The sequence below is a fragment of the Pleuronectes platessa genome, chromosome 15 (genome assembly GCF_947347685.1).
Source record: "Pleuronectes platessa chromosome 15, fPlePla1.1, whole genome shotgun sequence".
Lineage (NCBI taxonomy): Eukaryota > Metazoa > Chordata > Actinopteri > Pleuronectiformes > Pleuronectidae > Pleuronectes > Pleuronectes platessa.
Window position 1 is genome coordinate 24,049,459 of NC_070640.1, and position 68,390 is coordinate 24,117,848.

The 68,390-nt window shown below is 40.8% G+C and overlaps 1 protein-coding gene across 12 annotated transcripts; it reads right to left on the minus strand.

Moving 5' to 3' along the window:
* Positions 1–21,355: 21,355 nt before the first annotated feature.
* picalma (phosphatidylinositol binding clathrin assembly protein a) lies at positions 21,356–60,713 on the minus strand. 12 transcript variants are annotated; one of them, XM_053441038.1, is made up of 24 exons: positions 60,597–60,713; positions 60,197–60,440; positions 44,579–44,721; positions 44,283–44,358; positions 44,074–44,176; positions 43,653–43,746; positions 43,397–43,508; positions 42,536–42,642; positions 42,387–42,428; positions 39,520–39,605; positions 39,195–39,318; positions 38,241–38,374; positions 36,716–36,801; positions 32,993–33,145; positions 32,492–32,575; positions 31,998–32,072; positions 31,079–31,189; positions 28,293–28,412; positions 27,999–28,029; positions 27,819–27,918; positions 25,137–25,196; positions 24,433–24,534; positions 23,517–23,620; positions 21,356–22,796 (listed from the first exon to the last, which is right to left on the minus strand). In XM_053441038.1, the coding sequence occupies exons 2-23, from the start codon at positions 60,324–60,326 to the stop codon at positions 23,528–23,530; spliced, it is 2,166 nt and encodes a 721-aa protein (XP_053297013.1). In that variant the 5' UTR covers positions 60,327–60,440; positions 60,597–60,713; the 3' UTR covers positions 21,356–22,796; positions 23,517–23,527. The 12 variants fall into 12 exon arrangements, with proteins under 12 accessions (XP_053297013.1, XP_053297006.1, XP_053297005.1 ...); XM_053441031.1 differs by lacking the exons at positions 31,998–32,072; positions 32,492–32,575 and having other exon boundaries at positions 38,241–38,368; XM_053441030.1 differs by lacking the exons at positions 31,998–32,072; positions 32,492–32,575.
* Between the last annotated feature and the right edge of the window lie 7,677 nt (positions 60,714–68,390).

The window sequence follows — 68,390 nt, forward strand, 5'->3', positions numbered from 1 at the left end:
GTTGGACATACAGTTGCAGTTGCAGTCATGTAATAAAAGGTCTGCATTGACTGTGGAGGTGTAGGGGGACCACAGCTGATCACACCTCCCTGACCACCCGGGTCCCCATGGTGTTCTCTCCCCTCCCCCACCCTGTCCCGACTACACCTGAACACACCTTCCTGACCCCGCTGGTCCCCCTAGTTATCGAAGGTCAGTGAGAGCATGGAGGAGGACAATTCCTCGGCGGGAGAGAAGAACATGGCATCGATGGAAAAACGGTTGAAAACTCCGTAAGTACATGATGTCATTTAACTAAAGTCACGTTGGAACTTGACCAACACTGTTTTATACAATGTAGAGCACCACATGGCTCGCTAATGCTAATCCTAACCTCGCCTAGCTGGTTGCTGCTGGGTATTGAGACATATTCTTTGCAAAAACTAAGAATATGAGCTGGTGTTTCATGGTGTTTTAGGTCGCAGGCTGTATTTTACCAGCTACATTAGCACGTTTTGCAGTTTAAAGCAGGCAGGTGCTATTCAGAGTGAGGTCCAGGGATCAGGAGAGCTGCAGGCCTCTTCTAGATGCTTCTTCAAATGTGCAATAACTTGTGAAATGAATTAAACTAAAAGCTCAGAGCCAACACAGCCACACAAGCAACTTAGAACTCCAACTGAGGCTGGTGAGATGTTAATAAAGAAAATCCTTCATTGCTTCTCCTATTCTCATTAGTAGGTGTGGTATGAGCTTCATGAATTTACATTTTTTTGTGTCTAGTCTACATCATCTTTATAACAACTTTACAGGAGTGGGTTTTTTTTCAGTCATGGACTTGATTTGCTTAATGTCCACAAGGAGTAAGAAGTTGTATTGACTTACCAACTCCTATAGATGTTTCCATTAGAATTTAGAAAATGGTGTGTTTCTTGGGTCAGATGTGTATAGTGCAGATTTGTTTGTGTTTAACCTGCAGACAGAAGATTCATCTCACCCGTTACCGTGCGCGCATGTGTCGCCTGAGGGAGCAGCGGGTTACGTGCTTGGCCATGCACAAGGATTACAATGAGACTCAAACCGAGGTAACATCATTGCAGCCCCCGCCATGATGTGACAGCTGGGTATTCAGTTGTGATACAATATTTAGACTGCAATGTTTAAATCCAGTCTTGGTGAAACCTGGGGGATCATGTGAAAATAGCTGGGATGTTGATTGTTACTTTAGTGGGAATAAAGTTTAGATACATTTAACCTTTTATAATGTGTACTGAATAAACACTAGTATAAAAGGATGCTGATTTCTTATTAGGTAATTGTTGAGATTGCCAAATAAACCTGGAAAAGCATGCTGCCATCCACATATTTTATAGATAAATATGATTTAATATTTTTGATACATTCCTCTTATGGTAGTAATTAGTTTGTTCTGTCTATGTTGTTTAGCCCCCAGGAAGTCCAAACCAAGAGAGGGAGAGCTCATCACCATCAGGATCTTCAACCCAGCAACAGGCAGATACGTCCCTGGTGATGGTCAAACCCTTCTTTTTGATTGTTACATAACACAGCCCTCCTAATTACTCCTCCTCAAGTAGACACACATGGAAAAGGAACAACAAATCTACCAATGTAGAAAGAACCCTGAGCACATTGTTATCGTTTCTCAAAATTATTGATTTGTAAAAATAAAAACAGGCCTATAGGACATTACATACATTACTGCTATCTTAAATATCAAGTATAATTTTAAACCAAGGATGAGCATTTTAGTGCTTTCAAAATTTCATCCAAATGATTCCTGCTAAAGCAATTTATATTACAGTATAACAAGTTGTACAAGTAAGAACGCAGTTTTACAGATGCAGTGTCTGGTCTGACGTTTAACATTTAAGCAAAAAAGAGGATATACTGTAACAAAAATGCAACATCAGCTAATCAGGTGCAATCCAACTCTTGTGAATATGAGTCAGTCAGAAAGTATCCAGACAAAACAAAACTCTTCAGAATCAGACAGTACCCTGTACTTCAGCCTTATAGCCTAATAATGTTCAGTTCAGTGAGGAAAGTGGCAACAAAGTGCTGTGTTTATTTTGTAATTAGCTTTTGTTTTGTTACACAGTCAGTTGTTTAGCACACCATTTAAAAAGATCAAATAGGTTTGTATAAAAAATATTTAACCGCCTTGGAAAAAAACCATTTCATGATCTCAGTTTCATCCGCAAAAATGAAAGCAGATTTTAGTAAAGTTTCGATTTTTTTAAAAGACGGTTTCATCTTGTGACATAAACACAGTTTTTCATGACGTCAGTGCCGTCTCATCATTGTCTCATTGCACTACAACTAAACATTAATTCAATAGTTGTGTGAAAACTATGGACCAAACCTAAAACTACATACAGTAAACAATTGTCTTCCTTTGTGCAGCCCCTTATATTTTACTTTGCTTCTGTTACCAATAGGAAAAACTACTACGTTTGTATTGTAAGCATGTGTCTGCCCTTGATATCTGCTTGTCTCCAGCTCCATCTTTTTAATGATGTGCCGCTTTGTGTCTAAATGAGTTGAAGAAAAACTAGCAAACATCGTACTAACGGTACATTCAATGCAGAGTTTTTGATGCAGAGCACAGGTTTCTCTTAAAGGGATAGCTCACCGAAAAATGGAAATTCACTCATTATCTACTCACCATTATGCCCATGAGGTAAACAGCATTGCAGCAGAATCCACTACAATTGAAGTCTATCATGACCTCTTCTTCAGACGTGATAAAACAACAGAAATAACATAGCATGACTCCATGCTGCTACTGTGGTGTCATCCAAGTGGTCGCAAGCCCAGACATTCATTAGATATCAGAGGACATTCAGGCTTAAAACAAGGTGTAAAGTACCTTGTTTTGAATGGAATATGAATGTCCGAGCTTGCAGACACTTGGATGACACCACAGGAGCAGTATGGAGGCATGTTATGTGTTTTCTGTTGTCTTATTACGTCGAAAGAAGAGGTCACCATTGACCTTAATTGTATTGGATTCTGCTGCAGCAGGGTTTACCCCTGAGACTCCAGAAGGGTTTTGTGGACTCAAACACTTCATCCACCCCTCCATCACAGTGGTGAGTAGATGAAATGTCTATTTTCAATTTTCAGTGAACCATCCCTTAAAGTGATTTGGCAAGATAGAAAATTGGACCACTTGTAACAGATATAGATAGATAGATGGATACTTTATTAATCCCGTGGGAAATTTAGGTCATCCAGTAGCTTATACACTTAACCGACATACATACATAAAACACATATACACATAGGTAGAACATTGCATAGGTAGAACATGATACAGCAGATACAGGTGCATGAATGGGTCTGAACCTATGGTACAGAATGCAATGATGTGATTGTGTCAGTGTCTAGTATGAAAGTTTTCTTGTGCTGCTGGAATGGATAGTACAAAAATATATATTTATAAATAAAAAAAAAACAATATATATATAAAAATATATATGAATATGAAGTGGTAAAAGGTAAAAGTCTGTGCATGGGGCTAGTATAGCCAGTAAAGGGATGGTATATGATGAGATGAGAAAAGTAGAGAAGGGGAGGGCAGACTGAGGTCAAGTCATGCAGGGAATACCCCCCCCCCCCCCCCCCGTGGAGCGCCGGTGCTGCACAACAAAGTCTCAGAGATGCAGTTTCTCGGCCTGACGAACCGTGGTCTCTCAGTCAGGTAGTCAGTGATCCAGGATACCAGGTGGACGTTCACACCCATCTGCAAGAGATTGTCACTCAGTCGGAGGGGCTGGATGGTGTTAAAGGCACTGGAGAAATACAAAAACATGATTCTCACAGGACCTTACCCCTTGTCCAAATGTGTGTGGGGGGGGGGTGCAGCTGTGGAGAATGGTAGAGGGCTGGAAGCTGGAGGGAGTGGGGCCACACTGGATGTGGTCAGTGCAGGGGAAGGGTGGATCTCTGGGATGTGAGGGTGAGGGGGTTGTGGCATGCAGTGAGCAGGTAACAGCAGCAGATGGGGCTGACGAGGGGGATGTAGGAATAGGTGTTAAACAGTCATTACTCCCTGGAGCAGGGTTGTCAAACCTATTGTAAAAGTGGTTAAACTGGTTTGCTCTCACCACATCCCCCTCAACAGTGCTGCAGCTCTTCTTGCAGCCTGTGATGGTTTTCATGCCATCCCACACCTCTCTCATGTTGTTCTCCTGCAGCTTCTGCTCCACCTTCCTTCTGTATGACTCCTTTGCCTCTTTCAGCATGGTCTTCAGCTCTCCTTGTACGCGCATCCGCTGTGCTCTGCCGCTCTGATATGCTTGTTTTTCACTCTTAGGAGTATACAGATTCTGTCTACAGTCCAGGTACATACATCCTATACCTCACCAGCTCAGATGATGAGGACTCAGATGAACCCCTGACAAGAACTGAGAGCCTAATGGTAAGTTTGCATAATGAAATCAGCAGGACACTTGACTGTCATTAACCTCTGACTAACATTTCTTGCCAATAATTTGACTATTCTATTCTTTTATATTTTATTTTCAGTTGGCCCACGAACACATTGAATGCATCGCCAATATGTTGGATGCATCAGGGGCCTCTAGAGCTGCAGTTGTCTTGCATGTGAGACTGCAGAAGACTCAGAGCAACCTGAGGGTCCTCGAGGCCAAGTTGATTTGGTGGAAGAGAACACTTGGGCAGGAATGAGACGACCTAGTACTTCTCCAGATGAAGGCAAGAGGAGCGCAGAAACTGGAAGCTCTGATAACACCCACCTGAGAATGTTTCATTTAGGAAAGTACAAAGAAAAAGAGGTGGTGCCAGAGTTTAAAGTTAGAAGCATCACTGTATGTTCTTGCCCCAGCAGTGCCTCAAAAATCAGTTTTCCATTGAAATCATTAACAACAGCAATCCAATATTTGGTCCAAACACCATAATAAGCTAATTTACAACAGTTTTTAAATGAAGTTACCTTTGGTTTACTCTGTTGTTAACAGAAGAGCAACTGTCTTTTCATAACCTAAACAGTTACTAATCCATCTGACTCAGTAACTAGTCAATCACATTGCTCGACATAAATATAATTTATTGGCCCTGGACCATCAGATATATCAAACCCCAATGAATGTTCTCATCATTCTTTATTTTAACAGATTCTTCCGGATCAGAGAGAAGATGGCAGCCTGACAGGGACAGAGATTATGGCACTACAAAAGGTATGACACATTAAATGCAATGGAATATTTACCTATTTAATTTAGCAAATTTTTTTGTTAATCCTTCAAATGTTTGCTTTTATTTTATAAATATGTAGTTAGTTTGTATGACCCTGTCATTCTCAGTAACAACACCAGTCTTCATACTGGAACAAATAAATATACAGGTAACTATGACAAAGCAGTTCATAAATAGAAATATTTCAATTCATTTAACTGCGCAATTAATTGAATTTACTTAGTTAGTAAAGTGTTCTAGTTCTAAACCCGGCTGTTTTGAATGTTGTGTTCTCTTGTCCTGTATTGATGCTTTGGTGCTACTTCAGAATTATTTTTTGGTCCTTAGTTAGAAAAGAAAGAAAACTCTTCTGCCAGAGTTTATGAATGGACTGCACAGCTTTTAGGTTTAACATGTTTTTGCTGATCTTTTGAATTTCATATGTTCAGCTTTGTAAATCTTGTAGACATATTAATACTACCGGGTAAATTGTCTAGTTTGTAACAGGTGATTAAACACCAAGGTCAGATTAGGTTGAGACTTAGTAGTTTATGTGAAAATTGACTCTAACCTGTGGTTTAGTATTTCCTGACTTTAGTCTTGACACATGCCCACTGATTAAAAACCTCCACTATACTGGGTTACAAGTGAAACCAGGTTACAAGGGAAACCTAGTTGTTCCTGGAGATCCAAACCGAAGTTAGTTTTTCCCGCTTCACGGACAACCTCACAACGGTAGCCCCCCCCCCCCATCTACCACAGTGACATGAAACATGGGATGTGAAGTGCAACATTGGTTATTCGGCACTTTCAAGATGCAATTAAAAACAATCCCCAAAAAGTCTGCATATTTGATAAGAAACGATGATTCAGCAACACTCTGTTGACCTCAAACCATTTGATTCACTGGGCTCACAAAGGACAAAATATTCGTGTAATATTCGGTCTCCGATCCTAATTTTCTTTTTTTCCCTGTCTTTTCAGGCAGAGGATCCTCCTTGAAGAGACGCAAGCAGTGGTAAAAACCCTCAGTCCTTTCATAGAGTCTGGTTAAGTACCCAGCAAAGCAGAGTGCGTTGCCTGTATCAAGGCTCCACAAGGGGCCCTCAGAGGACGCAACTGGCAGAAGTGAAGTTCTTTGTTAAAAACCCACTATGCCATGTATCGTCAAGTGCATTTCTGTTTGCACATATGTTGATTCACACTTGGTTGAAATTTGGCTCATCTTTTGGTCCAGTTTCCAGTTTCCAGTGCAAGTATTGATATGCATGCCTTGATTTAAGGGGTGTAACCCCCTGTTCTGTTCCCATATTCCTGCAGTTCCTGCAATTAAAACCTGTATTTGCATACTGGTCCGAGTTGAGATCATTAAAATGAATGTTAATGCAATGTTCCAACTTAACGTTAGATGGTTGTCAGTAGCACTTATCTACAGTTATGTTGATAGTATGCTTATAATCTTGAGGGGTCTTGGAGGAACACAAGTGTGTGTGTGTGCGTTAGAGTGTCTACACAATAACACTATTTTTGGAGAAGATAAATTGCAATTCAAATGCAAACACACAGCCACCAGTCATTGCTCTTACATCAACTGCACCTTTAAACCACAAGGTGGCAGAAGAGACCTGGCGGTTACTGGTGAATGTTTGCTGATCTATCAAACTGGTTTCTGATACTGATGAAGAGCTACATGAAGATTTCAGCAATTAAACATAGTCCATCCATGTGATGTATACACATTAGACTAGCTTTACCTACTGGAGTTTGTTGTGTTGTTTTTTGATGCGACATGGAGTGAGCAGATATTTCAAACATATATTGGTTTGAGTTCACTGATGTCATAACACATTTAAATTTATATCTTTTCTCCCATGATCATTCATGGTCCTAAGGGCCCATGGTTGTGATTACGGTGCTACTTGGAAAGAGGAGAAAGAATGGGAGAAAAAAGTGACGATAACTAACTCCACATCCAACCAGTTCATAATGGAAAGTTCTCAACGTTGATTTTTTACAACAAGCATGTTACTGTCACATACATTCTGACTGCTGAAGATCTGCTGACATATATATCATTATTTGTGGATATCAAAACTCTTTGAAATCACATGATGTTGTATCAAAGAGAGGTTTTCCGTTTCCCAGAGAGTCTGAATCCAGAGTAAACAGTTCATGACTGTTTCTTAGACTGGAGAGTGAATAGTCAAATAAGGTTATCTATCTGAGCCCACTGGGAAAAGGAAGGCCTGCGTTCAACAGTCAGGCTTTTATTAACTTGCCAATTCTTTCTATCATGAAAGTCAGTGTCTCACACAAACACACACTTGCATCTTTCTAAATGCTTGGCAGGAAAGTGATACTGCTTTCCAGTTGCACTTGCCACAGCACACATGACTTACAAAGCTTCCACACTCATATCCAACTCAGCAGTGATCTCACGCACAAATTGGACTATTTGACTTTTGTTTCACTGCAGCTCGGGAAAAAAAAGTGGACATTTCACCAGTGTCCTGTGTTTTTACAATTCTCCGTCTGAATGAGGTTTCCGCCTCTCAGCCACCAGCACAATACCTGTCTCTCCAAAAACGTTTGTCCATTTCACCCTGAACGGGTATACAGACAAAAGGGCCCACCCTGAACAACATGTTAGTCTGCTGATTGATTTAATTCTGTTTTGTTGCAGGGACAAATAATTCCTGTTATGATAATTTCCCCCTTTTTTTGAGTTGATTTCACATGAGTGATTGCGTAAGATAGAGAGTTGAGTTGGTGCCACCAGTGGATGCATGATGTGTGCTAGAGAAAGGGCTACACATTGATGCAGTGTATGAATGTGCTATAAAGCACTTTGGGGCTGAGGGGGTAGATTTGATCCCATTCCGCAAGCCAAAGGGTCCTTGGGCAAGATACTGAACCCTAAAATTGCCCCTTACCATAGAAAATGTGCTGCACATAAAAACATAGATGCACAGGGTAAATGTGTGTGTAAATGGCAAATGGTCTGTATTTACATAGCACTTCTCTAGTCTTGATGACCACTTTGTGAACTCTGTGTCTGAGTGATAATTTTATGAATACATCAAAGCACAGCTGTTGTTTTTAACTTATGTGTCCAACAAAACTGAGTCTTTCTAATCTACTGCTGCACAGTATGATTTATCTCTGTGTCCGATTATCAGTGGTCCTTCCTGCAGAAGAGGATGAGTAGTACAGTTTGATGGTTGTGTGGTGCTGTCTCAGTCTGCCACTGATCAATCACAGCGTGTGAGGCTGCAGAACATCAGGCCAGACACCATAGAGAGCAGCACAGGAGCACCTCAGGGGACTGTCTCCCCTCTTGTGCGCTCTTGCAGCAGTGTAGGAGGCTGGCTGAGTATAGACGTGTAGTGGACAGGTTTGTGGAGTGGTTATGGACTAAACCACCTGCCACTTAACATCACAAAGACTGAGGAGGTGGACTTCAGGAAGGGAAGGACTGTTCTGAACACAGTCCCCATCAAGGTATCGGTGGATGTTGTCAAGGAATACAAGTATCTGGGCCTCCATGTAGACAATCAACTGGACTGGTCAAGAAACACAGACACCACACAATGTTTACGGAACCATGCTGCAGATGTGTTATCACTCGGTGGTGGCCAGCGTGATCTTTTACGCTGAAGGGTGCTCTGGCAGCAGGGTGAAGACAGCTGACACTAACACACTCAACAAGCTCATGAGGAAAACGTGCTCTGTCTGGGGGAATGGAACTTGAGTCTGGTGGAGGTGACAAGAGGAGGATACTGAGGAATTATGGACAATTCCTCTCACTCCATGCATGGCTGGTGTCACACTGCACCTTCAGTGGCAGCCTGAGACCACTGCAGAACCACAGAACCACCCAACTGTACTACTCATCCTCTACTGCAGGGAGGACCACAATGTGCAATATTACTATGTTTAGCATCATACTAGGTTCAATATCAATATATTAGTACTTCCATATGAACTACTCACGTTATAATTATTATTGCTACTCTCTATTGCCACTTTAGTTTAAAATTAGTTTACTGTATGGCAAAACTTATTTTATGTTATTTTTTATGGCTATTTCTTTTCAATATATTAGAACAGGTTCTGCATTATCTCTGTATACACTTAAGCTTTTATTCTCACTTATATTGTTTACATGTAAAACTCTCAATAATAGTTTTGTTCTATTTACCATGTTGTATATTTTACTCTTACTCGGAGTAGGCTGGGACAAACATTTCCTTTGAGATGAATTAAATTTATCTTATCTCATCTTAGTAGCAGTGAGATGTTTAACACTGCACAGCCTTTAAAAGCTGAATAGCCTAGTTGTGTTGCAGACACTGGTCACAGATCCCAGTGTGAGTCTGTCTCCTATGTGTGTTCATTTATCAGTTAACCCTGGCTGTATGACTTCCTGAAATACTCAAACAGAAACAAACAGCACAAGGTGTCTGTATCTGGGTTATTAGACCCATTCTTCTTAACAATGAAAGCATCCCGCTCATTTGGCATTAAACACTTTTAATGTGAAGGAGTAACAGCAGGAAATATTGTTGATATTATTGATATTTGAAAGGACAACAGATATAAAATATCTTCCAGTTCTACAATATGATTGAATCCATGCCATCATGGGTATGCTTCAGTGTTCATAAATAGTAAAGATGGTAATTATTATGAATTAAGAATTAAAAACTAAATAAGCACTTTTTTGCAATCATATTTCCAATAAAGTTGGACATACAGTTGCAGTTGCAGTCATGTAATAAAAGGTCTGCATTGACTGTGGAGGTGTAGGGGGACCACAGCTGATCACACCTCCCTGACCACCCGGGTCCCCATGGTGTTCTCTCCCCTCCCCCACCCTGTCCCGACTACACCTGAACACACCTTCCTGACCCCGCTGGTCCCCCTAGTTATCGAAGGTCAGTGAGAGCATGGAGGAGGACAAGACCTCGGCGGGAGAGAAGAACATGGCATCGATGGAAAAACGGTTGAAAACTCCGTAAGTACATGATGTCATTTAACTAAAGTCACGTTGGAACTTGACCAACACTGTTTTATACAATGTAGAGCACCACATGGCTCGCTAATGCTAATCCTAACCTCGCCTAGCTGGTTGCTGCTGGGTATTGAGACATATTCTTTGCAAAAACTAAGAATATGAGCTGGTGTTTCATGGTGTTTTAGGTCGCAGGCTGTATTTTACCAGCTACATTAGCACGTTTTGCAGTTTAAAGCAGGCAGGTGCTATTCAGAGTGAGGTCCAGGGATCAGGAGAGCTGCAGGCCTCTTCTAGATGCTTCTTCAAATGTGCAATAACTTGTGAAATGAATTCAACAAAAAGCTCAGAGCCAACACAGCCACACAAGCAACTTAGAACTCCAACTGAGGCTGGTGAGATGTTAATAAAGAAAATCCTTCATTGCTTCTCCTATTCTCATTAGTAGGTGTGGTATGAGCTTCATGAATTTACATTTTTTTGTGTCTAGTCTACATCATCTTTATAACAACTTTACAGGAGTGGGTTTTTTTTCAGTCATGGACTTGATTTGCTTAATGTCCACAAGGAGTAAGAAGTTGTATTGACTTACCAACTCCTATAGATGTTTCCATTAGAATTTAGAAAATGGTGTGTTTCTTGGGTCAGATGTGTATAGTGCAGATTTGTTTGTGTTTAACCTGCAGACAGAAGATTCATCTCACCCGTTACCGTGCACGCATGTGTCGCCTGAGGGAGCAGCGGGTTACGTGCTTGGCCATGCACAAGGATTACAATGAGACTCAAACCGAGGTAACATCATTGCAGTCCCCGCCATGATGTGACAGCTGGGTATTCAGTTGTGATACAATATTTAGACTGCAATGTTTAAATCCAGTCTTGGTGAAACCTGGGGGATCATGTGAAAATAGCTGGGATGTTGATTGTTACTTTAGTGGGAATAAAGTTTAGATACATTTAACCTTTTATAATGTGTACTGAATAAACACTAGTATAAAAGGATGCTGATTTCTTATTAGGTAATTGTTGAGATTGCCAAATAAACCTGGAAAAGCATGCTGCCATCCACATATTTTATAGATAAATATGATTTAATATTTTTGATACATTCCTCTTATGGTAGTAATTAGTTTGTTCTGTCTATGTTGTTTAGCCCCCAGGAAGTCCAAACCAAGAGAGGGAGAGCTCATCACCATCAGGATCTTCAACCCAGCAACAGGCAGATACGTCCCTGGTGATGGTCAAACCCTTCTTTTTGATTGTTACATAACACAGCCCTCCTAATTACTCCTCCTCAAGTAGACACACATGGAAAAGGAACAACAAATCTACCAATGTAGAAAGAACCCTGAGCACATTGTTATCGTTTCTCAAAATTATTGATTTGTAAAAATAAAAACAGGCCTATAGGACATTACATACATTACTGCTATCTTAAATATCAAGTATAATTTTAAACCAAGGATGAGCATTTTAGTGCTTTCAAAATTTCATCCAAATGATTCCTGCTAAAACAATTTATATTACAGTATAACAAGTTGTACAAGTAAGAACGCAGTTTTACAGATGCAGTGTCTGGTCTGACGTTTAACATTTAAGCAAAAAAGAGGATATACTGTAACAAAAATTCAACATCAGCTAATCAGGTGCAATCCAACTCTTGTGAATATGAGTCAGTCAGAAAGTATCCAGACAAAACAAAACTCTTCAGAATCAGACAGTACCCTGTACTTCAGCCTTATAGCCTAATAATGTTCAGTTCAGTGAGGAAAGTGGCAACAAAGTGCTGTGTTTATTTTGTAATTAGCTTTTGTTTTGTTACACAGTCAGTTGTTTAGCACACCATTTAAAAAGATCAAATAGGTTTGTATACAAAATATTTAACCGCCTTGGAAAAAAACCGTTTCATGATCTCAGTTTCATCCGCAAAAATGAAAGCAGATTTTAGTAAAGTTTTGACTTTTTTTAAAAGACGGTTTCATCTTGTGACATAAACACAGTTTTTCATGACGTCAGTAGCGTCTCATCATTGTCTCATTGCACTACAACTAAACATTAATTCAATAGTTGTGTGAAAACTATGGACCAAACCTAAAACTACATACAGTAAACAATTGTCTTCCTTTGTGGAGCCCCTTATATTTTACTTTGCTTCTGTTACCAATAGGAAAAACTACTACGTTTGTATTGTAAGCATGTGTCTGCCCTTGATATCTGCTTGTCTCCAGCTCCATCTTTTTAATGATGTGCTGCTTTGTGTCTAAATGAGTTGAAGAAAAACTAGCAAACATCGTACTAACGGTACATTCAATGCAGAGTTTTTGATGCAGAGCACAGGTTTCTCTTAAAGGGATAGCTCACCGAAAAATGGAAATTCACTCATTATCTACTCACCACTATGCCCATGAGGTAAACAGCATTGCAGCAGAATCCACTACAATTGAAGTCTATCATGACCTCTTCTTCAGACGTGATAAAACAACAGAAATAACATAGCATGACTCCATGCTGCTACTGTGGTGTCATCCAAGTGGTCGCAAGCCCAGACATTCATTAGATATCAGAGGACATTCAGGCTTAAAACAAGGTGTAAATTACCTTGTTTTGAGTGGAATATGAATGTCCGAGCTTGCAGACACTTGGATGACACCACAGGAGCAGTATGGAGGCATGTTATGTGTTTTCTGTTGTCTTATTACGTCGAAAGAAGAGGTCACCATTGACCTTAATTGTATTGGATTCTGCTGCAGCAGGGTTTACCCCTGAGACTCCAGAAGGGTTTGTGGACTCAAACACTTCATCCACCCCTCCATCACAGTGGTGAGTAGATGAAATGTCTATTTTCAATTTTCAGTGAACCATCCCTTAAAGTGATTTGGCAAGATAGAAAATTGGACCACTTGTAACAGATATAGATAGATAGATGGATACTTTATTAATCCCGTGGGAAATTTAGGTCATCCAGTAGCTTATACACTTAACCGACATACATACATAAAACACATATACACATAGGTAGAACATTGCATAGGTAGAACATTGCAGATACAGGTGCATGAATGGGTCTGAACCTATGGTACAGAATGCAATGATGTGATTGTGTCAGTGTCTAGTATGAAAGTTTTCTTGTGCTGCTGGAATGGATAGTACAAAAATATATATTTATAAATAAAAAAAAAAACAATATATATATAAAAATATATATGAATATGAAGTGGTAAAAGGTAAAAGTCTGTGCATGGGGCTAGTATAGCCAGTAAAGGGATGGTATATGATGAGATGAGAAAAGTAGAGAAGGGGAGGGCAGACTGAGGTCAAGTCATGCAGGGAATACCCCCCCCCCCCGTGGAGCGCCGGTGCTGCACAACAAAGTCTCAGAGATGCAGTTTCTCGGCCTGACGAACCGTGGTCTCTCAGTCAGGTAGTCAGTGATCCAGGATACCAGGTGGACGTTCACACCCATCTGCAAGAGATTGTCACTCAGTCGGAGGGGCTGGATGGTGTTAAAGGCACTGGAGAAATACAAAAACATGATTCTCACAGCACCTTACCCCTCGTCCAAATGTGTGTGTGTGTGTGGGGGGGGGGGTGAAGCTGTGGAGAATGGTAGAGGCTGGAAGCTGGAGGGACTGGGGCCACACTGGATGTGGTCAGTGCAGGGGAAGGGTGGATCTCTGGGATGTGAGGGTGAGGGGGTTGTGGCATGCAGTGAGCAGGTAACAGCAGCAGATGGGGCTGACGAGGGGGATGTAGGAATAGGTGTTAAACAGTCATTACTCCCTAGAGCAGGGTTGTCAAACCTATTGTAAAAGTGGTTAAACTGGTTTGCTCTCACCACATCCCCCTCAACAGTGCTGCAGCTCTTCTTGCAGCCTGTGATGGTTTTCATGCCATCCCACACCTCTCATGTTGTTCTCCTGCAGCTTCTGCTCCACCTTCCTTCTGTATGACTCCTTTGCCTCTTTCAGCATGGTCTTCAGCTCTCCTTGTACGCGCATCCGCTCTGCCGCTCTGATATGCTTGTTTTTCACTCTTAGGAGTATACAGATTCTGTCTACAGTCCAGGTACATACATCCTATACCTCACCAGCTCAGATGATGAGGACTCAGATGAACCCCTGACAAGAACTGAGAGCCTAATGGTAAGTTTGCATAATGAAATCAGCAGGACACTTGACTGTCATTAACCTCTGACTAACATTTCTTGCCAATAATTTGACTATTCTATTCTTTTATATTTTATTTTCAGTTGGCCCACGAACACATTGAATGCATCGCCAATATGTTGGATGCATCAGGGGCCTCTAAGAGCTGCAGTTGTCTTGCATGTGAGACTGCAGAAGACTCAGAGCAACCTGAGGGTCCTCGAGGCCAAGTTGATTTGGTGGAAGAGAACACTTGGGCAGGAATGAGACGACCTAGTACTTCTCCAGATGAAGGCAAGAGGAGCGCAGAAACTGGAAGCTCTGATAACACCCACCTGAGAATGTTTCATTTAGGAAAGTACAAAGAAAAAGAGGTGGTGCCAGAGTTTAAAGTTAGAAGCATCACTGTATGTTCTTGCCCCAGCAGTGCCTCAAAAATCAGTTTTCCATTGAAATCATTAACAACAGCAATCCAATATTTGGTCCAAACACCATAATAAGCTAATTTACAACAGTTTTTAAATGAAGTTACCTTTGGTTTACTCTGTTGTTAACAGAAGAGCAACTGTCTTTTCATAACCTAAACAGTTACTAATCCATCTGACTCAGTAACTAGTCAATCACATTGCTCGACATAAATATAATTTATTGGCCCTGGACCATCAGATATATCAAACCCCAATGAATGTTCTCATCATTCTTTATTTTAACAGATTCTTCCGGATCAGAGAGAAGATGGCAGCCTGACAGGGACAGAGATTATGGCACTACAAAAGGTATGACACATTAGATGCAATGGAATATTTACCTATTTAATTTAGCTAAATTTTTTGTTAATCCTTCAAATGTTTGCTTTTATTTTATAAATATGTAGTTAGTTTGTATGACCCTGTCATTCTCAGTAACAACACCAGTCTTCATACTGGAACAAATAAATATACAGGTAACTTTGACAAAGCAGTTTATAAATAGAAATATTTCAATTCATTTAACTGCGCAATTAATTGAATTTACTTAGTTAGTAAAGTGTTCTAGTTCTAAACCCGGCTGTTTTGAATGTTGTGTTCTCTTGTCCTGTATTGATGCTCTGGTGCTACTTCAGAATTATTTTTTGGTCCTTAGTTAGAAAAGAAAGAAAAATCTTCTGCCAGAGTTTATGAATGGACTGCACAGCTTTTAGGTTTAACATGTTTTTGCTGATCTTTTGAATTTCATATGTTCAGCTTTGTAAATCTTGTAGAAATATTTATACTACCGGGTAAATTGTCTAGTTTGTAACAGGTGATTAAACACCAAGGTCAGATTAGGTTGAGACTTAGTAGTTTATTTGAAAATTGACTCTAACCTGTGGTTTAGTCTTTCCTGACTTTAGTCTTGACACATGCCCACTGATTAAAAACCTCCACTATACTGGGTTACAAGTGAAACCAGGTTACAAGGGAAACCTAGTTGTTCCTGGAGATCCAAACCGAAGTTAGTTTTTCCCGCTTCACGGACAACCTCACAACGGTAGCCCCCCCCCCCCCCATCTACCACAGTGACATGAAACATGGGATGTGAAGTGCAACATTGGTTATTCGGCACTTTCAAGATGCAATTAAAAACAATCCCCAAAAAGTCTGCATATTTGATAAGAAACGATGATTCAGCAACACTCTGTTGACCTCAAACCATTTGATTCACTGGGCTCACAAAGGACAAAATATTCGTGTAATATTCGGTCTCCGATCCTAATTTTCTTTTTTCCCCTGTCTTTTCAGGCAGAGGATCCTCCTTGAAGAGACGCAAGCAGTGGTAAAAACCCTCAGTCCTTTCATAGAGTCTGGTTAAGTACCCAGCAAAGCAGAGTGCGTTGCCTGTATCAAGGCTCCACAAGGGGCCCTCAGAGGACGCAACTGGCAGAAGTGAAGTTCTTTGTTAAAAACCAACTATGCCATATATCGTCAAGTGCATTTCTGTTTGCACATATGTTGATTCACACTTGGTTGAAATTTGGCTCATCTTTTGGTCCAGTTTCCAGTTTCCAGTGCAAGTATTGATATGCATGCCTTGATTTAAGGGGTGTAACCCCCTGTTCTGTTCCCACATTCCTGCAGTTCCTGCAATTAAAACCTGTATTTGCATACTGGTCCGAGTTGAGATCATTAAAATGAATGTTAATGCAATGTTCCAACTTAACGTTAGATGGTTGTCAGTAGCACTTATCTACAGTTATGTTGATAGTATGCTTATAATCTTGAGGGGTCTTGGAGGAACACAAGTGTGTGCGTGTGCGTTAGAGTGTCTACACAATAACACTATTTTTGGAGAAGATAAATTGCAATTCAAATGCAAACACACAGCCACCAGTCATTGCTCTTACATCAACTGCACCTTTAAACCACAAGGTGGCAGAAGAGACCTGGCGGTTACTGGTGAATGTTTGCTGATCTATCAAACTGGTTTCTGATACTGATGAAGAGCTACATGAAGATTTCAGCAATTAAACATAGTCCATCCATGTGATGTATACACATTAGACTAGCTTTACCTACTGGAGTTTGTTGTGTTGTTTTTTGATGCGACATGGAGTGAGCAGATATTTCAAACATATATTGGTTTGAGTTCACTGATGTCATAACACATTTAAATTTATATCTTTTCTCCCATGATCATTCATGGTCCTAAGGGCCCATGGTTGTGATTACGGTGCTACTTGGAAAGAGGAGAAAGAATGGGAGAAAAAAGTGACGATAACTAACTCCACATCCAACCAGTTCATAATGGAAAGTTCTCAACGTTGATTTTTTACAACAAGCATGTTACTGTCACATACATTCTGACTGCTGAAGATCTGCTGACATATATATCATTATTTGTGGAAATCAAAACTCAAAACTCTTTGAAATCACATGATGTTGTATCAAAGAGACGTTTTCCGTTTCCCAGAGAATCTGAATCCAGAGTAAACAGTTCAAGACTGTTTCTTAGACTGGAGAGTGAATAGTCAAATAAGGTTATCTATCTGAGCCCACTGGGAAAAGGAAGGCCAGCGTTCAACAGTCAGGCTTTTATTAACTTGCCAATTCTTTCTACGGCTGAATCGAAAACCAAGGGGAAGTGCAGCACGACAAAGAATCTTCTTATTGCTAATGGAGACGCTTTGCCAAGCAGGATGTACCTTGTACATAAAGTCCCTCTGTGTGGGGCACTAGAAAAACTGCTGCACCTGTGGGCTCAGCAGATGAATTCTCCAGACATCGTCGAATCCTCACCACTTGATCCCACATCAGTCAGTTTGCACAAATTCAGCTGCAGTCCGGTTTAATTTACCGCGGACGTTCAACTGAGCACAGTGTGACACAGAGAGCTGTGTGTGGGGGGCAGTTCTTCTAATAAAGAAGCTGTAACAACAGTTACGCTGTATGACTTCTGTGGTTCGTAGGAGACTGTCTAAAGTGTGAGACACAAGAGCACTGGTGTCACAGTGAAGTATTCATAATTATGAGACCACAACCTGGGCAGTTTGAGACGTGTCTGTGGACAGGCAGGCTCTGACAAAAGTATATGATGCAGATGCACACACACAAGCACACACACAGTGCTCAGTGATTTAGTTTTGTTCCATTTATTTGGATCCACATTAGCTGTTATTACAGAATATTATATAACAACGTGTCCTGCGCTTCACAGGGAAATTTGTCTGCAAACAAATTTAAGTCTTTATATTAATAAAATAAAACGATTTACGCATCTGTGTAAACATGTATTTATAGATATACTTACATAAGAAACAGTTAATACAATATAACAAGATACAGTTAAGGTTTCTATACATTACACACACAACCAATGTTCAAAAGTAAATAGAACATTAAATGTCTCACTACAGCCTTGAGAAAATATTAGTGACTCATTAAGAACTTTTCTGGGATTCTCTAAATAATACTGGTATTACTATCACTCCCTGAACGGCAGTGTATTTTAACTGATCATACTTTGAGGTTAATCACTTGTGTCAGCAGATATTTCTCGTTGTTCACAGAGGAAGTTTAACAGACGGAACAGGACAGAGCAGCATGCGTATCCTCAACCTGCAGCCTGATAGGACGGCTTTGGATTAGATGAGCTGCTCTGTTTGGAGCCCCTGTGGGTTTGGAGATTCAACTGACTTAACCATTTTAAATCAAGGAATATAGTTCTACACATTTACCCAAGAAGATCATATTGTGGACCTGCTTTGAAGGATAACTCTGAACTGCCTCTTATGGTTGAATTAAGAATAATACATTTTGACACGGACACATTTCATACTAGTTTGAATTTGACCAGTTATAAACCAAATGAATGTTCTTTTATGTCTTACGTTTCAGTTTCAAAAAAATATTTGATACAAATATAAGTTTGTTACGCGAGAGGTCATTGGTATATATTAAATATTACAGGGACAGTGACACATTCTCTGAGCAGAACTCCCCTCATTTCCTTGGAGCTCATCAGTCACGTGTGTCAAGAGGAAAAACAAGTAAAATTTCCTATCCTTAAACATGATGGATGTCAAAATAAAAGTAATATCCAACCTTTTATAGTCAGACATACAGTGCCTTGCATAAGTATTCACCCCCTTTGGACTTTTCTACATTTTGTCATGGTATAACCACAAATTAAAATTTATTTCATCGTGAGTTTATGTAATGGACCAACACAAAATAGTGCATCATTTGGAAGTGGGGGGAAATATTACATGGATTTCACCATTATTTACAAATAAAAATCTGAAAAGTGTTGAGTGCATATGTATTCACCCCCTTTACTGTGAAACCCCTAACAAAGATCTGGTGCGACCAATTGCATTCACAAGTCACATTTGCAAGTCACATAATTAGTAAATAGGGTCCACCTGTCTGCAATTTAATCTCAGTATAAATACACCTGTTCTGTGACAGACTCAGAGTTTGTTGGAGATCATTACTGAACAAACAGCATCATGAAGACCAAGGAGCTCACCAAACAGGTCAGGGATAAAGTTGTGGAGAAATATGAAGCAGGGTTAGGTTATAAAAAAATATCCAGAGCTTTGAACATCTCTCTGAGCACCATAAAATCCATCATAAGAAAATGGAAAGAATATGGCACAACCGCAAACCTACCAAGAGGAGGCCGTCCACCCAAACTGAAGAGTCGGACAAGGAGAAAATTAATCAGAGAAGCAACCAGGAGGCCCATGGTTACTCTGGAGGAGTTGCAGAGATCCACAGCTGAGGTGGGAGAATCTGTCCACAGGACAACTATTAGTCGTCTACTCCACAAATCTGGCCTTTATGGAAGAGTGGCAAGAAGAAAGCCATTGTTGAAAGGGATCCATAAAAAATCCCGTTTGGAGTTTGCCAGAAGCCATGTGGGAGACACAGCAAACATGTGGAAGAAGGTGCTCTGGTCAGATGAGACCAAAATTGAAATTTTTGGCCTCAATGCAAAACGCTATGTGTGGCGAAAACCCAACACTGCCCATCACCCTGAGCACACCATCCCAACAGTGAAACATGGTGGTGGTAGCATCATGCTGTGGGGATGCTTCTCTTCAGCAGGTACAGGGAAACTGGTCAGAATAGAGGGAAAGATGGATGGAGCCAAATACAGGGAAATCCTTGAAGAAAATCTGATGCAGTCTGCAAAAGACTTGAGACTGGGGCGGAGGTTCATCTTCCAGCAGGACAATGACCCTAAACATACAGCCAGAGCTACAAAGGAATGGTTTGGATTAAAGAATGTTAATGTCTTAAAATGGCCCAGTCAAAGCCCAGACCTCAATCCAATAGAGAATCTATGGCAAGACTTGAAGATTGCGGTTCACAGACGGTCTCCATCCAATCTGACTGAGCTTCATCTTTTTTGCCAAGAAGAATGGACAAACCTTTTCATCTCTAGATGTGCAAAGCTGGTAGAGACATACCCCAAAAGACTTGCAGCGAAAGGGGGTTCTACCAAGGGGGTGAAAGGGGGTTCTACCAAGTATTGACACAGGGGGTGAATACTTATGCACCCAACAGATGTCAACTTTTTTGTTCTCATTATTGTTTGTGTCACATTAAAATGTATTTTGCACCTCCAAAGTACTATGCATGTTTTGTTGATCAAACGGGAAAAAGTTTATTTAACTCTATTTGAATTCCAGTTAGTAACAGTACATAATGGGAAAAAGTTCAAGGGGGGTGAATACTTATGCAAGGCACTGTGTAAGTTTGATCATCCACATTCAGATCAGATGCTCTTGACAATTGTTTTTGACTTGAAAGGGTAGTCTGCATTCCTGCTCATTTGAGTGTGTTGTAGATTTAAATTGAACTCGATCTTTAAAACAAAAGTTTTTGGACATCAGTCACGAAGGCTCACATAGGTCCCACAACTTCCATTTTACCACAGGACACCAACCAAGTCACAAAGTCCTGAGAACTCTGTGTAGATCTCCACTTTGTATTCAGGCATAGATAAAGGCAAGGAGGTAGGAGTTGTTCCTGGAGCAGTGACAGAGATGATGTTTAGGGCCCTGATCAGGGAGATGACCATGAAATCACGAGTCACTCTGAAGTCTACTACTGGGAGAAAGTGCAGGAAGAGGAACCATCTCCGTGGCCATCAATCAGGTCTTTGTGTTGAAATGCCACTGAGTTTCTCAGACAGCATTTAAAGGACTGAGATCATGAGGAAAAACATACTTTGACATATACATTAAAATCTATTGCATAATTACACGATGCTCCCATTACTGCCTTGACCTACAGGACGTCCAGTGAGTTTGGTTCAACCACTTGCTGGCTCAACTCCACCTGATCCATCCTGGCCCGTCTAACTTTGCTGTCCTATATTTGAAGAGGATACTCCAGTTATACTCTAATAATTACCACATTTAAATTGGAAGTAATAATATAATTAAAAACTACAATTAATCAGGTGTTATAAATACATATGGCAAACAAAAAAAAAAAATGTCTCTCCTTAATAAATAAGTACAGAGGCAATGGATTGTGGAAGCTTTCAATTTATTGGGAAGCAAAACAAAAATCTAACAAAAAATATAATCTGCAGGGACAATGCAACAAATATGCTCAGTTAATGGATTAGGGGCCACTTTCATGTTCAGGCCATATATCATATCCACACCCCACCCCTTGTCTGCAGGATCAGTTTTATATACACAAAGCACCGATCAACAGTGCTCCATTCTCCTGCACCACTGGACCTTTGTGGCCCCAACCCCACCTCTACCCCATCCCCCACTGTGCCCAAAGCACCCAGGTGCTGGCCTATGAAAACATGATCTAACCATGAAAGCAACCCAGGACATTCAGGCCGGAGAAAGGGGCAGCCAGGAGCTTTGTTAAATGGAAGAATAAATGACATGCCAAAAGCATCAAAAGCAGAAACAGCAACTCCTCTCCAATGCAATGCTGCCTCCATCGTACAATGTAGTGCTTCTGCTGACGTGAAACATGTGGTCCAATTCATAGAAATTGAAGTCATAAATTAGCAGATTTGATGGTGTTAATGAATAATTACTTTGAAACAGATCCCCAGTGTTGACAACCCACCACTCCCGAGCCACATATAACTGTACAAGGCATCATGCGAGTACAGAGAATATTCAGTGCCCCAGCAGCAAAACGTGTCATCTTTTTTAAAACTTTATATTAACTTTTTTGTTTCAAAAAAATCGTCTCAATCACTCAAAATCCAATTCTACAATCAATCATACCTATGTATAAACCCGAAGACCTTCCACATGAGGCAGGTCAGTGACTGTTCACATTTTGTTTGATAATGTCATCCTTTCGATAGGTAATCATAAATAAATACAAACAATATACAAGGAATGTCTACTGCAAACAATACATACAAAGAACACAAAAGAAAAAAGTGTGGTACACATTTTGCAATTGTCTTAATTTGAGGAAGTTTGGGGTAAATAATCATGATCAAAAGGAGACAACTTTCCAGCCTCGCCTGGAGAAAGAGGAACGAAAACAGTAAGAGACAACTCAAAAAAAATGTTTGTGTGCGTTTGTGTGCACACGCAACAACTCTCTTTTCTTTTTTCCATGTACACAAACGGTGATGTCAGAAGTCCCTCCCTTTAGGTGTTGAGTTTCTCTTAGTCCAGGATACAGTATGGGCTGATCCCTGTCCACATGAGTCCACATGATTTGAATGGCAGCCCACGCTCCCTCCTCCTCCTCCTCCTCCACTGTGACTTAGACGTGACGAGATTGGCACGATGTCCAGTGAGCGGGCTGGAGCCACTCTGAGTCACCGTGGTGTTATTCAGTCTTATTTGGGTCTATCCTTCTCAGAGAGGTGAGTTCATTAGGAGCAAACTGCAGGTTTGCTCTGATACTTGACTTTGTTGTGAATCATCTTCAGATGGGAACGACTCCCTGCCCCTCCTCAGGTTACATAAACTGCATCTGGGAATATACAAATCAACAGTGTTACCTCTTTTCTTGGGATGAAGAAAACAGTTGCAGGTAATACGAAGCCAGTGTGCAGACTTCTAATGCCCCCCCGATCTCCCCCTGCATAGTAATACATCAACAAAAATCCTCCAACAAGACAAATAAAGATTGTGTGTGAAGCTTATATTGCAAAATAAGAGCTGAGGTCATATTCACAAGAGATTTGTTATTTCAGCGAGCTATCTGTCAGTTACCCTCTCTATTTTCTGTCTGTGACGACTGGAGGGATAAAATGTGTCTGTAATCACGTCTGATGAATCACATCAACATCATTGATTTTGTTCCAGAAAATGAATCAGACATTCTGTTTCTGTCCTGTTGATAGGATAATTGTAAGTATTTCACATGTATATGTCCCGGACATGCCCAAAATGAATCCTACATGAGACCACAAGTGCAATTCTCAAATTTGTACTGGTCCTGAGCACATCGAGCTTCAGTCTTTCGCAGAACAAAGAAACTGACTCAATCAGTTCTTATTCGACAGAGGTGTAAACAGAGTGAGCAAAGCAGCCAGCTAAGAGTCCAGTGAGGGGGCATCTCATGGGGAAGTGATGGCACTGGCTCCAAATTCTGTCCTTTCACAGCCAGTTTTACTCAGACGAGGCAGAAACAAACATGCAGTTCATGGACAATGGAGTTGCAATCAAACAAACAGAAGGCGAGCTGTACCTAAAGATGCTCTATAAAAAATTCTGTAGAAAGAGCTGTGCAAAGGGGTCCTTCCCTGGAGCTCTGAGGGGGCTGAGACTGGAGGGACTAGAGGTTGTGGGGGACTGAGCCACAGAGGTCGACAGAGGAGGGGAGGAGAGCAGAACAGGAGAGACATGATAAGAGAAGAAAAGCTACGCTACATGTCTACAAGCACAGAATTCTGGAAATGGATGTCAAAGAACAATCACAGACCTCGTATCAGACCATAAAAAGTAGTTAGAGGTGGATACATAAAAGGCAACAAGCACTGCCCATTATTAATTTATTAATTCCAAAATATTAAAATTATTCTAATCTCTTAATCAGCTTAAAATTTGCTAAACTTATAGTTCACATGCTTCATTTACATCATCACTAGTTCACTCTGTTTATTGAACTTTGTAGATATATGTCAATATGGTATAAAATAAAACATAATTGTAGAATATTCCCACTCTTTCTATTAAAAGTTTTGGCTGAAGTTATTTATGCTGAAGTTGAAAATGTGCATAAAAACAGGAGGAATGAAACAATAGGAAACCTTGTGATATGGTCTGTTTTATCATATGGGAAAACTGTATTGATTCATTTTTGTGACGTGTGAATGTCATGTTTAGCAGCCAACTGACATTTAAAAGCTTTGACACGCACAACATAATTGAATCCCATTTCATAGAAAAATGACCAGCACTTTTAGCTACACACTTCTGATTTCAATTGATTGATTTGAATTTAATTAAGCATAAATATTAGTGTTAATCCAAGGCAGAAAAAGAGTAAGTAAACCCCAGAGCATTATAGCACTGAACACAGAGATCAGACTGGTTCTGCCAGCCTGGGTCACTAAGCTGTAACATGAGGAGGGATTGGGAGGGTAGAAGTAGACTTCAGTTACCTGAGCACCTGGGTTGGGGCTGAAGGGGTTGGCCGGCCTCATCACAGGCTGGTTGTACATCATAGTGGGCTGTGTTATCATCATTGAGCCCATGTGAGGAGGCTGGAGGGGAACGAAAACATTCAAATCTGTGGTCTAAATACTACATAAACCTAAAACCCTAAAACAAGTTCAGTTGGCTACAGAAGCGTGTGTGTTTGTGTATGTGAACTCCTCTCTACACACTGACAGGCTTCACATCTTTCGGGGCTGTTTGGGTTTAACTGTAGAGTAGTACTGTACTGAAGCTGGGAAAAGCATAATGTAAATGAGATAAATCACAATTATAGAAAGACCAAGGTGTGAATGAGTGAGTGACTACAGCCATTTCCATGTCCTGTGGAGGAACTCCTAAGAATTTGGTCCAGACTCTCTCCCCAGTTGTCCTTTTACATAAGGACTAAACAGTGGAGGGGGGGGCAGCTCCGACTGTGTTCTCACATCAACTCCTCTGGAGTTTAGGACTTTATACCAGCGGGCCAGGTTGACAAAGTCTACTGAAACATCGCCTTCACACGTACACCTCGCCTGTTGAAACTCTGGAGCATGCAAAGCAGCTTATGAGAATGAGTGAGTGTGTGTATATGAGAGGGAGAAAAGGGGAGCGTTTGTGTGTGACAGGAAGTGTCTCAGTCCTGCTGAGCACACAGTCCCAGCTGACTTACCATTGCATATGCCATCATGCCTGTCGGTGTGGTTGCAGGGTAGGCCATGACAGATGGAGCCTGAGGTGACAAAAAAAAAAGAATTAGGACACAACGATGCCCCCACTCACACCCGTAACAAATCGATTCAGGAATATGTCATAAGGAAATAATTCGTTCAATACCAGTTTCATATTAGCTCTGGTCCCCAAGGAGAGCTGTCACATGACAAAGCTAGCTCAGGAACTTGTGCTTTTCACTGCTTCATTCTAAACTCTGTTTGCCTGCACAGCTTTGACAGTAAATCAAGAATGCAGCTTGAACGGGTGAGTGAAGGAACTTCAGGTTGACAGACACAACTGATATTGGTTGCAGCCAGTTATTCTCTAGTGTTCGACAAATCGATTTAAGACTCAATTTTTGATAAAATGGTTACTTGACAACTATGAGTTAATTTCCGGCCGAGCTTGCAGTCTTAACAGTGACTAAAGGCAAAACATCGAAAAGCACAATTTACGTTCCAAAATCAAAAAAATGTCTAACAGCATAAAAGCAATATTACCATCACCTGCAAAACGTAAAAAATATTCTTATAATATTTTTATCATATGCTGCCTTAGTATCATTAGAACTGGGTATAGACATTCATGTCCAGTGATCACTCCAAAAACATCACAATGGAAAAAGGCTGAAAAAAACATTTATGAAAAGACAGCATTAATACAACGTTAAGTAGATAAAAAAAAAAAATCAAAATCAGAGAACGATACATTTTTTAAAGCGCCCCATAGTTAGAAGTAAAGGAGATCACAAAGCAGAGTGTGTTGTGTCCTGGAAGTAGAAGCTGGTAACTGGCAGGTGCAGGGCTCCTTATGGAAAGAGATTAGAGAGGGAAAAGAGTGAGTGGAGAGTCTTTCTTTGAGCAGCCCCTGCTTGTGATAACAGCCCCTGCAGTGATAACAAACCCAGATCTGTCTAACGCCCAGCCCTCTCGGGAAGGAGGATACGTTTCATTAACTATTCAGTCATTGGCGAGGGAGGCACAAGTGAGTCAGACATGACACTGGTGCCAAAATTGGTGCTTTCATCAGAGACTGTGCTTTTTTCATTGCACAGAGAGCGCTCCTTCAGAATTTCTCATCGCTCACAATGTTTGGTTTGTTTCAGGAGCATCTCACTCAGCAGTACTCAGACGCTCAATAACATGATTACGCTGATTTTTGCATCATAGACGGACGCTGACATTTGAATAAGTGGTCAACTTTTACTCCAATTGTTTTTGATTTGGCTACAACGTTGTTTACCCCTGTAACTCCAAAAGTTTTTTGTAGACTCACACAATTAAGGGATAAAGCTCAATCTATCGTCCCTTAGTGACTAACCACCTGGCTGCCTGGCTGAGAATGTTGAAACAGTGGTGAATTGTTTCCTCTGTCTCAATAAAGTTTTTTTCTTGGTCTAAAATGAAGGCCAGACCTAAAGACCTTAAATCTATATTAAAACATTTTTTTTACCTTGCTAACAAAAAATTTAAAAATCTTTATCAACTAAAAGATAAGTGCATGTAAATCCATATTCATGCCGACTGTTAATGATTTGATTCTGGGCTGCTGGGGGATTAGTGTCACTGGTTGTTATTACATTACATTACATGTCATTTAGCTCCAAAGCGACTTGCATTTGTAGAACACTCAGCATTTATGAGGGGCCATTTTAGGGGTTCAGTATCTTGCCAAGGACACTTAGGCATGCAGATGGGATAGAGTGGGATTCGAACCGGCAACCTTCTTGTTGCAGAGCACCCGCTCTATCCCCTAGGCCACGCTCTTGCTTTGGGAGGTTGATAACAGGAGTTGCTCTTGGCCTATGTTCCCACTGTTCTTTGCCCAACTGGGAGGAGTCCTATCACTAGTTCCAGGTATTCTTGGTGAGATGCAACACAGCAGCTTGTTTGCAACATTAAAACGAGGAATGAGTAAAGCATTGTGTGTTTAGACAAGCATCACAAGGAATTAGTATAGTATATACAGTTCATATTCTGATTGAGATATCCCCTGAATGTGTGCTTTGCTGCCTTGCTATGCATTTGACTGTGTAAATGTAGTTGAATTTGTGTTGGTGAGTTACTTTTTCAATAACCATCAGTAACTTTGGTATTTTGCAAATCACATAAGCTATTTTAGTAGGTCACAAAGAATCAAGCAGCAGGTGGTTGGATGGTGTGGAACAGAAAGAGCAGACTGGCAGCAGCTGAGTCCTTCGTGGGAGGACGGTGTGGCTCTGATCAGCAAGGTGGAGCTTCTCCCCCTCACCCTGTGCTCTATTCTGTTTACCTCCAACTGCAAGTGGGGCTTGTATTCAATCATTAAAATGAATATGTGAATAAAAATTCTTGACTCAGCTAGAGAACACTTCCCTCTAATCCTCGCTTTTTAAATACCGACAAAATTGTCTTATTTAAAAGTTTGAAGATAAAAGTCCGGTATGCTCTAGTTCTCAGGTAATTGAATTCATCTTGGATGAGGCTCTATCAGTCCTTATTACATTCAGATTAAATTTCATCTAAATAATTTGCTTCGTGTCCAGCCCGAGCTGAAGTTCTCCTAAGGTGACTTATAGGACAATGGATGAAGAAAATCATAGATTTTCAGGGTGATTCCTGTTTGGGGGGAATAAAACCAGACAAACGGTGGTAAGACCTACCATGGTTGCAGGGTTCCAGGTGGTGGAAAGTGCTGACTTGGGTTGCCAGTTGCTTCCACCCGTCAGCTTCCTCTCACCAGGCTGACTCCAGTGAAGATCACTACAGAGAATAAGTTTAAGTATTAGTTGTGATTAGCTGTGTCAGGTATATGGAGTTAAATATTTCTCCAGTTTACTCACTTCTTTGCTGTGCCGTTGTTCATTCCTAGATCTGAAGAAGCCAGAAGGAAAGTGATTAAGGCACAACCATGACAACAACACACTTAAGTTAAACAAACATTACAAAACGCAAAGCAATTTTTTAAAATCATTTAATTTATAAATACATTGTTTATTTCCATGCTATAGTTTTGTAAAATTATACAGTTATCATTAACTGTTTGGTAAAAGTGTCATTTGTTCAAGTAATCTGATAACTTTGAATTGATTCTATTAAGCAAATTATGAGGTCATAGTCACGAAAAGTTAACTTACTGCCGACAAGATTGGCCAGTGAGGAGTCCAGGTCATTGGACACAAGTCTGTTGGGTTGTTGGCCATTCAGGGTCATGCTCTGATTGGGTGAGGATGTCACTGTGGGTTTGAGGATGCCACCTAAAACATTGTAATCAAAGGGGGAAAAACAAAGGGAAAGGAAGGGAGGGATGGGGTAACATTACAACAGACAATAACACAGAGACAAACACGTGACAATACATACAATGCACACACACACACAAAGAGAGAGGGAGGGAGAGAGAGAGGGTTGTTGAGTGTTGATGAGGCAGTAAACAGGGCTCACAGAAAAAATACACACATGAACAGGGACTGTGTGAGAGGAATGTGTGTGGAGTCCACTCACCCAGTCATGCATATGCCAAGCAAAAAGCCAAGACCCCAGGGCGTGGGTTTAACCCCAGGATGAGGAAAAAGAGAAAAACAATATATGAGATTGTGACCGACTGCGAAACTAGTGAAGGCTTCAGAGATCCAGTGCTCAATGTTGCATTCAGAAACAAAAATACGTTGAGGCAAAGGGTAAACAGCTGATAACCTCAATCATAATCCTGGTGCTGTTGGTGACATAGTTAATCCAAATTAAGATATTTCTAATCAATCTCAACCAATGTGATTGATCAGACACATTTAATAATGCACAATGTGTTGAGTTGAGGCTATTACTGACTGCTGGTGTTTCCAGTAATGGGCTCATTTACTATTACACTTGCGTCTATTTAACAAATCAAATTAACAATTCACTTATCTTGTAATAGTTTACACAGCAGAATACAATCTTTTAATCTAAACTATTTAACAGCAGTGACGGATTTAGTCTGAAGTCTGAAAATGGGTGTGAACCAAGTCCATCCCATAAATATAGCACTCATGTAATAATCTAGTGATGATCATCAAGTGTCCTCAATGGACAGTAAATAGATCAAATGATTTTTATAGCCACAGAAAAATAGACACAGTTAAAATATTTTCCGTATCTGTGCATGCCAATTAACATTCTGATGAGACAGCACAAGCACATGGCACACAGGTAGATATAGACAACATATATCTTGATGTACTTGGGAGGATACTTCAGAAAGATCACATTTACATCCCTTAGGATTATGCAGTGCAATGCAGTGAAAATATCTACTTTGTTCTGAGCATTTTATTGAAGAAGGAATCCCTGGAACAGTCAAAACAAATCGCAATTAAAACTTCTGTGTTTGACTTCCGTGTAAAAATTTGTTCATACACATCTCAGGTCGACGATAGGAAAGTTTTCTTCAACTGCACCATCTTCCCATTAGGTTATTTTAAATCGTAAATTTTTTAAATCATCATCATCGTATCAGGCCGTCATGAAATACCGGGAGCGGGTGAGTGTGTGTGTGTGTGTGTGTGTGTGTGTGTGTGTGTGTGCGCGCGCTCCTAGATAATGGACACACACACAGGCCCAGGGGCTCCGCCCCCCGCCCCGCTCACTCGCTCAGAGACGCACATAGTGAGATCTGAGCTCATTCACTTGAAGCAGCCGCTCAGTGACTGTCTGCTTCTTAACTGTGGAACAGGGAAAACACAGAGTTTCTCTGGTCTCAGCTGCTCAGAGATCAGCGCTGCAGCTTATTGATCAGAGCAGAAGCTGCATTTGGTTTGTACCGAGCTTCAGTTTCGACGTCCGCCTCCAGTCTGACCTGCTCTCACGTTTTGTTTTAATATTTCGTCAACTAAAAAATGCGTCACATCCTATTACGGCCCGGCACTCTTCCCTGCAGGTCGCTAATTTATAATTTTCGAGCTCGATAAACTAACCAGGGACAAATCCCCAAAAAGAAAAGTCTGGGAGGAAGATAGAGAGTTTGGGTGGCGGTGAAAGCAAATGAATCTGTATGCATGCTTACCTGTATTAAGATTAAGATTAAGATACATTTATTTGTCCCAAACACATGCACAGGCACACTCATGCAGGTAGGGTAATTAAACCTCTGCTTTCAACCCATCTGGTGAAGGACACACAGAGCAGTGAGCAGCCATGTACAGCGCACGGGGAGCAGATGTTGGGGGAGTAAGGTGCCTTGCTCAGGGGCACCAGACAGGGTAGGGAGAATCCTCTTGGATTTTTGGACAGATCAATCCAGGTTCGTCTTTATGTTGTTTCTCTGTGGAGTCGGACCAGAGACGAACCAGAGACCTTTTCTGCCCATAGTCCAAGTTTCTGCCACTAGTCCACTGCCTCTCCCTCTCTGTATGCTTGATATGTGGCGTGTAAGTAGAGTAGTGTTTAAAATAAATTTTCCAGAGCAAGCACACAGTATCTGCTGAAAAGTAACAAGCTTGAGATGAGCAAAAAAAGCATAGTTCTGTGTTTCATTTATTTCAAAGAAGGCCTACACATGTATTCTGTTCTCCTCTTCATAAGAGTTTGGTGTTTTCTTTTTTTGTAACAGGTAAAAATAGCAGTTAATTGTCAACAGTTTTTTTTTGTCGTTCTATAATTTTATAAATGCAACAAACTATACTTTTATATATACTGTATAACTATATATATAACTTTATAACCTGTGTTATCAAATATGTTTTGCGGCTCCAGACAGATTTAATTTGGGGGAAGAGGGGGCAAAATGGCTCTTTCGATAGTAAAGGTTCCCTACCCCTGGTTTAGCCTCAACATACACCAAATTTGTCCCAAAACACTGCAAACAGCAGCAGGAGTTTTGATGAGGCCTGCTGACTCCCAAAGGGAAATGGGTAGAGAAGGTGTCAGTGTGTGTAGGATAACTTACCAGAAGAATCCAGGTTGTTAGCGTTAGTGTTGTTGCCAAATACTGAGTCAAAGTCGACGTTAAGGCCTCGAGAGTCTTGTGGCTGCTGTGGTGTTGGGGAGGCTGTAAACCCTGGTGAGGCCAAAAAGAAAATGAACTGTCAGATACTGACATCACAACACCATTGTTCTTCCCAGGACAAGACAAACACATTGAAATTAAACAAATTCACAAAATACTTTGCCTTGTAAAGCTGTTCACTTGCCCTTGTAGATCCAAAGTGAGCATGCCAGGGGCTATCATTAGAAGCCCATCCTGACCAGTGTTGTGTTTTCATTTCTTCGCAGTTTATGGTTGACTTTGCCTTTAAATTAATTCTCAGTAGTTGAGGGCAACAACCAGTGAAATGCTGTGACGCATGTCAGAACTTCCATATGTATTGTTTCTATGGAAGCCATGTATGCTGGTCTTGACATTGTACAAAGTGTCCAGATTGCAGTTCTACTTCACAAGATCCTCTCTATTAAATAATTAGAGTAAGAACACTGCAGTTTGGAAACGCGTTGATCCAAAGCTGAACAGTAAGTCAGCCAAAGAAAGTTATCAGTGACTTTTGATAACTGATTCATTGTCGCTTTCCAGCAAACATACCAAACATTCTCTGAGTGGGTTGGACAAAGAAGTACTTATTTTCTATAATTTAATAAAAGATATTGAGATTGATCTGCAGATAAATAAAAAAAGTAATTGTTTATGGCAGCTCTATAGAACACACCACCAAAATCTGACATTTACCATCAGTGTTTCTCAATTAAACTCCACTATGCTAGGAAAAAATGTATCTCACTGGATTCATTTCCCCAAATGAATACACGACCCACCGATCAGATATACTGTATTTCTGAGATCCAGATTCTGAGATCAACCTAGGTGTAACTACCTCTGAATAGACCAGCTACAGCAGGGTGCTCAAATTGGAAGAGAGTGGTGTAAGGGCTTGGCCCACAGAAGGAGTCTGACATACAGAAACAACAGCAGGCAGGCCGAGAACCAGACAGAGAGAGAAGCAGGAGGAAAAGGAGAGATTATGAAGATATGAGACCAGAAAAAAGCAGCAAGCAAGCCAAGCAACTGTGGGAATGGCTGTTTTACAGAGGAAAAACAAAGATCAGGATTTGCAGGACAAAAGCAGAGGAAGCCAGCACTCATCACAGGGCTAGACTTAATTCAAAACTAAATTAACTGCAACGGAAAACCACAAACACAATGCAGGCTCACAGATGTTTTAGGAAGTAAGGAGCGAGGAGGGCAGCATGTTCAAGAGGAACGCTTCGATTTTAACTTGGAGACGCCATTACAACTCACAAATGCTACTTAACATTATTAGGACCTGCATGTCAGCAATGTATCAGCCAAACAGTTCCACCATAGTACCTGTGATAAATGTCTCGATCTGTGCACCAGTTTCAAGATCAGATGTCAGCGAAGGGCTGGAGTCAAAAAAAGGAGCGTAATGATCTGGAGAAAACCAGAAAAAGCTGCTGATGAAGATAGACATTCATGCAACAAAGAGTTTTGGACTTTGAAATACAGAGACAGAGAGTAAATAGGAGATTAAAAAGCCTAAATTAAACAATGTTAGGAGGTGAGATAAACATGAGGAACTTGGCCTGATTGTGAAAGGAAGCAAATATTTGAAGCAGGGCAGCATGCCAGATCTTTGATGAATGTGAGAAGTGCCAAGAAACAGTATGTTCAGACCAAATGACCCGAAACAACTTCAGGCATTTCCTCTATTTATTTCCCTACTGCTCATAATCAAACTCAGTCAAAGCACCTTCAGTAAATCATCAACTAGGAGTTTTTCGAGCCTTGTTACATCAGTACAACACAATATGTTGTGTGTAAGAAAGAGATGCAGCAAAATAATCCCACCGAACACTTCATGACTAGGTGTTTGAGAGGACAGACTGCCGGCGTCCGAGGACGCCGTGGACGGGTGGACAGCATCGACAACAGGTATTGTGATGAAAGGGTTTGAGTTTGGAGTAGATTCCTCCACAGCTTCTGCAGCATAGTTAAAAGGATCTGAGTTGGCACAGGGGGAGAAAAGAGGAAAAGAAACAAAGAAGGAACAGAGAGATTATGATGGAGATGAGGGTGAGAAATGTTAACAAAATCTATGCAAGATGACATGCAGGGGGACGATGCCAGTGATGCAGGTGAGGATATCTAAAATGGCATTAGAGATATTAGAGATGGGCTGATAACATATCACCACTGTTATTAACCCATATTTCAGGTCTGACTACCTGCGTTATCAAGCAGTCCACAGGTTAAGGCCCTTTATTGTCAGAGGGCTCAGGGTCCAGCACACAAGCTCACAACTGGGCTCATAATAAAACTGCTGTGTCTGGTGTCAGTGTTTAAATTGTGTGTCTACTTGCGGAGGCCTGCATAAACTGTATTGTGACAACATACAGTAAACACAAACAAGGAGAAGGCATCCACATATGGTAACACAAACAGAGAGTCATTAAGCATTCATTCATTAATAAGCTTTCAAATTGACTCATATTACCTTGGTCTACAATGAATGAGTCAGTCTATGAAAAACTGCAAAGTGCATTAATTATTTTTTTGGAAAAGCTTTGTCCAATCAAACCAATAACCAATGTAACTTGACCTGAATGAGCATGGACTCCGTTACCTGATCTGAAACTAGATGGCCTCATCCGCTAACTAATAGTCTGAGTTACAGACAAACACTGCTGATATGGGTCTCTAGTACATTATTTGCATACCTTTTGATATGCGACCCAAGTGAAAGGCACACATTACAAGGCACACATTACAAATCGATATGAGATAAGCTTGCAACTGCAACCAGGAACTGTGCTCGGGCTGCTGCTATGACAGCATTTTTAAAGTTGGGTCAGGGAGTGTCATCATACTTCATCATATCTTAGCTACACTTCTGTGCATAACTCTATTTTACTCTATTTTGTTCTCACATCTGCGCGATTTGAGAATATTAGATTTCCATGCAAATCAACATAACACTCTAGTACGTTTCTCATGTCATATACTAACATACATCTACTTTTTCTGCATTGTAATGCAATGCATTATTTTCAGCCCTATCTGTCTATGTACAGAAAAAACTCAATGCATGGATGGATAGATTTTAAACAATCTTGGTGACAATATTACTTGAGAGGGTAACTACAGATATTTAACTTATGGAGCTGATCAGTCAAAGTTCACTGTAAAAAAAACATGGTCCAAAAGGAACATTTTCCAACATATCTACACAATGAAAAGAGACACAATCTAAAGCTTATATTCATCAGAAACCTATCTTATGATGTCATAAGAAGTCACAAAGAAGTCCGAATGATGTCATGCATAATTAAAAAAATGCGATCATGATGATGTACAGTGGATATAAAAAGTCTACACACCCCTGTTCAATTTCAAGGTTTTTGTGATGTAAACAAATGAGACAAAGCTAAATCCTGTCTGAACTTCTTCCCACTTTTAATGTGACCTATAACGTGAACAATTCAGATGAAAATTAAAGTGAAATTTTAGGAGGAAAAATAAAAAATAAAAAACTTACAATAACCTGGTTGCATAAGAGTGCACACCCTTAACCTAATACTTTGTTGAAGCACCTTTTGATTTTATTACAGCACTCAGTCTTTTGGGGTAGGAGTCTAATAGCATGGCACATCTTGACTTGGCAATATTTGCCCACTCTTATTTGCAGAAGGGCTCCAACTCTGTCAGATTGCGAGGGCATCTTCTGTGCACATCCCTCTTCCGATCAGCCCACAGATGTTCAATTGGAATCAGGTCTGGGGTCTGGTTGGGTCATTCCAAAACATGAATCTTCTTCTGGTGAAGCCATGATTTTGTTGATTTGGATTTATGCTTTGGGTCGTTGTCGTGCTGATAGGTGAAATTCCTCTTCATCTTCAGAAGCCTGAAGGTTTTGTGCCTAAACTGACTGGTATTTTTTAACTGTTCATAAATCCCTCCACCTTGACTAAGGCCCCTGTTCCAGCTGAAGTAAAACAGCCCCAAAGCATGATGCTGCCAGCACCATGCTTCACTGTGGGTATGGTGTTCATTGGGTGAATGTGCAGTGCTGTTTTTGGGCCAAACATACCTTTTGGAATTATGGCTCTCAAAGATTTCAGTTTGTTTTTTCAACTGAAGTGTTCACGTTATAGGTCACATTAAAAGGTGGAAAGAGTTCAGACAGGATTTATCTTTGTCTTATTTGTTTACATCACAAAAACCTTGAATTTAACAGGGGTGTATACACTTTTTATATCCACTGTATATGTACCTCCCCTCCAATACTGTTCAGTTTAGCTCGCACTAATGTTAACAAATGTAATGGTTCAATACACTACACATAACCCATTCACATGGTCTGTGACTATAAACCTGGAAGGTGACTTATAATTCTAACAAGTTATTGAGTCTGAAAGAGATGCAACAGATCACAAAACTTGGATTGGATCAGACCATGTTTTTTGGTCATGTATAATACAACTTCGCTTTCCATTTACTGCAGAACAATCATAACAAGGAAGTTTTACAACATGGCATGTCTTAAAATGTTAAACAAGTTTTAAAGTAGAATATTTAATATTTACCTGTTAAATAGTGAATTAAAATAGCCTATGCTGGTTTGTGTTTCCCATTAATTATCAAGACTGTGGCAGACCACGGCATTCTAATTGACCCACATTAAAATTTGCCTACATACGTGACAGTTCTGTTCACCACCCTTCTTCCTTCGTCAACATATTTAACCAGGACTAAAAAATACTCCCATACATTCACAGTTCAACCAACTACCTGTCTCCAGGAACACATAACGCTCATGAACACACAACTGTTTTTGATTTGACAAGAATATGTCAAATTTGCAATTACTCCAGGTTTAAAAACATTCCAAACTGCTGTCGATCGGTAGGGATCAATCTTGGTCTGTAACACTGCTAGTGCAGCATACAATATGCAGATATACTAGCAGATACAATAAGAGTCCACCCCAATCTGCCAGACAAATCATACTGCTTTAATTGCAGGAATAAGCAGTAAGTATGAATTATCAATAAGCTACATTGGCAGTCAGTTGAGTTATAATTAAGCTGGCGGCTATGGCTTATAATAAAACAACTAACGTTAATGTGGCAGCTAGGCAGCAAACGTTATCAGTCCTGCCCTTCTGTAATGATAATAGACAATGTTAATTTAAAAGGATATTACAATTATTTGTGTCTGAAAAGGGTTATGTTTCTCTTGAAGTCCCAGATTCTGATTGAAGCTGGGTTAGGGTTAGTTTTTTAGTTAGATTTTTTGTCTTTAAAAATGTTCCCCCAGTGGTATCAAAAATGGTATCGAGTATTTCCCTGGGTATCGGTATCGAGTTGGAAATTCTAGTATCGTGTCAACCCTAATCTACAATTCAATATGTATCAAAGAAAAGACATGTATCAAACATAAGCAAGTTTGAGAACTGAAGTAGTTACAACTAATAAAACTTGTGTTTGGTATCGTGTGTATATGTACGTGTGCATGTCTGTGTATAAAAAAGGTAGTGGCAGTGTGGACTGAAGTGTTGCCAAGAGCTCTGACCTCCCCATGAGTTATTGGTGGTGTGAGGCAGCGACTGCTGGAAGGCTGGATGCAGGTCCAGAAGGTCATTGGCTGCCTTGGACATGCTGGAGGGAACAAGCAGGAGCAGAAGATAAATCGGTCACTCCTTAAAAGAGTGTCACGTTCTAAGTTCAGAGAAAAAGTTACAACTACAATTGTCCTCAGCAAAAGGGTAGACTTTGTTTACTTGTTATTCTGTCCCCACTTTCAACAACAGTGTTATCAGGACTGCCCCAGTTTCCATAGAGGATCAAAGTTTTATCTGATCTTAACAGAAACAACAGTGAAACCGATTTAAAGGATTATTGTTAAATCTTTGTGCTGGTCACACCGGACGCTGAAGCGCCGCGCTGCGCCGCGGCTGCCTAGCGCCGTGCAGCGATCGTTTCGGTGTCAAGTCTATTTTTTTCACTTGACGCGAGCGTATTGCGACAGGAAACACACTGAAAATGATGATTTTAAACGATATTGATGACATATTTTATATGATATAAATTATCAAATATGCAACCCATACTTTGTATTCATCTTCTGTTGTCTTGGAGTTTTAATTTTACCACTTTTACCAACCACATTATTAAATGTCCCCCTCTGCCCATCCACTACAGCCACACAAGCAGTCATAAAGATAAAGAGAGAAGGGGGGGGCTACGTATTCTCCACATAGGCTTGACTGGAGAATACGTAATTTACCCTCGACACCCGACATTTAACGGAGCAAACAGCGGAGAAGTTCTTCAACATGGATGACATTAAATTAATGATTGAATAGGAGAAGTACAGTAAGTTGTATGATCCTCGGAACATGTTGTATAAAGACAACACCAAGAAACACAAATGTTGGGATGCTGTTGCTTAATGTTGGAGCAACAAGTAAGTATATGCTTTTATACTACTGGATCAACGGGTGATATTATTAGCGCTGCCCGGCGCTTCAGCGTCGCTTCCGCGTCCGGTGTGAACAGCCAAAGCGCCGGCACGCTAGGGATTAGCGCTTCCATCATGCATCGGCGTCGCTTCCGCATCCGGTGTGAACCCGGCGTTACACTCTCTGACCGACTGACCGGCGCGGAGAAATGCGGGTCCGGTCTGACCGGTCTGAACAGCCAGGCGGGAGCGCGCTTGAGAATAGCGGTGCTTGATGCATGATGTGCTGCGACCCTCCCTGCTTTTCCATTTTTACGTGTTTTTTTCACCGCCGGTCACCACACACACAACTCGCCTCCTTCACTTTACGGCTGCTTGAGAGTGAGAGCCAGTCAGCTTGGCCGCTGAATGCTTTGGGGGAAGGACTGAATTGTGCATGCGCGTCTCTTTAAAAAAAAAAAGAGCCAAATAATCGTTTCAACTCGATTACAGTAGTTTGGAGATCGTTTGACCAAATAATCGAAATCCCGATTAAATTTCGATTAATCGAGCAGCCCTATATTCAAGACACTTAGAGAAGCCATGAAACTGAACTGGGGAGGGTCACTTTAAGATGGCTGACTGGGTATGGCCTTACCTGTTGGTGGAGCTGGGGATGGAGAAGAGGTCAATCGCAGGGGCTGAATTGATTGTACCACCCATTGAGGAGACAGGGGAGGAGTCTGTGGTTGCTGTTGCAGGATTCCTCTGGAGGTCTTTGAGACGCTGCTCCTACCACAATTGTAATGTTAGAAACATGAAAGCTAACGTGCCTCCAAAGTCTCAACTGGTTGTACTAAGGAATGTTGCTTCAATTTGGCAGCTCAAAAAGGAGAGGCAGGTAATAGGAGTAAGAGTGCACTGCGACACAGGGCTGTCACAAGACTCACAATTTGGATCAATTGTTGTGGTTATGCTTAATACAATCACGAGAAAGTGAATCTTAATGACACAAATTGTAGGAATTCTTTAAACTCCATTGCAGCAGTTAAGGAAACGTTAAAAGCTTGCCACAGTACCATTAGAAACTGATTTTAATAAAAACATCCACCTCAGAGGTAACTTTGTTTGTCCCACAACCCATGACACACTGTAACTCTACTTAAACATTTCAGGACCCAGAGAAACACAGGGCAACATAATGAGGAGCGACTATCACACAAATGATGAAAACATTGTTACAAATATGGAGAAAACCTCCGAAAAAAGTTCATCTACAAATTTCCCAGAAACTCTTTCAGGATGATGAAGTACACGTTGTTGGACGCCACTGCTCTGGCCTGAAGTGTATGGACGACCACAAATGTCACCAAAATGGTAATAAAGACCATTTGTTTATTAATAAATAACTGTTGTGAAAACAGACAATGCATTTTTTTTATCTATAAAACTTGCAAATTGTCATAGAAAGGGTATAGGAGAAGCTAAATGACTCAGTGTGTGAGTTGAGTGACAGATTAATCTGTATCTTAATTCAATTCAGTGACACTTGGGGGGCCTCTCTAGAAGTGAACTACGTTGAAAGGAATGTAGGCGAGTGAAGAAAATGTACTTTTAGTGTTTTTAGGCGAGTCTGCTCTTCCTCCAAGGCTGCCTGTTTTTCCCTCTCGTCCACTTTGGTGAAAGAGATGCCGGTGTTGGCCAGGGAAGAGACCGCACTGGAGAGGGTGCTGGCCCTGAATCAGAGACACACACAGAAAACAGCAGTGCCATTAAAACACTTTCCATTTTGACAACTGGACTGTGGTGTCAAAGTTAACTTGTTGCTAGTGTGTAAGAAATTTTATATTAAATAACAGCAACAGGTGCACTTTCTTTACCATTTTCCACGCAAAAAAAAACAAAAAACAAACTCAAACCAGATGACGCAGACCTACCTGCTGGCTGCTGTTGATTCTTTTACTTTCTTTCCCTCTAAAGAGGCCAAGTGCTGTTCCAGGGCATCCAGCAGGCTGCTGGGGGCCTAGCACGAATGTCATTGACACACATTAGGTTTCAAAGGCTGAGGAAAAGCTACTACAACATGTATTCTGAAAAATAGCAACACTGAAGCATGCCAGATTACTGCAAAGACTACATAAACTACTCTCAAATACAGAGACAGAGAGAGAAAATGTCCAGATACTTACACAAACTGTAAACTGAAAACAGAGAGATAGAAAAGGGGAAATACAGAAAATAAAGGTGGCAACTGTCAAGATATTATTTAGAAACCGTTTAGGAGAAAGCTAATCTTATTTGAATTTATCTGCTACCATAAATACACAATTAACTTCACAGTCTAAATGTATGTAATTTCTAAATAATGCTACACTCAGCAGGTCACTGGTCTATGTAAGATGGGTCCATCATGTCCCACTCTACAAACCTTGAGTCACACCTTTATTTGCTGTATGACGTGCAAGGTCAGACGTGAATGTGAGCAGCAAGGTGTTTGGATGTGAAATCGTGAGCTCATGCAATGCCTGGCTGGTGTGCACAGCACTTGGTGTTAAAAGATCTTAGGCCTAAAGCTGCAGGAGGGTATGCAGTCTGTGAAAGGATAATAACACCCACATTTTTGTTTATTAAGGATGGCTAACCCAACAAGAGCACACATAAGTATCTACAAATAGAGTATTACAGTGTCAGTGCAGTGTTAATTTCGTTGACGAAAACTATGACGAAAAATATTCGTTAACGAACTTTTTTCCATGACATAGACAAGACGAAGACGTAACGAAAACGGATCTTTGAAAATAAAAACTATGACTAAATCTATTTTAACTTTCGTTGACGAGACGAGACGAAAATGTTGGTGGTTGACTAAGTCTCAATTTTTTTTTTAAACATCATCGTATCAGGCCGTCATGAAATATCAGGAGCGGGCGAGTGAGTGTGTGTCTGTGTGTGTGTGTGTGTGCCCCAGATAGCGCACCAGTCCCGAGGCTCCGCCCCCCGCCCCGCTCACTCGCTCAGAGACACAGTGAGATCAGAACTCGTTCACGTGAAGCAGCAGCTCAGTGACTGACTGCTTCTTAACTATGGAAACAGTGAAAACACACAGTTTCTCTGGTATCAGCTGCTCAGAGATCAGCGCAGCAGCTTCTGGATCAGAGCAGAAGCTGCAGTTGGTTAGTACCGAGCTTCAGTTTCTTTGTTCGCCTCCAGCCTGACCTGCTCTCACTTTTTGTTTTCACATTTAAAACTAAATATATATTTTAAGCTATTAGGCTGCAGCTATATGTTTTTATTTATTTCAAAATAGGTACTTCTTATTTCATACATTTTCCCACAAATATTCGGAGGACTCAAATAGCCCTATAAAGTTCTGTGTTTAATTTATTTAAAAGTAGGACGACACTTGCCTGTGTATTTCTTCTCTTAATAAGTGTTCTGTGTTTTCCTTTGTTGTAACAGGTACAAATAGCAATAAAATGTCAAGAGTTTTCTTTATTGTCTTTATATCATTTCGTAAATGCAACAAACTATACTTTAGTATAGTATAACTTAAATTAAACTTTATTAGCTTTGTTATCAAACATGTTTTGCGGCTCCAGACAAATTTTATTTGGGGGAAGAGGGGGCAAAATTACTCTTTTGAAAGTAAAGGTTGCCGATCCCTGCTATAGACTTATGCTGGTAGGGATATCTAATGGACAACCTAAGTACTGCAAGCTAGACTATTTTGCAGTTTTAGACACAAACACAGGGTCCCTGGGCCTGAGAAGGGAAGAAAAGGAGTTTAATGTGGCTACTAAATGTGACTAAAACTAGACTAAAATGTAATTTGTTTTCGTAGACTAAAACTAGACTAAAACTAAGAAGGATAAAAATGACAAAATCTGACTAAAACTAATATGCTTTTTCGTCAAAAGACTAAGACTAAGACTAAATCAAAAATAGCTGCCAAAATTAACACTGTGTCAGTGTACGTACTACCTTTAATCATAAGCTGCTTTACAGTGTATTTGGAAAAAGTACTACATGCAACAGTGGGCCTGATCAGTGTTACTGTGCATTTACGTAAACTAATAAAATAAACACAAATTTCGCGCCATTGCAGTCACTAGGTTCAGTGCTGAACATCCAACTTATTAAACTCCCATAGATGTGTATTATAAACAGAAAATGGCCTGCTGAATTTCTCAAACTTTGAAAAGCTCAGCTCACACAATTCAGAGGTTTGAGTGAGGATGCGATTGATTTTATGGCTCAAGGGCTTGACATGTTAAACACAAATACAATGATGGCAGGCGGATATAGGTGTGTGCTGCCAAAATAGAAAACCCAACAAATGCAATACAAATAAAATTATACTCATCTCTACTGGAATTCTCAGTGGCATCTTAAAACCTCATCACTGCTGGACACCAGTTTAGGTAAATGACATACCATTCTTCTTGTGATATGGCAAACAGTCCATTTAATATACCTTAACCAATGTTATTTCAATAAAGGGAATACTATAATTACTGGTCACTCAAATGAGAGGTTTTTAAGAGAAGGTACTACTGCATATTGACGGCATTCTTACTGTAATTTCAATAATTTTCCTTCAATGATTCGCCAAATAAAAGGACATTTGTGTGCCCTTTCTGACAATTGTCAAATATGCATGCTACAATATACACTTTAGCAAGACATTATTATATAAATAAGTTGCATAATTGTGCAGGATTTGGCCATTCTAAACTTTGTTAAGGACAACCAACAAAGAGATGATGGGTGTATGTTATTATAAGTAATAGTTATCTAAGCTTACCTGAGACAAATCTGGGATGTCTCCTCTATCAATCCCCACTTGCTGCAGGTAGAGAACAAGATTTAAGATGAGCACAAAATTGCTGACCTATCTAAATGACTACAGGCCTATTACATCTCTGACTGGCTGATCTGAGGTTCCTGACTTACCTCTGCAACCTTGAGGAACTCGGAGATTCTTGTCATTCGTGTAAGGAATTTTTTGTAGATATCAAGTCCATCTTTGCACTGAACTTTCTTCATGTCAAAGTATTTCTCTGTTATTATAAGAAAACAACCACAACAAAAAGATTGACAAACATCATCATCATTTTATTTTAGTTAAATGTTTTAGGTTAACATTATGCTGAAGCAAAACTATTAATATAATTAATAATGACTGCAGAAAAAAAAATACTAATTAACTAAAGTCTGACCATTCACCTTTATTAAAGCAATGGTGGAGAGAGCTATTGTCATAATGCACTCCAGAAAAACAATGCATAACGTTACTCCAACCAATGAAATGCAAAAAGATATGGGAAAAGTTGCTAAGAGTAAAATAAATAGAGGGGCAGTTACATATAAAGTATAAAATATTCCTCTTTGTAAATTGTGATTGTTTGACCATGATGGATTACTGATATTAATTACAAAAATGTAGAATACTGTATATTTATATTGCTGGGAAGGGACGGTTCAATTAATTGTTTGAATGTTTTAAGCATAAGCAGAATGAAAAAAAATTATGAATGCTGAGGGGCTAGAGCAGTCGCCCTCTAACCAGAAGGCCGGCGGTGCATCCCAGTCTCCCATCTGCATGCCGAAGTGTACTTGGCCAAGATACTGAAACCTAAATTGCTCCTCATAGAAAAAAAGAGTGCTTTCCATAGAAGCTAATGGTAGGATATGTGTGTGTGAATGGGTGGATGGCAAAAAGCTGTACTGTAAAACACTTTGAGTGCTCATCAATACTAGAAAAGCTCTATAAATACAGTGCCAGGCTATGACAACACAAAAGCTTGTTTTTACCCAGGAGGTTGATTATGCCTTCATTGTAGGCAGCAAACAGTCGAATCGCATCTTTGAAGAGAAGCATGAAAGCTGCGTTGATCACACCATTTGTCAGTTCGTTAGCATTGACCTGGAAGACAGGTGGAGATGTTTTAAGCTCTTCAGAGGTGACCTGAATTTTGAACAAGCCAATGGGTCAAAAGATGGAAAGTTGCATGTAATATATGAAACTGGAGTTAGCAATCAATTTAATCTGCCAGTACTGTGCACTCACATTGAAATCGAGTAACACATCCATCTGATTTTGGATGATAGGGATGGTCTTGAGGAGTTTCTCTGTGTTCATCGTTCTCATCAACCCATCAGACCTGTGGAAAGAAATACATGCTTTTATGAATGATTACATCTCAATTTTATATCATTGATTTTCAAATTATTTTGCCTTTGAAATGGCACAAGATGGGAACTATTTTATACTTTAATAGGCTGCAAAAAAGCTGCATATATCTAATGAGCTTGTGCAGCGGTCACAACATTTATGGTAGGAAATACAATTGTTAGACTGTTTAATATGATTCAGCCCTGTCTGTTCCCCTCCAATGGGTGGAAGACAAGACCAAGTTTCTGGGAAAACAATGGCATGGTTGCCTCAAGTGGATGTTAAACACTAAAAAGTAATAATAAAAGGCTCTTACCCTCTTTTTACTTTAGTGAAATCAAAAGCGACTTGTCTGTAGGACACAGCCTTCTCATTCAGGTAGCGGCTATACCTCCTTATGAACGTTGACATATCATAGCCTAGAGTTAAAACAGAACAAGTGGGGAGGGGAAGTTAAGTGTCATAGCAACGTCATGAATATTGGCCAAGTATCTGTACAGTTTGTGTACAGTGCTGGTAATATACCTTGTAATCCACTTTTGTCCAAAAAATTGCTCAGGTTGAATAGTGTGTTCCTTGAAGCCAGATACTGAATGAATCTCTGCAAGAAAAACATGAGGAGGAGGAAGTATGAGGAGCTCTGTGTGCAGGCACAAGTGGTGTTCACAAGTGAACCAGCTAACTGCAACAAAGGGCTTGACTTGTGGGCATGTAACATTGAATGTAGTGGTTCCCAAAGAAGGGATTAGATTGAAGTACTCGAATAACTAAATATAAAATACTGCATGTTGTCATTTTACAAAAACTATCTCCTGCTTGACCTCATTGCCATAGACCATCAGTTGGTGTGTAGTGGTGAGGGACTTGAAGACAACAACCCAGCTGGTGTTAGTGGTCCTCTCAAACAGTGTGTCCGCCAGCTGAGGGATGTTCACATTCATCTCATTCGTGCACTGAATCAAGTCTGAGGGAAGAAGGAGAGAGAAGAAAGGTGGGGGTGAGGCACAGATCAATAAGCCAAAGTTATTGAGACAATAGATGCACAGCACCTTAGAGGAAGCACACACGTTTGCTGTTCATTGAAGGCAAAGATTGTCAAGGGTTAGGGTTAAGTAGATTCCCCATTTTCATTTATTTGTTTCTTTTTGTAGCACTAAGCTGAACAAAATCAATAGAATACAGGAGGGCAACGGAATGCTGGGTAGGAGAGTTCAGGTAAATACTGACTTTCAGAACAAACATTTTCAAGAAAGCCAACATATTGGTCTGGAGTATGAGAAACTTGTTGGGAGTGGATTTTTTCATCTGACTAATGATCAGGGACTTGTTACAGAAAAAAAGTTGGCACTCAAATGAAACAATTCAAAACTATGGAGATAAATGCCAATTAAAAAAAGGGGGATTTCGCTGATTTACAAATTTATTCTTGTGGTTCCTATTTAGGAACTAAGTGTATATGAATGCCATAAACATCATTCTGCATAATCTATATCAGAATATAGCTGTTATCAGACAAGACCAAATCTGGAGACATTAGTTTGTTTCCCCTTTTTGCGTCAGTCGCATGTTAGAAAAGTCGTCAACCCCACCACACAGTCAATCCTGTGGAAGAACAGTTGACACTGAAATACCAGTGTATATGAAGGTGCCACTCTAAAGAGGGTGAACAGTGAGCTGTGGCATTGAACACAATAGCCCTTCAAAAAGGAGAAGGTAGCTGCCAGTGGTGTTTTTACAACTGCAGCCGAGAGGCCCTGTGGTCGAGGTGGCTCAGTTTGTTAACTGCTCTTTGATGAATGGTCTGATGTCTGTGTGGCAGATGCACATCCACGGAGACCAAACTGAAATCTCCATGTGCACCAAACTTCACTGCTCTATATTGATTTGTCTATTTTTAAATCAAGTCAGTGATTCTGCTGAGGAAGAAGGAACATAGAACAAAGTCTTGAGCATGTGAGGACAGACGAGCCATTACAATTAAAATACCAGCATAGTTGGAAGAAAATTGGCTTACTGGTATTATGTTTGAATCAGATCTTTGGTGCTGCTATTACAAGGCAGAATACAGAGAAGTGGACCTAACAGGGTAGGGAAGAGGAAGCCGTCAACATGCCTTTGTGACAGCTGCAGGCCAACGGCGGACCCTGCAGCTGAGATGGCTCACTCTATAGCAGCCAGTGAGGTCAGGATATCTGTGCTACAGATGCACACAAATGGAGAATAGATTTAAAATGTCCACATTGCAACCAACGTCAGCGCTTCGTTTTTTTTAATAATTTATTTCTGCCAAAATTTATTCCAGACAACGAAGGAATGCTACAGCACGTTTTGGGCCTCGCATTGACTCTTTTTTTTCCAATGTCAGTATTTCTTAAACTGAGAAAAATTAAAACACTCATGACATAACTAGAAAGATTAGCACAGAAACTGAAGTCATACATGCTCGGGCAAAATCATGGTTTTAAGTAACATACTATGTATGAAGTGGTAACATCTTCATAAAACCTTTAAGTGAAAACCAGAAAAAGGGAGCAATACTAAATAGCAAAGAGACATTGAATATTATACAAAGTCAGTTACCAGGGACGTGCAGACATTTTGGGGGGCAGGGGCTCAAGAGAGAAAAAGGGCACTTCTCATGATCATGTATAAAAAAATTATAGTTGAGAATCTTACTTGCTTCATTTATTTTATTAACCTCACTGTTGATAAATACTCAAAATATGTTGCCTGATTTATCACAAAAGCAGGCAACAAAGGAGATGTTTCTTGACGTATTTCAATGTATCACATCCACAATATTTCTCAACGTGGCGTCTTTCTCATCAATTAAAATCAGTTAAAGTTAAATATTAAATATCTTTTTGATCTAAATAATCTTTGTATACAAAAATTATTAAAAAGTGTTATAGACTGTTACTGTTATTGCAAGTGTGCTGTAATTTAAAAAATAAATCAGTCTACAGCAGTATGTGTATGACAGTGGTCAGTGCTCTCCACACTGATTTGACATTCATTCAGCTGACACTTGTGCGCTGCACCTAAAGCTTGAAAGGGACAAACGCTGATTAAATCCTTTACTTTAATCAATATAGTTGTTGACAGGGAAGCTGTGCACAAACAATATGAATTTATTTTAAAAAAAAAAATTTAAAAAAAAGGGTAGCGGCTCAAGCCCCCTCTGATGTATATTTGTGCACGTGTATTGCAGTTGCCATTGGCTACATATCTCTGCATTACAGGCTCACTTTAGTTCTGAACATGTGCTCAGACGTCTTTACTATAGTCTAATCGTACTAAAGTTGTTCAGATTTAAATCACAATGGTAAATGGGTTTGTATTTATATAGCGCTTTTCTAGTCTAGCTGACCACTTAAAGTGCTTTACAGTACAGTTTTACATTCACCCATTCACAAACGCATTCATACAATGCATCTATTCGCAGCACTTTGTTATTCTATGGGGGGCCATTCAGGGTTCAGCATCTTGCCCAAGGACACTTCAGCATGCAGATGGGTCAGACTGGGGATCAAACGGCCGACCTTCAGGTTGGAGGACGACCAGTCTACCCCTCAGCCACAGCACTTGACCTTGATAGTAACCTACGGTGCCACAACATTAAATCTTATGTATTTGAAGAAGGAAAAATGGGAAAGGGGTTAGTCTGCTCACAAACCTATTGCTGAAAATATGGTAAATGTTAGGATTTCAATATTTTAGCTATAGTCTGTGTCTAACTCAACTCTAAATGAATAAAGATAGAAGTAGTTTGAGCCAGATAAGGCCTTCACGCAAATTATTAATAATAACCCTTTCCTTCCAAGTGTTTAATCTTGAAAATTAGAATGTGTCTGCGTCACAATGCTGTTTCGTTGTTTTGGTTAAATTGTTTTGAATGTCTGTACAAACAGAACATTGTTTTGATATAGCAAGAACACAATAATCTTCTCTCCAAATGTCAACACCGTTGGCCCACATGCCATCAGCTGTGTCAAGGCTGGTCAAGAGATGAACATTTTGAGACTTGTCACTTCCTTATTCCAAAGCCAAGAAGGAGGGGCTACGCCTGCGCACTTTCGAGGAGGAAGAACCAAGATCTACTGTTATAAAATAGACAGGCGCCGGCTGTTTGATGCGTTCTGATGGGTCTCGTGTTCTGATGCGACTTGTTGGATGCCCATTGCTTTGCTGATTGTTACCTTTCATTGCTTTCTAAATAAATACTTGATTGAACAAACCGAGTTTGGCTCATCTTCTCATATTTAGGATAAACGAACACGCTTAACATAAACAAAATGAAAAAAAGAACAAATACCATTTTCAATGGAAACCTCATTCATGTCTGAGCAGTCAGGTCTGACAGTTACAGAAAATAATCAGATTTTTTACAGTTCAAGGAGAAGTAATCAGTTATGACCATATTTTGAGGAGGCAAAAGAATGTCTTTGTTAAATGCTTTTATAAAAATCCATGTGACAGACCAACTGTTGACAATGGTCCCAGTAAGTTAATATTTAAAACCATTAGAAGCTTGGCAGACAATGTAAATAAATATTTAACAGAATTTCCAAATTAATTGAGTTGAAGGATCCTCTCCAGTCCCCACTGACTCCTAAAGATGTAAAGTTGAGGTTACCACAGACTACATTTTTCTAAATGGGTTTTATTGACTGTATGCTAAAACAAAATAAAAACCAACTGATTGAAATATCTTGTTAACATTAACTGTTTACTGGAATGGGAGGTGGCAGTTCTACCTATTGAGCCCTGTTTGCATGGGTGGTCCATGAATCCTCCTCAGTGTTTGCAGAGAACCACACAAAAGGCTTTTTACTATTTTACATACACAATAGGCAACCCATGTGACAACAAAAGGCTTTTCAGATGCAACTGAAGCGACTGAGAGGAGTGAACGAACCCCCAACTTTCTCCACTGGTCTTCCTGAAGCTTCTTTTGTATAAGGACAAACCAAAGCTCTTGATCATCGGATGAACAAGGTTGCTTACGTCAGGGTTGGTAAACATGGAAGCACAAGGCTGTACTATTCATAATTATTTTGGACAAAATAACAATATATATTAAGATTATTCATTACTCATCTATTTTGGTACCAAAATAAATTTATTGAACCTTTCTAAGAAAGCTTATTTAACAAAAAAAAAAGGGGGGGGGGAGATAATACGTTATGTGAGAACTAAAAGTATGAAAATACTGAGCTGAAAGTGATCTCAGCCTTCTGAACGCAATAAATAAGTAAATAAGTAAATGAATCCATCCTATTGAGGCTGACCAGGGGAGCTAGAGCCAATCCCAGCTGACATTAAGTGAGAGGTGCAACCTGGACAGGTCACCAGCTCATCACAGGGCTGACATTCAGAGACGAAGCATTAGAGTCACTAATCATCCTAACCCCAAGCTCCATGTCTCTGTTCTTATTATACTGAACAGGCAGTTTAAGACCGTTGTCCTAAGTCTTCACCAGTTTTTTATCATAGTCCACTTTGTGACTGAATTTCAAATGGTTAAACAAAGTGTTTGAATGGCCTCATTGTGCAGCATTTGCTGTTGTTGTTCATCAATCTCAATGAAAGCGTTTCGAAACAGGTGACCTGTGACCTGGTTTTACCTTTCTTGGTAGCTCCGTTACTATCATTTTGAAATGAGCTGAACCAAGCATGCCAAAGCCAGACTAAGTAATGTGTGTTTTTAGGGAGGGTGAAAAGCACACGTAAAGGGTTTGTTGGATTTATAACAAGACAAAATGAGAGCACAACTGTGTAACAGAATGCAGCACCAGAATTCAAAAATCAAAATGAAAACAATATTGGATTATTCACCCAGCCCTATGTCAGCATTCAATTCAAAGTAGATCAGAAGCTGACAAATTAAAGTTTCGTCTCATCAAAGCAGATCTCATTATGACAATGTGCTGAGGATGGCAAGCTGAATCTGAGATGTCCTTAAAAGTGTATGGAGAAGAAACTCCTGAATATGTTAAAACATTAACTTTGTTTTAATGCAGTCTGGGATTACATGCAGAGACAGAAGAAATAATAAATACAGAGAAGATCACGGGCAAATGTAAATACTGAAGCAATTTTTGAAAGAATTATGGTGAGTCAGCTATTAACCATTAATAAAAAATGGTGATGTCTCTAATAACAAACCACATATCAATATATTGTACGTAAAGAAATGTGGTAAAAAGCAGCATAAAAGCAGACTTGAACAAAAATAAATGGTAAAACCAGTGAATAGTTATACATGGTAAGTACTACAGAGAAGAAACCATGAGCAGATTTCAGCAAGTTCAAATGGGTCAGTTCAGATTAGTGATTATGGTTCATTTATTTTACCTGCATCTCTATAACGTAAGCTAGTCAGTGACATTTAGCAACAGTGTGATGTTCGGACAGTTCAACTTACTAATAGAAATTTCATTTAGGGTTGGTGTTAAAAAACAACAACCATACACAATTATGTCCGACAGCGACCATAACACACATACTTGACAAAATACAAAATGTTACATGTTAGTATACTACATGTTTTCTAGAAGCTGATGGAGCATACATACAGTCTGTGGGCTGAAATGGCCAGCATACATTTTAGCCAACCAGCATACTGTACATTTTTTTAAACACTTCTATGCTGTCCACAGTCCATTTGTGGAAAAGCCTACAAGCAACCTTAATATCTACACATCAATCACAATCGCTGCCCAATGGCTTGCAAGAGATTGCAGACAATCTGTGGTCATTCTGGCAAGTAATCAGTAATATCATTACTTCATTTGAACAAATTAGACATTTGTGTTAATTCAAAATAAGCAGATTAATACTTTACTGGTTCATCCCTTAAACAAATTGATCGTGTGTCATATTTGAAGAAATTCCCTCGATATCTGATGTACGCCATATAGTGGGAACAGTGACCTTGACCTTTGAGCAGCAAAATCGTATCAGTTCCTCTTTGAAGTGCCTCAGGGTATTTCTGAGATTTACAAGATGTTCACGAGAAGGGGGAAAATAACAGTGTGGAGAATTGAATTTGCTCAGCCAGGCTGGCTGTACTGTCAGATGGCGCTAACAGACTGTTGAGAACAGAGACAATGTCATGAGTAAAAAGAGGAAGTAGTAGGTAAGAGATAATGTGCAGAGGATCCACAACAATCTCAGGATTAAATTAGCACACACGGAAAAAAACAAATAACGCTTGGTTTTAGATGTACTTTCAAAAGTATTTTCAAAAGAAATCACATAAAATTTGACTCAGCTGCATCTTTGATCTGAGTAATATAAGAGTGGTCCCATTAAACCAGCACTGCTGTAAACATTTTATCAGCTAGTGTCTCTAGTGGGAGATGTTAAACCTTTATTTAAAATTGAATAAAAGTAATATTTTGTTGTATGAATTAGTAAATCCAATAGATGCATTAGACTGAACAGGCTGTGTTTTGTCTCAGGTGCTTTGGCAACAAGAAACATTTCATTAAACAGAGGCCATCAAATTAGGTTTGTTTAAAAGAGATGGCTGCATTTAAACCACTACAGAGGAGAGGGGAAATGGAAGCACTGACATTTAATTTGTGATATGTGGTACAAATTGCTGCTTTTAGACACAATAATCGGCACTTTAATTTTTTACTTAAACGCCTGCGCTAAATGTGTACTTTCGTGACAACATAATGCCTGAGCAATTGTTAATAAGATGAATCTCAGTTTTGATATCAACACTAGCAACACTGATCTCTGGCAGGGACAGAATGAATAAAGCAGAATCCACACAGTCCTCAGCTGACCTCCAAACCCTCATGTATCAAGCTAATATCTCTTTAACTTAAATCTCAGATCAGCGTGAATCATTGGTTCAGTCGGTCCCTCTTCTCCAGATTCATGTAGAAACAGATAGTCCACTGACCATCCTGACACACTGCAGTCGAAGAAACCATTTACAGTACAGTTAGACTCAAAGATGCTTTTTAATCTAAATTAACATTTTTGAAATCAATACTCCCAAAGCAGACATTTTTCACACAATGGAGCCCACATACAAGTAAACAATTTCCACGCATCTAGTGCAGATGTAAATGCCACCGTGCAAAGGTGCAGATACAAAGATTGATATGAGGATTTTAAGAAACAATATTATCCCTTTCAGTGTTTTCCCTAAGGATGGAGTTGAAGCAGCAGATGTAAAGCATTTCTCAGCCTTCCCCCCTCTTGAGTGTGTGAGACCTCCGCTTTTCTGCTTGCTGCTCAAAAACTCGAAACAGGTTGCACACTTAGACACACAGAGCCGCCCACCCCGCCATGATGTCCATGTCGTTGCCAATAACTAGATCCGCTATAAAGTACTCCCCTCTCTCATTTAGCTTAAACCTGTATTGTTTCACTTCACTTTCAGCTACCTCAACGTGTGTTTCGCTGTGTGTGACTGAGCGAGGGCAGGGCCGTGTGTGTGTGTGTGTGTGTGTGTGTGTGTGTGTGTGTGTGTGTGTGTGAGAGAGAGGGTGTAAACTCTGAATCACTCTCAGACACAGAGAGAAGCTGCACAACTTGCTAAATGTCGGTGATATTCTTATGTAAATGAACACCTATGTAAAAGACGATGCACAACTTATCGATCAAAGCTGATGCAAAGTGCATTGAAACACTGTATCTATATAAAAAATAAAATACAGAAAATAAAAAAAGAGTCCACTCATGATGCCTGCCTAATTGACAGGCATTTCACATTTGATCAGCTCTGATCCCCTGCACTCTGGGAAGGGGTTGGGTTATGAAATGACTTACTGTTGGCCGTTTACCCATGACAAGGCTTACTTTAGGGAACCAGAGGAACACTTCCTGCTTCAGGAAATGTCTATCGCTTTACGAGCAAGGTCCGCTGAACATGATGTGGGCTAAAGTGCTCATAGAGGCCTAGTAGCTATATCCACACCAACGCAAAATGAAGATACCTTGTCAGGGCTCCAGAATCACTTTTTTAGTAGGAGCACTGTAAACATACAGTACATTTTAGGAGCACAAGCAGAAAACTTAGGCACACACCTTTAATCGAGCTGCAACAACTATTCACAATTCCCCCCATAAATAGATAACTTACAGAAATACAATGTGCTGTAATATTTTAAGTTTACTATGTCACATTTTAATTGAAATGGTGCTTTTTTTGTCTCAGAAAATTGTATGTGAACATAAGGTAAGTAGCACTAATGTCACTACAGTACAAGAACCACAGCTGAAAAAATGTACATTGATTAAATGTAAAAAAGAATGTGGTCAGTCACCCTCCTGTCATTACAGGGCTCCAGTCTAAAGTTTTCCACTTATAGCACTTGTGCTCCTTAATGAAAAGTTTAGGGGCACCACAATTTTTTTTACATGCACCACCAAAGCAACACATTATTTTCCCATTGTAACTGTTTAACTGATAATTGTTAAGTTTATAAATAGAACATCTACACTAAAACAACCACAACAAAACAGGAAACTTCCTCTTACAGAATACCTCTCCTTCCACTTCCTTTACAGCACATCCCCCTGAGGACCCCTAGGGCCTGGCACCTCCCTTGTAGTTGGGCCTTCTAGCTCTTTTCCCTGACTGAACATCATCTGTACAGCTTCCTTGGCATCAACCTTCTCAGAGCTAGCTCCCTTGAGACTTATTCTAATCCTTATTAATGAAATTGGCTATTCTGCACTTTTACTTTAAGTACATGCTGATTAGGGCCAGGTATTGCCACTGATTTCCCAAATCTATATGATTACGATTCACAAGGGCTTGATTAATTTAGATTTCTCGATCAAAAATCAATTTCAGTGTAGAATACCAATTTAGTTTGGAATGAATGACATTTTCTGAACTAAAGCTGTAAACTGTGCAAGGGGACCTTTAAGTTAGTGCATTATTGAAAATAATATGGTAGGACTGTCATGATGACAAATTTTGTTTGGCGATATCCACTGTCACAGAAATGATATTACTGTAAAAATAGTATAAGGAGCACAATCCTGCAAGTACACCCTTTCAATGAGAAATTAACAAATTTCAATTATTATCATATCTTCAATGAATAAATAAAATAAACCACAACACAAACAAACAAAATATATAAATTGGACTCTCTGGCATGGTTTACAAAAATTGCGCTTGAATAAATATTAAACATTTACCACATAGTATGTGTAACCAGCTCAGTAAACAGAATGGGATGGGTATGATGACAAACTTACAATCATGTATTTAGTTATTAATCTATGGTGTTGAATCATGTATCTGTGTCGCTCTGATTACATTAACACTGAGTGTTGTACGGAGCACGCACAAAATGTCAATGACAAAGTGCAGCTTCATAAACTCTGGAGCGAATCAAACAAACACTAATTTACTTCATGTATTGATCAGGTCCTAATAACTTGTGATGAGTGTTGGTGTCTATTAGTTAAAGTGAGTGGAGGTCAGCAGGAGAGTAAAGAACACAGGAAACTCCAGCATGGTACAAACTAGGGCTGCTCGATTCTAGAAAAATATCAAAATCACGATTATTCAAACAATTATTATGTGCCCTTATTCTGAAGTCTATGCTTTATTCTTTAAATGACTAACCGGAAGTGTCACTTACTTCCAGTTCAGGTAAACACCGATGACGGCTGCGTGTCTTATTCCTCCGCAAAAAAAACCTTTGTAACTGAGAACTTTGAAACACAAGCAGACAGAGAGAGAGAGAGAGAGATGGGTTGGGGATGGCTATGAGGCCCATCATCATTTAACTCCCGATTCCTACATTGAGAATCGCGGGCTGACCGGCGCGGAGAACTGTGGGTCTGGTGTGAACAGCCAGGCGGCTGCGCGCTTGAGAATGGACGCGGGGCGGCCGCTACATTGTGTGGTGCTGCTCCTCATCGGATCCTTGAATCCGAAGTGTTCCTATACAAGACAACTTTTCTACCCTTTTTGTCGATCAAACAGGGTGCCCTCCCTCTGCCATTTTTCACTCGCGCTGTTTTTTAAATAATGCCGGTCACCACACACACAAATTCGCCTCCTTCACTTTACGGCTGCTTGAGAGTGAGAGCCAGTCAGCTGGGCCAAATTGAATGCTTTGGGGCAAGGACTGAATTGCGCGTCGCTTTCGAAAAAAATGCCAAATAATCGTTTCAACTCGATTATAGTAGTATGGAGATCGTTTGACGCCATAATCAAAATCACTATTAAAATTCGATTAATTTAGCAGCCCTAGTACAAACCAACTGTAGATTCTGCTATGAAGCAGCTGATCATTGTGCGTGAGACAGTTGGGGCGGGTCCCTGGGCCTTTCTGTTTGTATAGACTCCACCTCACTCCCAGTCTAAGGAGCAGACATGCAAACATCTTAGCTCGCTCTTGGTATTTCACGTGCTAGCCTATACAATGATGATTTTAACAAAAAACGGGGGGCAAATTTGCAAGTCGCAGCAGTGCACCTAGTTATAAAGTGTAGTTGCAAAATGGTACTAAGTGGTTGCAGTCTGGAGCCCTGCTTGCGAGGCGACACTAGAGAGCTAGCAGGAGACAAAGTTTGTCAGACAGGTGATGTGAAGTGATGAAGCATATGTTTCATAAAAATTCAAGAACCAGGGGACAGACAGGTGTCACTGGTCGAAAAAAGATCTCTCTTCACAGTGCACTGCATTCAGCACAGCTGGTGGACAGGGCATCAGCATTCTATTTAAGGGCTGTCACTTGATGCCACTTGGGTCACATGCTACTTGCGCGGCACTGCATTCATTGCATGAAGGGTGAAACCAAGAGGAAGGGCCTTTGGGAGGGTGAAAAGGTAGAGATTTACGTTACTGCATCTGCCATTATGGCTCATATGAACCATGTACAGACAGATATGACTGAGGTTTCAGGGAGTACAGCCACGTTCATTCTGTTGGACAGGAGAACCAGAAGGATCTGAAACATTTTCATCCAACAGCACTGTTATCACCATCTTGTTCTTTAATGATTTACTTATTGGATATTAACACATGCACTTATTTCATTAAATCAATAATGCTGCACCAGCAAGTGCAATAACATTTCTGAACCAATACAAATTTTGAGCAGTCTAAACTTTTAAAATAAATGTGCTCTATTCACTATAAGTGATATCCTGTTGGTTTATGCTGCCTGAACAATGTCAGAGTAAAAAATAAGGTAGTAAAATGTTCTAAAAATAAAACTTCATGGAGGCTTTATAGCTTCTCTGAACACTTTCATTAAAGCAGCAATAGTCAAGGTTTTCGCTATAACTTATTATAAATCAAATTCTGATTGGACTATGGTATGGCTACAGAAGAATGACATCTGAGTTTAAATTGATTCCTTGCAAGTCTTGATTTCCCGAGGCAGATAGACCCACCACTCTGGTCTATGGTATGCCACGGGCATATATTTTTGTTGATGAATTAAGGCACACTTTACAGCACAATGAAAGTATGTCTGCCCTTTATTTCCAAATGTTCTCTTGGGCTTCAGACTCCACCATTTTGACAATTTTACTTGACCATTTCTGTCTATTACTAGAACAGAAACCTAGTTTACGGCCCTAAATTCTGCAGATCATTAGCAAATTGCTATATTGAGTGGTTTAACAGAATAACAATGTCAAAGAAGAACCAGCCATGATTACTCGGCTCACGGGCCGTACAGTTCCAGTGGTCAAGAATTAAAGGTTGCCAATAGACGACCAGATGAAACCACAAGTACAATCCATCCACCAAACTCAAAAAAGGTAAGAAATGAATGAGGCTGTTCAAAGCTCCACATTTTCATTGCACGAGGATCTGCTTGTAGACCAGGGCTGTAAGTGAAACGGTCAGTGGAACATAAGGACCTTGCTCAAGGACCTCACACACACACACAAACTATGATCATCAGTGACAACAATGGATTTAGGTTTCAAACGTTGCCCTCTTTCTAGATAGTTGATAATAGTCCATAAGTGATGTGATAATGGAGATTAACCATGTCTATGTCAAATATACACAGAAGCATACTGTGTAACAACTGTTTATTACAGCATGTTTGTAATAGATATGCTGCTTGAAGGTGTATCATTTGTTATGAACTTCAAATTACCAATCACACAATGCTATGCAAGGATAATTTCTGTAGAGCTGTGTGCCCAAATTCTACATCTTTAAACACAAGTTTACTGAAAAGACATTTTGGATCACGAGTATGTCCATAAATCAGGTCAGGGGTGACCGGCCTTCCCGCGATGCTTAAAATCCTACAGGAAACACTGAAATGCATCCCAGGCAGGGAATAGAAAAATTCAAACGTTTGAATTTGACTGTTGGAATCCTCTCATGTGATCCACATTGTAGCACTTACATTACGTGCTGCCGGAGCCATGTAGACAGTGTGTGGTCCCAAGAGTTCAGTGTAATTTAATGTAACTATGTGTGGCAATGTTTACGTTGCTTGTAAGCAGGACTTTTACTTCAGGACATACCACATGATAATCTTGGTCTAACCAAGATCGAGTGATCCCGCCCCCTCCCCAAAAAACAGCTCAGAACCAATCTGTGGATTTGGAAAAGCATTATTCTCCTAGTGTGAACTAAGCACAATATGAAAAAAGAAGTGCTATACTGCACTAGCATTTCAAATTTATAATGTATCCCAGCGTGAGCACCAGTGCACGTTCAGCAGTGCACTGCACAACATTTCACAGATTTTTCTGTCGCAAAAGTGATATACGTAACAGAGGAGCTCTGAACAAAACTACTTTTATATAATAACCAAGAAAGCATTGAGGTAGTTCCTCAAACCACCACAAATTAATACATTTAAGATAATGTGACACGAATATTTAGTAACACGTGGATATATAAGCTCCTAAATAATGCACCACAGACCAAAGGGCCATATCAAAGGTCCCCTGCTACTGCTGACATCATGTATTCATTGCCTCAGAGAGACCTTTGAGCAGTTTAACAACAGCATGTAATCAACTTCAAAAAATGACATTACCCAGGACGAAAAAAGTGCTGCCATGCACCTGGCTTGCCCACTTTTCCACAGGAAAACATAACAGAAGTGATGAGCCGCAGAAACCACATGTCCAAAAGCCAGCACTTTCATAGGTGTACACATCACTAAACCCACTTAGCTGCAAATTGTCCCCAGAAGTCATTTCACATTTACTTTGAACCAACATTCAGGTAAATACGCTAAAGCAGACCGCAGAAGTTGATTTGTTCACCCTTAACTTTTACCTCTCTGCTAACTGCAGAGTCTCTTTAAAGTTACGTGACTGAGTTTATCTAGCATGCCAGTGTTAAAGAATGTGATCTTTGGTCCAGCACAAACTCTACATAGACAGTGTTTAGGGCCATATCTCACCTGCAATCCAGACAGTAGGAACACAGCAGGCTATGTGCAGCGCGTCAGGAAACTCCAAGACAAGTGCACACTTCAGCTATCTTTAAATACCTCAAACATAAGTGAGATTCTTGCCAAGAAGTGGGTCCCTAGATTTCCAAGGACAGGCTTCTGTTCAGCAGCTCCACAGAGGGGCCACATGTAACCTGATTGAGTGGAAACAGGAAGGTCACTGGGACATGGCCCCATTACAGCATCCTCCCACCAGCTGAAAGTTGTGGTTATTCAAAAACCCACATGTTCCAACATCAAATATGCTAGTCCTCGGTAAACCAGGCCTAAAAATAGCAGGTAAATGGAAGTAGATTCCACACTGTGCCAGTGGGTAGCCCGCAGTGACTTATTAACCATTTGTTGCTAAGCCAGTTGATACAACAGAACAAAGACACATCTATTAATCAGTTTCTTACTCAAGATCGTCCTGAAAATATTTCTGTTAACGGATCTTAATACTATTTAAACTCCAAACAAATAACATAAGAATTTCTGAGTATAAATATTATTTTAGTATTAGTGGCTTTTCAGCACAGCCATCTAATACGCAATCGTTTTGTTGGCTTCTGAGTGTAACTTGTATCCAAGTGTCACAAATCCCTGCTGAACAGACGAAAAGAGAACCAGAGAGCTAAGCACAATGCCTTGTTCCTCTATCACCACCGCACAGTTGGTCCATCATGGAGTGAAGTGGGTGTGGACGTCAGAATGTCGCTTTCATAAGCCTACAGTAAAAGTTCAGTAAAGGCACTCCTAAAAGAGTTCATAAAAGGTATTGGAGAAGGGGATCTACATCTAGCTCAAATGATGAATAAAATCGACTAATAAAGGTTGTGACAATTGGCATAAGCATTGCTGACTAGATGTCCACGTTGTTCAACCCATGGATATCAAACAAAGAAATCACTATATATGATCTGTTTGTTTTGGAAGCCTCTGACAGCATTATGGGGGTCTGGGAACTAATAGAAACTCAGTCATGACACAAACGTCAGGAAATTCTAAATCTGTGTCAACCATGCAGCAGTCAAATCTCTCCACAAGCACCGACAGAATGACTGTTAAATTCTATCCAGCTGGAGAAATTGCTTTATTACGCTACGACAAGCTCTATGAAAGACAGTAATGCTATCTCTGGACGACACAGCTCAATATTAATTTGCTTATTAATTTGATAAAGCTGCATATCAAAGTCCACAACCCCAGAGTCACTTCCTGAGGCAGACAGACTCAACAGGCACTGTAGACTTACGGGCCAACACAGAGCAGTCTGCTGAGCTTTAAATGATTATTGAGGTATACAATGAGGACACCTTACAATCAATACTACAAAGCTAACACATAAGTAACCCCCAAAAAAACTATGTAAAAACATGCAACACTTCACCTTCAAGCCTTTCAGATTTCAAGCAGTTAATATGAGTCACATAATGCATTAGGCACCAACCACATTAATTTAAAAGCCTGATTCTTGGGTACGTACATTCGATAGCTGCCTGTAGGAAAAAAGTGACACTACAACTTGACATGTGATTTAAAAGTTTACTTCTGAATATAATGTTTTATAGATGACAAATCTATGTTTAACAAAACAAATTAAGTGATATTTGCTGTATTTGTTATTGACGTTGGGGACAGTCTTTTCTAGTTCAGCTCGGTTTACCTCATTAGGTAAATAGAATGCAGTAAATATTGTAGCTGTCGACAGAATGTAGCAAAAGAAAAGTAGTAAAGCTTTCAGTTTACAAATGATCAGCATTAACAATATTCAAGGCTGCTAACACCGAGTCGTGTTATAGACAAACCAGTTATCATAACGGTCCGCCCGCTGTCTGATGGTTCTATGTACTGGATGTCTGGGGTTTTTAAAGTGGGCTGCCATAGTGTGGCAGAGTTAGCCTGACATTAACATTACATGTAGCCTGTGTGCAGGCCTCAGAGCACCATACACAACCTTCAAACATGAAGCTGCACTAAAGCAGAGAAATGCACAGCGATGTTCACGACCAACGGGATACTTACAGTCCAAATGTTTCTTTTTTGGCCCCATGACTTCATGCGTGGTCGCCTTGCACACAGTTTTGGAAATCGCCGAGCCGGTGACACTGTGCTGTGCGGCGGTTATCCTGTCTGTAATGCTCTGGCCAGACATCCTGTATCCGATCGAACACAAGCTCGCCGCTGCAGACACGTCTCCAGAGGCAGTGGAAGAACCGGGGACAGTGGACGGTGTCGGTCTTCAAAGGCTCTGTGCCACCTGACAACCCTGGAGACAAGAGACACTGATGCGACAGTAGGCGAGACAATACGCGTGGGAGCTAGCTGGCTAGCAAGCTAACTAACAGGAGATAGAATTTGGTACAAGACAGAGACTGAACCTGCAGTAAGAACCGTCCACATTTCACGAGTGTAAGATACGCACCCAGTCTTTAAATCAGTCCCTCGCGTCTACGGCGTCTTCGTCTCTACCCGTTCAAGTCTTCCTAACATACCGCAGGCAGACAGACAGAACAAAAATAGAAGCAGTTTCCGGACGAAGGCTTTCACAATAAGAGCGCAACAAAAAAAAAGCTAAGACAAGAACCATCTCGAAAAACTACCCAAACGAAGCACATTGGATTAACAGACACAAATTTAACCTGATAATGAATTACCATTCCATTATAACTTTTAACTGATTACAAATAAATCGACGAATTTTGTTCTCCAAATGCAATTACATACAATACACAGGAAATACGTAGGAAGAAAAACAACAAAATACAATCCATCAAAGAAAAAACACTGATCATTTCGATATATAAAGTCAAACAGTGTTAAAGTATAGTGTTAAAGAATATAGAAAGGCTCTCCACAAAGCAAGAGCCGCCTACTATTCAAAACTAATAGAAGAGAATAGAAACAACCCCAGGTTTCTCTTCAGCACTGTAGCCAGGCTGACAGAAAGTCACACCTCCACCGAACCAAGTATTCCTCGATCCCTAAATAGCAATATCTTTATGACCTTTTTTAATGATAAAATTCAAACTATTAGAAATAAAATCAACCATCTTCTGCCCTCAATTGGCCCTAATACCCTCCCAACAACAGAGATCTCAGAAACGGCTGAGAATCCTACCCATTACTTAGACAGCTTCTCTCTGATCACCCGTGATCAGTTTACCAAAATAATCTCAGGTTCTAAACCAACAACCTGTATCTTAGATCCCATTCCTACAAAATTACTTAAAGAAACTCTGCCCCTAATTGATAGTTCGTTACTTAACATTATCAATCTGTCATTATCATCAGGTTATGTACCACAGTCTTTTAAAATAGCTGTCATCAAACCCCTACTCAAAAAACCCACTCTAGACCCAGAGGTTTTAGCCAATTACAGGCCAATATCTAATCTCCCCTTCATGTCTAAAATCTTAGAAAAAGTTGTAGCCAATCAGCTGTGTGAGTTTCTCCAGGAAAATAATATATATGAAGACTTTCAGTCGGGGTTTAGAGCCAATCATAGTACAGAGACAGCCTTGGCAAAAGTCACTAATGACCTTTTAATAGCCTCAGAACGAGGACAGACACAAGTCCCTGATCTGTTAAATCTCAGCGCAGAATTCGACACAATTGCCCATCACATTTTATTACAAAGACTCAAACAGTTAATTAACATTAATGGAACCGCCCTTAACTGGTTTAAATCGTATTTTTCTGATCGCTCCCAATTCGTACAAATGAATGATGAGTCATCTGTGCACACCAAAGTTAACCATGGTGTTCCACAGGGCTCTGTGCTCGGCCCAATTTTATTCTCATTATATATGCTTCCACTAGGAAACATTATCAGGACACACTCGGTAAATTTCCACTGCTATGCGGATGACACCCAGTTAAATTTGTCAATAAAACCTGAACAAAGTAATCAATTAACTAAACTTCGAACATGTCTCAAGGACATAAAAACCTGGATGACCCGGAATTTTCTCTTATTAAACTCAGACAAAACAGAGGTTATAATACTTGGCCCCAAACACCTTAGAGATACATTATCTAATGATATAGCTGCGCTAGACGACATTGCCCTTGCTTCCAATGAAACAGTCAGGAACTTGGGAGTGATCTTCGATCCTGATTGATCCTTTAATAGTCACTTAAAACAAATTTCTAGGACCACTTTTTTCCACTTGCGTAATATTTCAAAAATTAGACATGTCCTTTCACAAAAAGATGCAGAAAAACTAGTCCACGCCCTTGTTACATCGAGACTGGACTATTGTAATTCATTATTATCAGGCTCCAGCAGTAAGTCGTTAAAGACTCTACAGCTTGTCCAAAATGCTGCAGCACGTGTCCTGACGAGAACAAAGAGAAGAGAGCACATTTCTCCAGTATTAGCATCGCTACACTGGCTTCCAGTTAAATCTAGAATAGAATTTAAAATTCTTCTCCTCACCTTCAAGGCCCTTAATAATATAGCGCCTTTTTACCTTAAAGAGCTGTTAGTACCTTATAAACCCACTAGAGCACTCCGCTCCCAGAATTCAAGCATACTTGTCGTCCCTAAAGTCTCTAAAAGTAGAGTAGGAGCCAGAGCTTTCAGCCATCAAGCCCCTCGGCTGTGGAATCATCTACCACTTTCAGTTCGGGAGGCAGATACCATCTTTTCATTTAAGAGTAGGCTCAAAACCTTCCTTTTTGATAAAGCTTATAGTTAGAGCTAATTAGTGCGGAAGAACGTAACTTTTTCTATTTTATGACACATGACACACGGAGCTTCTCTTTCCAGCTTCTCCTTCCTCTTCTCCATCCCTATCCCCCTTCCCCGGAATCCCTTTGCTTTATCGCCCGCAGATCCAGGGCCTCTGTGGCCGCACCATGGATTGCGGTTTGTGGATCGTGCACCTGGGGTCGCAGTATTGGATCCAGTGTGGCGGATTCTGAGTTATGTGGGCTGATCGTGGTGCTGGTGGCGGACCCTGTGTCGCGTTGGCATTGGGCACAGGCGGTGGACCAGGACCGCGGTGGTGGCTCGTGATGGGTCCTGGTGGGCGGCGGTGGACGGTGACTGAGGACTGGAGTGGCGTCTGGTCTGGATGGTGGATCGTGGTATGGATGGTTGCTGACCATGGACTGTGATTGCAGCGGGACTGCTTGGCATGTCATGTTGGGGTTGTCCTTCGGGATGTCTACCCTCATCAAATGCTGCTAGAGACTTTAATCTTTAATCTTGAAGACTTTAATCTTGATGATGTTTTCCTGCACGTGGCATCTATTGCACTTCTGTCCGTCCTGGGAGAGGGATCCCTCACATGTGGCTCTCTCTGAGGTTTCTACGTATTTTTACCCTGTTAAAGGGTTTTTTAGTAGTTTTTCCTTACTCTTGCTGAGGGTTAAGGACAGAGGATGTCACACCCTGTTAAAGCCCCATGAGATGAATTGTAATTTGTGAATACGGGCTATACAAATACAATTTGATTGATTGATTGATTGAAACAGGTTAGATAAAGGACAGAGAAGCAAACAGACTAGAAATATCCCACACACATAAAAACCATGACAGGAAGACAAAGAAAACTTCCTCCGTGAAGATGTAGAATTAGGTCACATGACGGTTCTCTCACATGTTGTGTGGTTGTGTGTGTTTGTGTGCGTGTGTGTGGGTTCGTCTTCTCCTGTTTGGGCCTTTATTTTGGAAATGTGTCATTTCCAGTATTATCACGAGCCTTGGTTGTATCTGAGAACAGACCAGCCTTCCTCAGCGCAGAGTATCAGAGTATCAGAGTCCTGGATGTATCATAAGACCATCCATGATTAAAAAAAAAAATATTCTGTTGTATTTGTATAGCACCAAGTCATAATAAACATTATCTCAAGACACTTTACATAGAAGGTCAAGGCCACGAACGGCTGCCACGGTGTGTTGGTGCGCACTTCTGTGTTTGTTTTTAGTATTTAATTCTGTTAATTGCGACCCAACTCGGATTACTTTCACGATGGACGAGCTTCTTAACATCAGGGACACAACACCATCTGATTTATGTCCCAACTTTCTCGCATCTTCCGTGGATTTAGTTGATTTACTGGTCAAAGGTGCGGTGCTCCTCGGCCACGCAGCGAGACTGAGGCGGAGACGGAGAGGAAAGCGCGCTGGGGCTCTGGTGCGCTTCAGGGAGAGAGGATTTCGCTCATCACTCCCGTGCATTCTCCTCTCTAATGTCCGCTCGCTGTGCAATAAGATGGACGAACTGCGCCTTCTCATCCGGACAAATAGAGACTTCTCCCTCTCTTCTGTATTCTGTTTTACTGAATCGTGGCTGACCGAAGCCACACCGGACTCCGCCGCACAGCTGACCGGCTTTCAGCTGTTACGCGCGGACCGCGACCCGATCCTCTCACGCAAGGCAAAAGGCGGAGGGATTTGTTTTTATATAAACCAGGGCTGGTGCAGCGACGTGAAAGTCATTTTACAGTCCTGTTCTCCGGACCTGGAAACTTTTTTCATCACCTGCAGACCGTTCTACTCTCCCCGGGAATTCACCTCTTTCATCCTGGCTGGAGTCTACATCCCCCCGCAAGCTGACGTGCGCGAGGCTCAACGACAACTCGCTGAGCAGATACTGGGAGTGGAGAGAAGGAGAGAGAACACATATTCCCCCGTTATTGTCCTTGGGGACTTTAATAAGGGGAACTTATCTCAGGAGCTCCCAAAATATAAACAGTTAATTAAATGCCCGACCAGGGGGGAGAACACCCTGGATCACTGCTACAGCACCATCAGCAAGGCTTATCATGCAGTCTCCCGCGCTGCCCTGGGTCTGTCCGACCACGCTCTCATTCACCTGATCCCGGCTTACAGACAGAAACTCAAGATTTCTAAACCTGCTGTGCTGAGATCAAAGAACTGGAGCAGCAGAGAAGCTGTGGAGGAGCTGCGTGACTGCCTTGAAAACACAGACTGGGACATTTTTAGAACTGCCACTTACAGCCTGGACGAATATACAGATGCTGTGACGTCCTACATCAGCTTCTGTGAAGACCGATGTATTCCAACACGCACCAGGGTGTGTTATAACAACGACAAGCCCTGGTTCACAGCAAAACTCAAACAGCTTCGTTTGGAGAAAGAGGTGGCCTTCAAGAGTGGGGACATGGATAGGTTCAGACTAATTAAATACTCGTTTGGCAAGGAGATTAAGGAGGCCAAACGACTGTATTCAAAGAAGCTGGAACAACAGTTTGCAGCCAACGACTCCTCGTCAGTCTGGAAAGGCCTTCGGGTGATCACCGGCTGCAAGACCAAATCCCCCCACTCTGTGGAAGACTTGAGACTTGCCAACGATCTGAATGACTTTTATTGTAGATTCGATAGACCCTCTCAAACCCCCCCCGCATCTATCACACCTCTTCTCCCCAGCCTGGACAAAGACACTAGCCCCCCCCACAAAATGGCCCCAGACTGCCCCATCACCTCCATCCCCCCCTTCACACCTCTCTCAATTCAGGAGAGAGATGTAAATAAGCTCCTGAAGAAACTGAACCCCCGCAAGGCAGCTGGACCAGACGCTGTCTCCCCCTCTACACTGAGGCACTGTGCGGATCAGCTTTCTCCATTGTTCACGGACATTTTCAACACCTCACTGGCTGAATGTGTTGTACCCGCCTGCCTGAAAACATCCACCATCATCCCCGTTCCCAAGAAGCAGAGGATCACAGGCCTTAATGACTACAGACCAGTCGCCCTGACCTCTGTAGTAATGAAGACCTTCGAGCGACTCGTGCTGACCCACCTCAAAACTATAACCAACCACCTCCTCGACCCGCTGCAGTTTGCCTACAGAGCCAACAGGTCCGTAGACGATGCAGTCAACATGGGACTCCACTTCATCCTCCAGCACCTCGACTCCCCCAGCACCTACGCCAGGATCTTGTTTGTGGACTTCAGCTCCGCATTCAACACCATCTCTCCAGCTCTTCTCCGGGACAAGCTGACCCAGCTGAGCGTGCCTGACCCCACCTGCAGGTGGATCACCAACTTCCTGACCGACAGGAAGCAGCGCGTGAGGCTGGGGAAGCTTGTCTCTGACACCCGGATCATCAGCACTGGAGCCCCTCAAGGTTGTGTGCTCTCTCCTCTCCTCTTCTCCCTCTACACCAACAACTGCACCTCCAGCCATCCCTCTGTCAAACTCCTGAAGTTTGCCGACGACACCACCCTTATTGGATTAATTTCCAATGGGGACGAGGCCGCCTACAGAGAGGAAGTTAACAGCCTGGCTTCCTGGTGCAGCCAGAACCACCTGGAGCTGAACGCTTCAAAAACTGTAGAGATGGTGGCAGACTTCAGGAGGAGCCCAGCCCAAACCGCCCCCCTCACCATGTGCGACTCCCCAGTTAAAACAGTGGAGTCATTCAGATTCCTGGGGACGATCATAGCACAGGACCTGAGGTGGACGGAGAACATCACCTCCATCACCAAGAAGGCCCAGCAGAGGATGTTCTTCCTGCGGCAACTGAGGAAATTCAGCATGCCGCGGAAAGTGATGGTTGAGTTCTACACAGCCATCATTGAGTCCATCCTCACCTCATCCATCACCGTTTGGTTCGCTGCCTCCACTGCCAAGGACAAGGGCAGACTGCAGCGGATCATTCGGTCAGCTGAGAAGGTCATCGGCTGTGACCTGCCGGCTCTCCTAGACCTGTTCCACTCCAGGACCAGAAAGAGAGCAGGCAAGATCATCGCTGATCCTTCCCATCCCGGTCACCACCTGTTCCAGAGACTTCCATCTGGGAAAAGGTTCCGGGCCGTCAGGACTAAAACCTCGCGTCACCTGAACAGCTTTTTCCCCATGGCAGTGGGGCTCACAAACAAGCCCCCCCCATCACACTGACTCTGCTGACCCCCCCCCCCCCACCCTCGCACATAATTTATAACACTACATTATTGGCACTACCACCAATCTTTGCACCTTAAAACCGCACAAAACACATTTACTGTATATATTATTTTTTCGATATTGTTGTTTTTTATATTGATGTTTATATTGCTCTATATTGTTGTTTTTATATTGTTGTTTGTAAAGTGCACCAACCACACCAAGGCAATTTCCTGTATGTGAAAATATACAAGGCAATAAAAAGAATTCTGATTCTGATTCTGATTCTGATTAAAAATGATAGAGAAAACCAACAGTTCCCACAATGAGCAGCAGTTTGTTGACTGTGAAGACAAAAAATCTCCCTCATTCACTGGAAGAAACCTCTTAGAGAACCAGACTCAATTTGGACGTCCATCTGCCTCGAACGGTTGGGGTGAGAGAAGTGAGGAGAGGGACCATTGTGTAACAGTCAGATTGGTTGCTATAATGAGAAAAATAAATCATTGAAGATTATAGATGTAAATATGTTTTTAAAGATAACCGCACAAATGACTATAATGATAACAATAATGATAAAACTAACAATCATATTAATAATAATTATAATAATAATTGTTGTTGGTGCAGCTCTTGAGTCAGAGATACCTGCAGAATAAGTGAGCTAGACTGAGGGAGGGAAAAGACACAAAGTCACATGTAGTAAAATGAATGAATGTGGGGTCAGACAGACAAAGAGAGGGAGAGAGAAAAGTGCACAGTGCATGATGGGAGTTCCCCTAGCAGTCACAGTATACCTTACACTTCAAACTCTCTCTCTCAACTTAGAGGTCCAGACAAGCCTGTGTAAAAGCCCAGCTTAGCTCTGGCAGTTCTAACAGTAACTGTACCTGACTGTTCTGATTATCCCTCTTAAATGAAAAATCCAATGTGTGACGTGGTTCCTCACATCTCCATCGACTCCCAAGAAGACATTTCAGACCAGAAGCTGACCAAATAGGCAACACCGGATTGGTTAGTTTGCACCTGAAAAAAAGTAACCAGAAATAATTCAATAATATGATAACAACCCAAAGACAAAACATTTTTAGAATTGTCACCATTGACACGATTGGCTTTTGTGCAGCGCATTCTATTTACCTGCTCCAGTTCTTAAGTTAGCTCTATCATAAATCATCTCTGATATAATAGGAGATCAAGACAACTTCTGTGTATTTGATCTGTAGTGGCTGAATTCAGAAATTGAAATGGACTGATGTTGTTTCAAAACTTCATAACAACTCAAGTACATCAAATACATAAAACAACATAAGTTGATAAATGCAGTTCACGTTGCAGGATATTTAGAAATAGCAGAT

Coding starts and splice junctions, on each gene's coding strand:
- picalma (XM_053441038.1), bottom strand. CDS start 60,326: ATGTCTGGCCAGAGCATTACAGACAGGATAACCGCCGCACAGCACAGT. Junction 43,509..43,652: donor ATGTGTTACTCGATTTCAAT/GTGAGTGCACAG, acceptor CCTGTCTTCCAG/GTCAATGCTAACGAACTGAC. Junction 25,197..27,818: donor CCTGGAACCCTGCAACCATG/GTAGGTCTTACC, acceptor TTGTCACCTCAG/GCTCCATCTGTCATGGCCTA.